Source organism: Anolis sagrei, chromosome 3 (assembly GCF_037176765.1).
Source record: "Anolis sagrei isolate rAnoSag1 chromosome 3, rAnoSag1.mat, whole genome shotgun sequence".
In the NCBI taxonomy this organism is placed as follows: domain Eukaryota; kingdom Metazoa; phylum Chordata; class Lepidosauria; order Squamata; family Dactyloidae; genus Anolis; species Anolis sagrei.
Window position 1 is genome coordinate 86,544,562 of NC_090023.1, and position 72,089 is coordinate 86,616,650.

The 72,089-nt window shown below is 37.7% G+C and overlaps 2 protein-coding genes across 3 annotated transcripts in view; one reads left to right on the top strand and one right to left on the bottom strand.

Annotated features, from left to right (window-relative positions):
- PCYT1B (phosphate cytidylyltransferase 1B, choline) overlaps positions 1-7,377 on the top strand; it is a 48,217-nt gene extending 40,840 nt beyond the window's left edge. For both annotated transcript variants that reach the window (XM_060770122.2, XM_060770121.2), the window contains exon 8: positions 3,496-7,377. In XM_060770122.2, the coding sequence (XP_060626105.1) occupies positions 3,496-3,708 (213 nt within the window). In that variant the 3' untranslated portion in view covers positions 3,709-7,377. The remainder of the gene's footprint in view (positions 1-3,495) is intronic.
- Positions 7,378-16,253: 8,876 nt separating this feature from the next.
- PDK3 (pyruvate dehydrogenase kinase 3) lies at positions 16,254-58,877 on the bottom strand. Its single transcript, XM_060770118.2, has 11 exons — positions 58,313-58,877; positions 40,923-41,064; positions 39,302-39,373; positions 34,257-34,441; positions 31,255-31,344; positions 29,300-29,377; positions 28,274-28,350; positions 27,124-27,225; positions 25,734-25,844; positions 23,995-24,108; positions 16,254-21,913 (listed from the first exon to the last, which is right to left on the bottom strand). The coding sequence occupies exons 1-11, from the start codon at positions 58,416-58,418 to the stop codon at positions 21,770-21,772; spliced, it is 1,221 nt and encodes a 406-aa protein (XP_060626101.1). The 5' UTR covers positions 58,419-58,877; the 3' UTR covers positions 16,254-21,769.
- Between the last annotated feature and the right edge of the window lie 13,212 nt (positions 58,878-72,089).

The window sequence follows — 72,089 nt, forward strand, 5'->3', positions numbered from 1 at the left end:
AGTGAACTGCAGGACTCAGCATTCCCCACCATTGGCTAGGACACCACAGGCCAATTACATGTGGAAGATGACTGTTTTCCCATTGCTTGGTTGGTTCATCGTTGTCTGCTCTGACTATAGTTCTCCAGAGGGTTGGGTTTGTTACTTCAAACCTTTAACTGCTGCCAGGAGTTAAATTTTGGGCGTTCTTTCTCAGAAGCAAACAGATTGGAGGAATGTTTGCCCTCCAGATAGCTTGGACTTCAGATCCTATTGGCTGCGGAGAGCTTTGCCAATTGTAACTGAAGCCCAAAACATCTGGGCAACCAAAGGTTCTCCATTCCTAACTCACTAATTTGTGTTGCTCCAAACTTCTTATAACAATGAGTTTTGTTAAGGGCAACTTGCTAAAGGCTAAAAAGTATTTTACATGCTAAAAGCTGCTATGACTTATATAAAAGCAGAAGGCTATGGTCAGTCCTGATCAGAATATTAAAACTGATATTAAGCAGATATGTGTTTCCATTTTATGGATTTAGCTACATATTTCCTTGTTATCAGAAAAGCTAGGAATTGAAAGATTTTTTTTTGTTTCTTCCGTGATGGAGAGTGGCAGCAACTGCAGGGCAAGAAACTGGAAGCAATTTTATGTGAAGGCCTTTACAGAGCCAAGTCACATAAAATTACTCACTGAAGAATGAAATCAGAGGTGGCATTGTTCTAGAGAAAAGCTCTAATGACGGTAAAGTCATGGTGTTGAGGGGAGAGAAATGAAGTCCATGTCAGTAACGGCAGGAGGTGAGCTTTTTTAAAAAATGATAACTTACTATTACAGTCAGGAGCATTATTAACATTAATTTTCCATACCAGATGTCACTTTTAGCGCTGACATCAGAAGTTGAGGAATAGTTATAGGCATGCTCATTTCTAAGATGACATGGGACCATCCATTAGTATGCTGTAATTATAATGAGTATTTGTGAAACAGTGTGTTTTGAGACCACATAGATTTTCTAGAAAAGTTAAGTTTTTGAACTACAACACCCAGAATCCCCAAACAAGCTGGACAATTTGCCAAACTGACTAGGGGATTTTGAGATTGGTAATCCAAAAAGTAATGTTTCCAAGCTCATTTATACTTTTAGGAAACCTCAAAATCAATATTTTGGAGTTGAAAGTGTTAGTTGCAGGAACATTAGCAGCCAAAAAAAAAAAAAAAAAAAAAAGAACCCTCTTCTAGAAGGGTTATCAGAATAGAAGAAATGGAAGTGAAATGAAGAGCTTAATGCTGAAATCTCATACCCCCTTTTCCTGCAAGTGAGTCTTATTGAACTCAGTAGGATTTCTTTTGAAGGGGAATGCATAGGATTGCTTTGTAATCCTTTTTTCTCCTGCTATTTCTCCACTACACATCCTCCTCCCTTGAAGGGCCATAGTTTTGATTTAGCCACCAATTTTAGTATCCACTGGGGCAGATCTCGTGCTTTGCATCTGTCGTGAATAACTTTTCAATAACTTTAAAGCATAGGTTCTTTTTATTGCAGTTTCCAATGGAGAGGATATGTCAGAACCTTTATAGAACTTTTATACTTTTACACAAAGAATGACATTAGACATATAGACATACAGATTCTATGCAACTACATTGGATTTACAAACATCTTACAGTTATATTGACTAACAAACTAAGGGGCAATTACATTTTTACTCAGCATTCACACACATGTACATGCATCCATCCTCATGCATCCATCACCATTTTTCCTGCTGTCTCCTGGAGAACATATCTTAAGCTCGATCCTTCCTCCCTTGCACCCTGCCAATGCACAGTTCAAAAACTTCCATAACTTCGAAACACCAAAATGCATCGTTTCCCTAAGCACCATGCTGAGGATCAGATCTCTATTTTCCATATTGCAGAACCTGACTCCCAGCACAAAATCCAAGACTCCAAAAGTAGTAAATAAGTGTCCTGTTTGAAATTATCTTGAGCCTTCAAATCCTGGCAGATGTTGAGACTTCTTGATTGGTGTTAGCCTTGTGTTGACTTCTTTCTTAACACTGTAAACATTTCTGTTATCATTGTCACAGTTCTTATCACAGTTTACTTTTCAGTTCTAATTAGCAACTTTTAATAACAGTCCAGCAAGCAGATAGTTAGTCATTGCAGGCCTTAATATTTTACTGGGGTTTCCAAAATTATTAACTCCACTAATTCATTCTTCCCTTCAACTCAATTGATACCTATATATCATATTAAATCTACATTCATCAAATTTTATATCATATTTTCATGATACATCCAAACCATATCATGTTCAATCCCTGGCATCTTCAAATTGGGCTGGGAAAGGTTCTTATATGAAACCCTTAAGCATTACTGTTGGTTAATGTAGCCAGTTCTGAATATGAGATGCAGCTGGCTCTATAAGAATTTTACAAAATAATACACAGCATGCCATAGATATATTATGATTTTTTTCTTGTCAAGATGAGACATACCCTTGCACTTTAAAAAAATGTTCCAATTCTGTATTATTTAACTTAGCATGGAGCCAGGTGGAACAGACAACATGGTTGAAATCAACTAATGCCTAGATGTGGGCAGTATACAGTCAGCAGGATTATGTTCTGCATCAATGTGTTGGGAATTGAAGGTGTAAGAGTAATTGCTTTCTTTGTTCTCCATCTCATCCCCCAACTTTTCTCTGCATTGCAGAAGTCTATGCAAATTGCTACAACTTATGTCCAAGAATACTCTGCAAGAGTGAAACTTGTTGAAAGCAAGGTCTATTTTGTGCTCCAAAATTGGAATAATTATAATAATTATACTATTATAGTGAATGCACATTAATTATACAGCAGGCATGCACAAATAAAATAAAAGGTTGCACCTGGGCACTTTCACCTCTCTCACACATATACGTCGTCTTTTGTTTTTATCCCATCTATGGTGAAAACATAAAACCCACCATTCATTTTGGAAACTGGCTTTTTTCTACTTTCAGTTCAGCCTTCACTCATCCAATGTTCTGTATTATCCAACTCAGTCTGTCTCCTGCCCAGATTCATTGCTGTTTCAATACATTTATTTCGAATATTTGTATCCCGCTCTTCTCAACTCCCGGGGGGGAGGGGGGGGGGACACTCAGGGCGACAATGTTTTGGTGCTAAATTCATAAATACAGTAATTATTACTACATAAAGTTACTGTGTATTGAACTGCTTTTTCTGTCAATTTGTTGTAAAACATGATGTTTTGGTGCTTAATTTGTAAAATCATAATGCAATTTGACGTTTAGTAGGCTTTTCCTTAATCCCTCATGAGCCAACATTTTCGCTTATCCAACATTGTGCCGGCCCATTTATGTTGGATAAATGAGACTCTACTGCATATGCATTCTGAAACGTGTTTTGCTGTGAACTGACTGCCTACTTCTCTACCGTTGAATCTATATCTATGCATAGCCATATTAGCGTACTCATATCCATTTTCTGTTTCTGCTTATTTTCCAGAAACAAATGTTTCAAGAAAGGAGCGGCCGAATGCTGCAAGCCTTGTCTCCCAGGCAAAGCCCGACCAGCAGCCCAACTCGGGGACGGTCCCCATCGCGGTCCCCGTCTCCCCCTTCCCCCTGGCTTTTGAGGAAAACTTCACCTCCATCGTCTCCAAAAGCAGCTTCAGCATCCATCAGTAGCATGAGCGAAGGAGACGAGGATGAGAAGTAAGGACAAGGGAGAAACAGCCATCAGAAAAAAAGAAGGGAAACACACAACGTTTACTCATTCACAAGTGAGTTGGGAGAAGAACGAATAAAAAAAAGATGCATGAGATATTTATGAAAAGGAAAAAGGGGCACATACGGAAACTGAAGAAGTAAAGATTTCAGCTACAGCACCAGTACTTGCTAATAAGGGAGTTTCCAGATTGACAACATGCGATGAAAAGATATGCAAAAAGACCCAAAACTATTATTGCTCAATATTTTTGAACACCTTCTGTGGTTGCCGCTGCTTAACCCACTCGAATAGGTACAAGGAATCTTGCATTAGAGGGGAACCACTGCTTACCTGCTAAAAAGCTGGACTTTACTAGAATGGGAGCACTCTCTGGGAGCAGCCAATGCTTTCACAATGTTTAAAAAAGAGGAGGAGGAAGAGAAACCCCAGAATCAAACTGTGCCAGTAGAACTCAAACTCTCTGTCTTTCACAATAAATGTACCTTGGATCTTTTGAGTTTGTTGAATGTTGCTTGTTGAGCAGGCTTTTTGCTAATATAAAGCAAGGCTATTTTAATGTGGACATGCTTTGCTTGATGAACTCTTAACATGTTTTCCTAGTGCCTCCAAAACGACTTTTTATTTTCACGGTTCAGAGTTTTGTTAAGAAAACTGTACTTTCACTATTGTTTCACATGTTAGACATTGTGTTCATTAACCCACAGATCAAACCTCATGTCACGTTTTGTATCCACAGAGTGGCTTTTAAATTTGTTTTCACAGACAGACTTCAAGAAAAACAAACTTTAAATTTCAAGTCTCATGTGATTATCTGAAATTCTGAACCATTCTGGAGAAATGTTTCAATTTTGTATATATACAAGGTGAACCAGGAGTATTCCTCTAAAAGCAAAAGCATTGTATTAGAACTGGTTCTTCTTCTACATTTGAAATGGGACTTGTTTTAAGAGGTACTTTCTCAGTAAATTACCTGTGCAACTTGTTTAGAAATCTGATAAAATGTGTTTGAAGACCTCTCCATTTTAGGGTCTAGGTAGCTACTTCTGCAGGGCAGAGATCCACAGCAGTAGATTCAGTCTGGGTTCCTTTTCTCCATTACAGTAGCTCATGTCACTGCAATGTCTATACCTATCATTGATATGTTAAAGTTGAACACGAACAACCCAGCTTAAAAAATAATCTCTATGTATGGAAATGATGGAAGTTGGGATGTTTTCAGAACACTATCACTTCATCACTTCAGAACTGGTCTTTTATGTATGGCATGTTAGCTAAGCAACAATGGGCATGAATTCTTTTATAGGTCCATAGTACTGTTTGGTAACTTCAAAGATCAATTGCTATTAAACTGCTAGGAGCAGGAAAGTTTCTCTTCACCTTCCTAGATTCTTCCCTTCCTGAAAAAGCAAAATTACAAAATGAATACAATAACCGAAAGGTCAGTGGTTCGAATCCAGGGAGCGGGGTGAGCTCCCGCTGTTAGCCCACCTCCTGCCAACCTAGCAGTTAGAAAACATGCAAATGTGAGTAGATCAATAGGTACTGCTTCTGCGGGAAGGTAATGGCGCTCCATGCAGTCATGCTGGCCACCTGACCTTGGAGGTGTCTACAGACAACAGCGTCTCTTTGGCTTAGAAATGGAGATGAGCACCAACCCCCCACCCCCTACCCCAGAGTCAGACACAACTGTCAAGGGGAAACTTTTACCTTTACCTTATTTTATCTGAATAGTATTGTGACCTATGAAGCTGAACATAGGCATCCAGTCATGCATGGCAGTTCTCATGTTTGACATCTTGGCTTAGAAATTGGCAAGCTTGCCCTACAAATGAATTACATGCTCCATCTCTTCAGAAAGGTTGCTACGGATAACCCTCTCCCATGTCTAGCACACATTCATGTTATTTATTATTGTAGACACTGAGCCTTCTAGACAATTTTTAAAAAAACACTGGAATTTCTAGGTTATAGTACTGGTAAATTATATTCAATAGTTAACTGCTCTAATCTGCCTAAATCTCAAATTTAGAAGTATAATGGATCTGTCGGGAGTTAAGGCTGAAATAATAATAATCTACTTGTAGCGGAGGATACAAATGTGAAACCAGTTAAATGCTAAAAGCAGAATGGGGTTGGCATTCCATAAAAATACTTACCAGATGTGAGAATTGTAAACATGTCCATGTGTAGCTATTTATCTCAGGGCACTGATGGTACTATCTGTGATTTGGGAACTCATTCCCTTCATCTGCAGAATCAGATATTGATAGGTTTCTTTAAACCAGTGGTTCTCAACCTATGGGTTTGGCCTTCAACTCCCAGAAACCCTAACAGCTGGTAAAGTGGCTGGGATTTCTAGGAGTTGTAGGCCAAAACACTTGGGGACCCACAGGTTGAGAACCACCAAGATATATGGGTGCTTTTCCCCCAACAGTGTCAAAAGCAGGCATTGACATGTTTAGCAAATATTTGCATTTTAGTGCCTATAAGCAATTGCAATTTAATTTAATATATGTACTGTCTATGGGGTTGTTGGCAGAAATAGAGCCAGAGTACTGGTACTAAAACCATTGATGCTTCTTTTTCTTTTGTATTTAACAATTAAGTAAGCCTTTAAAAATAATTACCCATTCTAGCTCGCTGTGTCTAGTCCGTTCTTCCAAGGACCCTGAAGTTTCAAAATTTCAAAAGCATATCCTCCATTGGTCAGGAAAGCACCTCAAGTTAGGTAACCTCTTCTCACTAAACCTGCAGAAGGCATCACAAATTTAGCTCAGGTTAGCTGCAGTAAAGAGCTATTCTGAGCCAAGTCTTATGTATATTACACTTCCTTCTCCTTAATAATTAACTGAGGCCAATATCTAATGGTCCCAACCAGGATACAGCCATTGAAACAACAGGAACTTAGTGAGACAGCCATTGAATCAGTGAGTCTACTCCAGTTGACATTAGTACTCTCTACATAGATTTAGCCCTAGATTGGCCCTAGACTCACAAAAATTATGTCTTTCCTCAAGGAAGGGTTCTGCAACACAATTAAAAGGCCGTGTTATAGTTTTTAAACAATGTTCTGTCCTTGTTTCTTGTCCATTGGATTTTTTGGGGGGGCTTATAGAAGTGGTTCTCAACCAGTGGGTCCCCAGATGTTTGGGCCTACAACTCTCAGAAATCCCAGCCAGTTTACCAGCTGTTATGATTTCTGGGAATTGAAGGCCAAAACATCTAGGGACCCACAGGTTGAGAACCACTGGTTTATAGCATTTAGTAGCATACATGACTTGTCAACAAATGTTGTCCCAAGAAAACAAAGACAGTTTTTGTCCTATCCTCTTGAGACAAATCCAAGCTGCTTCTGAAATAACAAATTAACTACATCACCACATATAGAGCATTTTCATTATTAGTAATGCATTAGAGAAAAGTAGAATTAAAATCTGCTGTTGATCAAGCCTCCGCTGTGTTTTAATCACATTGCTAGATAGATTATTGTTTGTCTTTCATATTTGCGCAAAACTCTATCAGATCATGGAGGTATCTGACAATTCTTCATTGGTGCTATTCAGCAAGAGGAAATACTGTACTTATTTTAGCAGGAAAAGCTAAAGTAATTAAATTTCAAGGAAAGAATAAAACCAAGGCAGAAACACCGCCATTTGATTCTTTGTGTGTGTATGTGTATCTTTTAAAATGTAGGCCAAGATTCTGAATTGGCTTTATGAAGCACAAAGCCACCTTTCTGCCATGTTTGCAGCCAAGCTATCAGCTCCCAGGAGTTGCCTGCCTCCATAACCACTTAGTGGCCAGAAGAGGCACCCAAGGAGTTTCTAGCTGATTTTCTGCAGTTGAAAACACAAAGATGCTGACATTTTCTTGTATCTATGGTATACTTCACCCAAAGATCCAGGAGTAAAATATTTTATCTGATCTCGATCTGGACTTTTCCTGCCTTCCTCCAGCCACTAATTGGCCACTTTGGCCACCAACCAGGAAATCATCATCATGCAAGAGGTAATTTTGGGGAAATGGAAATCTCCATAACCTTTTTGGAGATTTTATGATCTTTGGAAAGGCATGAACTTGTTAGAAGTCATAGCCTTTTGAAAAATGATGCCATAACCTCTTGGTAAAAAGCATGACCAGTTAGAGTCATTGCCTTTTGGGAAAATGGCATTCACCAGAATTCAGATATAGATATAGATATAGACAGCAGAGTTTCAGAAGTGCTCTTTTTAGTTGCCCCAAAACATTACTTTGCCTTAAAATGAGTTTAAAGCATGCTCTCAAGAGCCAAAATTAGCAGACTTCTTTCAAAGTAACATAGTTGGTTTACTCACCAACTTCATGTATTCAGCATACAAGTACTTTGCTTATCAATCCAGTTACAAATAGAATTTGAAGTAGTTGGGGGTGTTTTGAATGCGATTTTCCTGCTTCTTGGCAGGGAGTTGGACTGGATGGCCCATGAGGTCTCTTCCAACTCTACGATTCTATGATTCTAGTTTATCTGAGTAGATAACACAGGGCATCTTTCTTAGAATCAATAGTCCAAAGCATCTCTCTGTTCTGAGAATCTAATATGAGTCTCTGTCTAGCCTGAAAGTCCAATGGAGTCTAGTGGCTTCTGTACAGCATACTGAAGTCCAAAACAAACTGAACTCTTTCTAAAATGGAGTCCAAGTCCTGAACCACCCCAGATCTGATCCCATGGTCTGCAGTCCCTTCCACAACAAAGAGTTATGGTCAAATTGCATACCAATACACACATATACAATACAGTAAGAAATTATATACATAACAACTAGTGGAGACTTGAAGAAGGTTACTATTTTCAACATTAATAAATACTACCTTCTACCATATCCTTAAATCAATGCATACATGCTACCATGAGTGGACCTAGTTTATGTTATCAATAAGTCTAACTGTGATTTGCCCAATAGCAGAGATGTACATGTACATAATGTCTGGAAAACAAAAGATACACAGGAGTTTCTGTTGCCATAGCACAAACTAATGTGCAGTTATACAGAGTGTACAGATGACCGTTCAGATACATCGGAAGTGTTTTCAAAAAATAAACAAATGTACAGGCCCTGAAGAAAATAACAATACTGACTGATTGGGTTCCAGACTAGTTACGTCTATATGTGAAAGTTAAGTATGTATAATGAAAAGTTGATTCCTTTTGTTCCATTTATCCTGGTCTCACATTGGGACGACTTTGCATGACTCATACATATATTGGACCAAGGCAAGATAATCAAGCTTCCTACTCAATATATAGAAAGGAAATGGCTACAAGGAGGATCAGGTCATTTGCACAACCTGCAACTTTATCTGACTTTTCAATTAAATGCACGAATTAGGTAGCTGTGCCTTTTGAAGATGTGATTGGTGTATTCATAATTAAATGGAGAGGGAAGTACTGGTACCTGCTTTTCTAGACAGCCCCTCTGCAGCTTTCTCCCTCTTCATTCTTCAGTTCCAACCTTCAGTTCCAAAAACCTCAGTCATAATAGCTAATGGTAAAGAATTCTGGGAGTTGTAGTTATGCGTTACAAGACTCACAGGTTGTGAACCACTACCCTAGGGTATGTGGGTATGAATGAACTGCCCCAGAGGGATCACATCATTACCTTTTTCTGTTGCTTCTTTCTCAATCCTCAAAGGAGTAAGAGAGGTTTATTTGCAAGTTTGCAGAGATGTAAAATCAGATCTAACCAATGTTAAGGTGTTATAGATTCTTAATCGGCCAGAGCAATCTTCTATCGATTGATAAAATCAGATCATGAGTTTACTGAACTCACAAATTGGTGTTTACACCAAAAATGGGAAAGTTAAGAGGAAGAGATATTGGCTCTCTAACCTATCACATGTCTTGACTTACAGCTATCAATACTTTCAAGATCTATGACCAATTGTTAAGGGGCAAGAGAGTGGGTTTGCCTCTTTTGCTGTCAAACCAATAATATTTATGATACTAAGAATTAATGTGTTTGAGGTATAAACCCAAATTTAACCCCTAATCTCCCTTTCAAGAAATATGTGACCATGGCCACACAACTATTAATTGCATTGTGGATTAAGTATTTTCTAGTGATTTTGAGCTGTGGTGTTGGAGGAAAGTGCTGAGAGTGCCTTGGACTGCGAGAAGATCCAACCAGTCCATCCTCCAGGAAATAAAGCCCAACTGCTCACTGGAGGGAAAGATACTAGAGACAAAGTTGAAGTACTTTGGCCACATCATGAGGAGACAAGAAAGCCTAGAGAAGACAATTATGCTGGGGAAAGTGGAAGGCAAAAGGAAGAGGGCCCGACCAAGGGCAAGATGGATGGATGGCATCCTTGAAGTGACTGGACTGACCTTGAGGGAGCTGGGGGTGGCAACAGCCGACAGGGAGCTCTGGCGTAGGCTGGTCCATGAGGTCACGAAGAGTCGGAGACGACTGAACGAATGAACAACAACAGTGCTCTTGATAATAGATGTGAGGGTTAAGCTAGTCCTCAATATGAAACTGAACTGTGCCCTGAAAATGCTATCAAAATTAATTCTGATATCTCGGTGTTGGAGCTACAAACCAACCTACAAACCAGTAGAATGATAAACCAGCATCAACGGAGGCTAGTCCATATTTCAAGGCAAACCCCAAACCTAACCCACACATATCTTTCTGAGGAGAGAATAAAAATGGAACAGAATTTACTGCTGTCCTTGAAGTACGAGACATCAGAATAAAAACTGATAAATGCATATAGGACAGCTTTGTTCATTTCACATTAAAACCCTGGAGCCATTTTCAATAGAAAGGGAAGAATATATAAAACACAAATCTTCCTGGAAAGTGAGATAATATATTTCAGTATATTAATTCTTATGTTTCCACAAAGAGCTTTTCATAGAGGAAATATCAACAACAATGGCAAAGACAAAAGAAAAATCAAACTGAAAGCTTATGTGTACATTCAAATACCTTTCAAGATTTCAGTCACATTTGATCTCTGTCATTAATTCTGAACTCATTTTCCAAAAGGAGGAAAGTCAAAAATACCAATGTATTGCAGTATCTCCATTCAGTTTTTTTAAGCAGCAATACACTTTGCTCAGCTGGATTCACTGAAAAAGGTGCTTCTTGCACATCTAAAAACAACAATACAGGAGAAAGGAACAAGAACAAATTAACCAGGATAATCCCTGATTTTTAAAGAAGCAGATATACAGTTGGCTCTCTGTTTATATATATTCTGCACCCCCAACTTGAAAATATTTTTAAAGTCAAACCTTTATTTTACCATTTTACTACACCATCATATATAATTCAAGACCCAGAAGCCTTAAGTAGAGCCAAACACAAGATAAGAGGTTCAAACACAGCTTTATTACACAAAAAGAGTCTTTTAAAGCACTTAACTTCAGTGCAGTGAACTAAGGCAGTAATTTGGCATCAAAAACGAAGCGATACTAACAACAAAAATATAACTCGGATTATATCGCTGTTTAATCCGGGTTAACAGAAAAGTTCAGCAATTTGCTTTAAAGTTCACACAATTAAAAAACACAGTCACAGGAGATAAAAAACAGAGTCCCAAAACGATGCAAGAGACAAAAGCGTTGGTCAAACCGGTAGTCAAGCCGTTGAGTAAAGGTAAACACGGGAACACAGGAGCACAGGAACACAGCAACACAGGAATCTGTAGTCCAAGGACCCAAGCTCGAGAGTTGGTAGTAACAAAGATTCACATCCCAAAAGAGACACTTTGCCTTCTGCAAAGAGCCATACAACTAAAACCCACTTTTATCCTAAAGCTCCTCATTAGAGGATGATGAGCTCCCACCCTTTTCTCATCGCTCTCAGCTGCCTCCATCCCCGCAGCTGAACCCGAGCGCCCATCTCTCCACCTCTGCCAGCGTCTGTCAAGACTTAGGTCTTGCCAAGTGCTCCCCGGTTGCCAATCCCCTGTGAACCACTCAAATTCATCACTGGGGGTGGGTTGGTTACAAATGTCCCTAATCTCTTGAACACGGGTCCAATCCAGCTCATCCTCCTCTCCCATATCACTCCCAGACCCATCACTCCTTTCAAACCCCATGAAATCCTCGTCCTCTGTAGGAGCACTAAGTATTTCCCGGATGCGCTTCCTCTGAAGCTCCTCATCGGGCTCTTGATCGCGAGTAGCCCACTTTACTCCCCTGCTCTCCTCCCCATCCCCCATTTCACAATAGGAGAAGCCCTCAAATGTCTCAGAATCACTTGGGGCCATGATTATCTCCCTAATCCGCTTTCGCTGCTGTTCCTCCTCTAATACCTGAGCAGACCTCTTCTCCCTTCTACCAGTAGTAGTAACGTTACCATCACACTGAACTACAACATATAAGAGGATTTGACCATCCACTGATTTTGATCCTGGAATCAAACTAATCCCCAACTGATTGATTGTCTTTATAGTTGCAGTACCTTTACACAATGCATAGATGACCACTCTGGCACATCTGAAATGGAGTGCAAATCTGAAACTGGCCAGCAGTGACATTACCTGAAAAGTCCCTTTATTATTTTAGGTAGGGTTTGTTACTTTTAATTTGAAACAGCAGTAACAACCTCATTAATAAAAACACTACATAAATATTTTCTCATCTAGTTTCTGTTGACAGTGCAGAGATGCTGCAAAATACACAAAAGTAGTAACTTGTATTACAATCAAAGGCAAGTAATGGCCAAGTAAGGTCCGCTTTTTTCATCTTTTGGCCTCAAGCCATCACTTTTTACAACGGAATTTAACAGTGTTGTGTACAATGCATAACATTTGCCTGAGGCCTCAAATCCCATATGTAAAAAGACAAGCCTTTTAATAGTATTCTGTGATTTAAGGAATGTTTGCTGTCCTTAGAATTACAAGTCAAGGAGTTTAGATTTTTTGCAGGCATTTCAGCAATTGGAGCAATGCAATTTACGATTAAGTAAGTGAAGTGTCAACAAAATCCTATTTATGCAAATCAGCAACCAATGCGATCTGATACTTGTTTTAAGATGTAAAGCTATTCATCATTACTTAGGTGATTTATGCTGAGTTGACTTTTCTGATTTGGTTGTCTGAAGGGCTTCAGGTGTGCATAATATTATTGGGAACAGAACCAACAAGGAGAGTGTTTTTTAATATTCATACTGTACATGCAGATAAATAAAGAGCAGCAAAAAAAGAGAGATTCCTTGCATAAGGATGATCATTAGCCTAATCAAGCTCTTTGTAAGTCAAACGGATGCAAATCAAAGTAAAAATTTTGCCCAAAGTAGTTAATGAACATAAGTAGGAACTACAATTTTTCAAAACCTGCATTTGTACCATGAAACACTGTGGGACAAGGCACAGTACATGGGTTGCATACCTTCTTGTCTTTTCAGTGCTGTCCATGTAGCCTATCAATCTCTAGCAAATATGAAATAGATTTCAGATTATTTCCTTAGGCTAATAGTAAAGTAAGTCAGTAAGTACAGTAAGTAAGCATACATAACAGTATACAAAGGGGTATTATAAAGCCTCTGATACCAGCTGGGCAATGTCTATTTTAGAGCAGTTTTTCAGATTCAAAGATTGATAGAATATCATACATTACCAGTTGTTAAGTCTAGGTAAGCCAGTGTGATAAAACTCACAATATGGAGTTAGGCAGATACTACATAGGATGTCATAAGCACCATCTGTCAGCTGTACAGTCTCATTTGTCTTATTACTTATAGTACTTATAGTCCATTACATACAGGGCAAAGAAACATACACCTTTTTCCATTTTTCAAGTTTTAGTGTTTGTGCCAGAGCAATGAGATATCGCTGGTATTACATGGAGAAATCTGGGAGTCACCGGGTTGACACCTATTGTTTATTTATTAAGAGGTGTAGAATAATTTTACATTGTAATGCTATAGGATCAATATGGATACAGACTGTGTGCAGATACTTTTTATTTGTGGTCTGTTATACCTTGCATTCAATTTTTAAAGATAAGAATTGGCTAGTGTTAATAGTACAATAAATCAGAAATGGTTGTGACTAATTTAATATGCATTGCAAGTTTCACGTCCTATTTCCAGCCCCAGAAATACATTTTTGGGAAACAATAAACATTTTCTCATTCATACACATTCATCAAAATAAAAATTTAGACAGTAATGACTGATCAACCAAATACTCATAGCAATTTACCTTCTTGAGGCTGAATTTGTCCTTATTTCTAAAAAGAAGTGGTTAATAAGCATCACATCCAACTATATTGTTTCCCTGTAATTCTTATCTCATAGCAATTTACCTTCTTGAGGTTGAATTTATTGTCATTATTTCTGAAAAGAAGTAGTTAATAAGCATCACATCAGAATATATTGTTTTCACTGAAAATCTTAGTCTTATTTACAGTATCTGTCAGAAGTATATGTCTAATTAAGCTTGATCAACTGAACAGAAAATGAATTGTGTAAAAGGGCATTTTCTTTTGAAAATTTTGGCTGGGGTTCTCTTGGGAAGTCACAAATGTATTAGCACAATAGTTAAGGTTGTTATGAAGTGAATCCCATCCTAATCCCAATCCCCATTCATCAGGCAGCAACCACCACGATAGGTGGGGGTTTGCTGCCCTGTTGGTCAGAAAACTGCTAATAGGTGTTTCTGTCCCTTACTGGGAAAGATCTCAGGTGCAACAGACAGAAAGAAGAACCATGTTGCAATTCCCCTTCATGCTGAAGATTGCTCATGAGGATATATTGGACCATCAGCCAACTGCTTCTTAATGACAGGGAAATGGATCGCAGTGGTTGCTGCCCGGTAAATGGAGATTAAAGAACGTTCATTGTCCATGTACATCATCTAAACTAAGTGCTATACAGAAATCAGGAATACAAAACGTACCTCCTTATTAATTAGCCCAAAAACTTTCAGCTCCCAGAATTCCAGATTGTTTCCTAAGTTAGCAAGGCTTCAGTTGAAGCCCAAAACATCTAGAGGACCAAAGTTTGGAAACCACTGATCTAGAAAGAGTGGCCACCAAGGCTTTTTTTCCTTTAAGTTTCCTGAAATGAAACAATCTGATTTACAAAAGGATACTGCCCTATCTAAATAAAAATCTAGAGTGCTACACACATCCAACTTCTGCCACTCAAAAACACTAGGCAATTAAGTAATGATGACTAAAAGTGAGACCTTTCACATAAGAAGTCCACTTGAGATTTAAAAAGGATCCTTGACATCTGTAATGATTCAGTATGGCATAGTGATTTGATCGTTGTACTAGGATTCTGGATACCCAAGTCTGAATCCCTTCTGTCATGGCAACCCATTGGGTGACCTTGGGCAAGGCATGCTCAGCTTCAGAACACACTGAACAAACCTTGCCAAGAAAATCCCATTATAGCCTTGCTTTTAGGGTGATCACAAATCAGAAACAACTTGAGGGCATGCAAACACATACAACAATGCCTGTAACACCAGATACCAAATATTTGAATCACTCTGTGGAAAATGAGAATTGAGGCACCGTTCATCTGCATCTACTCTCTCTGAAGTCAGCCAATCTGCCTGGCAGTTCATGTGATGCTTGGTTTTCAGTGAGCTGAGGTGAGGCTCTCCGGAATGAAAAGGTAGCATTGCCTCTTCCATCAGGGACTGAGCTTGAGTCCCTCCCTGTCTTTTTATGTGGGTGTTTATCCATGTGTTATCCATCCTGACCAACATATCTACGATGCAACATTGGACCACTCAATTCTAGCCTTCTTTTGCTTTCTTTCTTGGTAAAGCTTCTCTAAGGAGATGTTCACATAATAGTATTTCTTCTATCTGTGTTGCGACAGCCTCTTTTCTGGGTATTCAGTGGCTACTGGAGAGCAAATAGGGAAGGGTTCTGAAAAGTCTGGATCCAGTTCAGAAGTAGACATGATGCTGGCAACCAATCCACAGCCAGTTCTGGGCAGGGGACTCGCCTCCCAGGTGGGCAGGGGGCTCGCCTCCCAGGTGGCAAGGAGAACACGAAGTGGTTGCTGCCCAATTTTGTGCATCCATTATTTCAGGGTTGATGAGTTTCCATCATACATCCAATAAGCCAATCTATGAACTGGTTGCCATCCACAGGCATATAGGATGATTGATACCTAGATCCAGACCTAGGCTGTAGTCCAAAGCCTATATAACTTTAATCAAGTTGGGGACTTTTGCATTCCAACAAAATGTAGACTGGGGTTATTCTTGCTAAAACACAAGCATTGGCTGTTGGGTCCACAACTGCATTTTGTGCTTCAGTGTTGGGAAACACGTCATAAGATGTCATGTAATTAGAACAGCGATTCTTTTTAAATACAGATTTTTTTTGTCTGAGGAATGTAGACGAAAATGTCAGGTATGTAGGGTGAAATCATGTAACAATCTGAATATGTTGCCCATCTAGTTGCCAGTAGCGACACCAACCACTCTAACCACGAATATGGAAATCCTACTTCTATTAGACTTTTTTCAAAGTAAATTAACATATTGTTGGGAAAAAAAACACTAGACGGAAGTGACTGGTGGTATCTTCAGGGTTTTTTTATTGCACAGTGAAAAGAGGAAATAGGTAAGCAGTGATTACATCAAAATAATAATTAATATGGATAGAATCGCAATTCTAACACAATTTACAGGAAGATACTAAGAATGTAATCTGTTTGGAACACATTAAAAAGTCAATTCTGCTCTCATTTGTATTCCTTCCACATAATCAAGTTCACATGAACTTCCCTTGTACAGAATCAGAACATTGGTCCATCTAGCTCAGTATTATCTACTCTGACCAGCACTCGTTTGACAAAGCCACCAAAGCTGAGGATTTTTTCCCTATCCTACCTGTGATATTTTAAATGGAAAATGTCAAGGACTGAACCTAGGGCTGTTTACAAGCAGTGTATATGTAACAGCTACACCTTTATTCATATAAGCCACTGCTACCAGGTTCTCAAACCATCCTGTCTGAATGACTATGCAGCAAATTGTTTTCCGAGTCTGGTTTTAATAAAACTAGAAGAATTTTACCAAAATTTAAATGGATGTTGTATGCAGCAATGCTCAACTGACTTTACAAGAAAATTATACAAATATCCCCTTGGGTTGATAGGCTTACTCCAGATTTCAGTGGTTATTCATAAAAGCCCTAGCTATTGGAATAGACAACCTATAATCAAACTTGGCAACATTTCAACTGAGAAGGCAGTGATGTAAAGAGCTCTGAGATACCTTGAGGTCCTCCGCTCTTAAATTATATGGGGAAGGCCATGATGTTTCTGGAAGGATAGCATCTGTTGATATCAGCTCCCCTTCTCCCAGCCAAACTTTGGCACTAAAATTGCCACTCTCTATGCAGAAGAATCAAAACAATACTGCTGACTGACACCGTGGATTTGTGGGAATCCTACAGCAGGCTCCTCCTCCTTGGAACTGAGTTTCACAGTTGCCTTATGAAAAAATCCTCTAACATCTTGGTGTTTGGGACAAACATTCTCTCCTATACAGAAAATATTTTTTTCAGTTATACTGAAGCAAGTATACTTGCTGCCAAGTATTTTTGATTTACCACCCTTCAAGTAATAGCTTTGCCCAGGATTTTAATAACAAATCCTTGAATTCAGCAAAGGAACTGTGAGATGCACCCAAATCAGTATCTCCCCCTGAAAAACCTCCCAGAAAAGGTCATATGAGAAACAGAACAGATTATGGGAAATTTTTGTGCACTGAATGGACTCATAGAACAATAGTTGGAGGAGAAAGGACTGTAGGCAGAGATAGATAACCCTACCTTCCTAAAAATAACCCTAGTCTAATTTGGGGCTAAAAGGAATTCTTGAAGAACTCAACCGTCTTCATCCTTCCTTGTGGTTTTAGGAGGAAGGTGGAGATATCCTGTCACATTCAATTTCTAGCACTGGTATTGAATGAGTGACTCAGGCTCTTCACAGCCAAATAAGAGGAAGAAGTCTCCAATCCCCGCTGCAAAGCTGGTAGTGGCAGGGGCAAAGAGGAATATTTATTCTAAAAGGCAAGGCTTGGTGTCTGAAACTAGGCCTTTTCAAACTGAGCCTTTTCAATGTTAGCTCATCTCATTCTTCCATAGGAAAACAGTGACAACTCAATATATTTCAAGAACAATTTAAAAATTTAAAGCAAACGGCATGCATTAAAGAAAAAAGATTAAATAAAAAAACCAGGAATCCTAGAGGGAACTGCATACTGTGATGCATGAAAGAGTTGGAGGAGAAAACCCAGTTTATTGCTCAACTAACTGTAGGAATACACTTTCAGGTTTAAGGCAGTCTTAATCATTCTGCTACGAGCAATAAAATGCCCACAATATTTATCTTCAGTATTAAAAGTAACCATTATGAGTCGTCATGAGTTATGTACATATTCCAGTGGCATTACATTTTACACACCTGAGGCTGGGCTTCATTTGGAAGTGGCTACCAAACACAGAACAACCTACCAAATTCTTCTTTGCTATTTCACAAATAACTCAGAGGAGAGAGTATATCCATGCACATGGTGTCAAATAACATGTTTCCTTCTTTTTTAAAAAAAACTTTTTAAATTAGCGTGTCTTTGCTTTTTGCTCTCTAGTAACACTTAAATCAAAATTAGAAGTGTAAAAATACCAAAGAGCTTCATTTTTGGATCTTAAAAGAGTTTGCACTTGCAGTAAGAAATACCTTTAATTACAATGTCAATTGATCCAATGAAACTATTTTTCTGCTTTTCTATTTTTGATCATATTTTAGAATAATTACATCCTCAAATATGCTTCATTTCTTATCTCTATGCTGATTAACAGAACTAATGACCCAGTCTTATCTGCGACTACAGTAGTATACCAGGGCATGAGTCAGGTGCTAGCATTCTCTTTGAAGAGGACTGAGCACTGACAGGAAAAACCAAGAGGTCTTATGGACTAACAACGGCTTCAGGCATCACCTTTGCAAATGTCTATCCAACAACATGAGAATAAAAATGATCCAATCATATGGGATCCAAGGTCAATAAGTGATGCATGTGTATTATTTACAGATTTTATAGAAATGGTTGGCTTCCAGTGTGCCATCCCAGAATAATGATCCCATAGCACTTTGTCCTCTAAAGCACTTTATATATTGAGATCTGCTCGTATGTTCCCACAAACTGCCCTATCACTTTTTCGTCCATGTCTAGCATTATTTTTAATCTTTTAATTTTAATTACATTTGGCCTACCCATAGTTTTTAAAGTGTGTAGTCCTATTGATATTGTATGTGTTATTGGTTTTTTTGTTTTGTTATTTTAAATTGCTTGTATTGTTATTGTTATTGCTTGTATTGTTGTATTTTGGGCTCGGCCTCATGTAAGCCGCACAGAGTCCCTTGGGGAGATGGTAGCAGGGTATAAATAAAGTATTATTATTATTATTATTATTATTCCCAATTACCACTTTCATATAGCTCTGTCTAGCTTGCCAGGGATAAGGACAAAGTGGTAACAAGAATGGTGCAAACTATGGCTTGAGTTACTGTGACAACATTGTCACAATGCATACTGAACTAAAGCATGGAATACTGAACGCTCAAAAGTATGGTATGTATATGTTAGGTATTATTATTACCTTTTTATGGTTTGAAAATTACCTGACTCTTTTGGGAAAGATGTACAAGAGCAAGATAACATTCTGTCTACTTCAGAGTATTACTCTTGATTTCCCTTCGGAATCAAGTAATTAAATTTTTTTAAAAGGAGTGTTATTTAAAAAAAATAAAAACCAACCACGGAAAGCAAGAAAGAAGTCTTTCTTCTCTGACTCGCCATCTGTTAAACATATATTTTTGCCTTGAAAGAAACAATAAGGAGTGAGGTGAAAAATAAATGCTGGAGGTAATTTTTTATCAAACAGCAGAAGTGAAATCTTTAAACAGCCCTGATTCCTGTTCTTTTGCTCTAAGCTACAAGTTTCCGATACAGTTTTTTCATAATCAGCAAAAGAAAAGACAGGAAACTTCTTCCCCTGCCTAGGTTGGCCACAAGCTGCTTTGCAGTAAATATGATCAGAGATGTTCCACACAATAAAATCTATATTGAAGACATACTGGGATTTATAGTCAGAAAGTTACAATTAGGAAACTGATTTATAATACCATAGTTAGGCAAGGTGGTGCCGTTTGAACTATATCCTATGGACATCAAACTGTGGCAGTACAAACCTAATCAAAAGCCATACCGAGAAACAGAATGAAAACAGTGTAAATGTTATCTCCTTATTCCATTCATGTCCCTTCCAAATTAAAAACAAAAAATGGCCATCATATTACTCAAGAAAAATATCATCTGATAGATTCAAGAGCCATTCTATGTCACCCCACTAAGAGTAACAGGCTCTTTTTCAGTGGACTAGGAGTTCAAGAGATTAATTACAGCTGCCCCACTGATCTTCTTGCTATCTAACCATCACTCCAAATCTATTTCCCTTTTACTTATATCATGACTCACGGGAAATATACATAGATTTTGTGTATGCTGTTTCATTTTTTTTTCTGAATGCAAAAGTTGAAATCACTGCTCAGAAACAAAGAGGTGCCAACACCACAAATATTCATAGACCTGGCTGAAATTTCATGCAATAAAGCCACTGACAAAAAGATGTGCAAACCAAACTGGTTTCAAGAGTGGGATTTTCACGAGATAAATCAGCTGGAATTGGGATACAGCGAATTTAATATTTTCCTGCGTGTAAATAAAAAGGAATGCAAATATTTAAAGGATCTCTTTGAAAATTAATTTTTTTGTTTATCAGGCCTAACTGTATCTAAATATTATTATAATTTTGTTCATTGACTCTTCTTGTCAAAATAATATAGATAAAAATATACTACAGGGACATCAAGGAATAGATTTTGGTGTTCACTTCACATTCTAGTCTTGATCCTGTGGGAAGGAGTTATCAGACTTCTTCCTGGACTGCTTTTGAAGAGATGCTCTCTTTAGAGCCATGACAGGGAAGTGGTTGACTAAAAACTAATCATGTTTTCAGTCTCTTGGACAAAATATTGCTTTGGACAGTTCTTTTTAATTTAAATATTTCTAAGTTCTAGGTGTTTACCCTCATTTATTCATTCAACAATTTGTTTGTGTGACCCTACAGTTAAATATTTCATCATTTTGCTATGAACTGGTTTTGAAATTACCAATCCAAATGAAATCAGTGCTTGCCCCTATTTTCAGTGGTTTCCTAAAACAATGACAATTCGATGTAATAAATCCCCAAATCTAGATTAATACTCTCTTCTTTATCAGAATTTATTTATTATTATTCTTTATTAAATCTAGTTTGGGAGATATTGCAAAACCATAATTTGAATTTTTAAAAGTAATTACTGTAAAGTGAAAGTCTCTGTATTTTTCCAAGTAAGCAGAGTAAACATTGAAGAAACGAGCTTTTGGAATTGTGATAACAATCAAGAAATTAACATTTAAGCCTCAAGATCTTTTCAAAGGATACATACTTTTCAAAGTATGTATACAGATATTGGTGGCAAGATCAAGAAAAGTCACTATAGTGGTTCCTGGATGTTTCGCTTGTTTATAATGTAATGAATTGCACTGTGTCATATAAAAATGCAGCACTGTAAGTTTTTCTAGCACTTATTCAACTACACTAAATTTATTTTTTATATTATATTGCCGTGTAAGACACTTCTGCCAAAAAAAGAGTCAAAACAATTTTGCTGACATTTACCTAGGATGAGAAATAGGCCTTCAAAAATAGTACCCTTTTACTATACAATTGTATATTCTAACTGCATTCACAGTGCAACTCAACTAACCAAGCATGTTTTGGCAAAGTAGTTACAATAACTCACACCAAAAATGCATATGGCAGTCTTGTAATGTCCCCTCTATTCTCACTATTTCAGTCCCATAAAAGATCTTTCTAAGGGAAATAATTGGCTATGATAAATTAGGGGATTTTGAGTTTTGGAACGAAGCAGACTTCTGTCTGAATGTCACCCACCAAGGTAGAAATGGCGAGTTATCGATTTGCTTTATATTTGGAGGCATCCCTGGGTTCACTGCTCGGGTTGCTCCAGTCATCAGCTTCTGGGGTGGTCTTGTAGTGTCGCCAGGCCGACTTATTAAAAACGGGCAGCCTTTCAAATGATTCACTGGAAAGAGCCTAAAGGAAGAAATTACAAGAAAAAAATTCAGGTTTCTACAACATATGAACAATGAGTACACTTGATATTCTAGAGATTTACTCAGCAGAAGAGTTTATGTCATCCATGTGATTGGGTACTTCCTCTTTACTCTCATAACACAATTTTGTAGCCACTGCCCATATGTGTGTGTCTTTACATTATCTTACTATGGGTCTTCATAAGGACCATATCTAAATCTGAAATGACCTCCCAGTCCTGTATAGCATCAGAGAACCCATTAGAAAAAACCTCCAAATTTGTCTGGCAAGATTCTGGAAAAGATTGTTAAGGAAGCGGTCTGCAAACACTTAGAAACAAATGCAGTCATCGCTAATAGTCAACATGGATTTATCAAAAACAAGTCATGCCAGACTAATCTGATCTCTTTCTTCGATAGAGCTACAAGCTGGGTAGATGCGGGGAATGCCGTGGATGTAGCGTACCTGGATTTCAGTAAGGCCTTCGACAAGGTCCCCCATGACCTTCTGGCAAGGAAACTAGTCCAATGTGGGCTAGGCAAAACTACGGTGAGGTGGATCTGTAATTGGTTAAGTGGACGAACACAGAGAGTGCTCACTAATGCTTCCTCTTCATCTTGGAAAGAAGTGACGAGCGGAGTGCCGCAGGGCTCCGTCCTGGGCCCGGTCCTGTTCAACATCTTTATTAATGACTTAGATGAAGGGCTAGAAGGCATGATCATCAAGTTTGCAGACGACACCAAATTGGGAGGGATAGCCAATAGTCCAGAGGACAGGAGCAGAATTCAAAACGATCTTGACAGATTAGAGAGATGGGCCAAAACTAACAAAATGAAGTTCAACAGTGACAAATGCAAGATACTCCACTTTGGCAGAAAAAATGAGATGCAAAGATACAGAATGGGGGACGCCTGGCTCGAGAGCAGTACGTGTGAAAAAGATCTTGGAGTCCTCGTGGACAACAAGTTAAACATGAGCCAACAATGTGATGTGGCGGCAAAAAAAGCCAATGGGATTTTGGCCTGCATCAAGAGGAGCATAGTGTCTAGATCTAAGGAAGTAATGCTACCCCTCTATTCTGCTTTGGTTAGACCACATCTGGAATATTGTGTCCAATTCTGGGCACCACAATTCAAGAGAGATATTGACAAGCTGGAAAGTGTCCAGAGGAGGGCGACTAAAATGATCAAGGGTCTGGAGAACAAGCCCTATGAGGAGCGGCTTAGGGAACTGGGCATGTTTAGCCTGAAGAAGAGAAGGCTGAGAGGAGATATGATAGCCATGTATAAATATGTGAGAGGAAGCCACAGGGAGGAGGGAGCTAGCTTGTTTTCTGCTTCCTTGGAGACTAGGACACGGAACAATGGCTTCAAACTACAAGAGAGGAGATTCCATCTGAACATTAGGAAGAACTTCCTGACTGTGAGAGCCGTTCAGCAGTGGAACTCTCTGCCCCGGAGTGTGGTGGAGGCTCCTTCCTTGGAAGCTTTTAAACAGAGGCTGGATGGCCATCTGTCAGGGGTGATTTGAATGCAATATTCCTGCTTCTTGGCAGGGGGTTGGACTGGATGGCCCATGAGGTCTCTTCCAACTCTTTGATTCTATGATTCTATGATTCTATGTTTCACAACATACCACTGTACAGGATACAATTTGTTCTCCTACTACTTTCATATGAAAATATCTTTTTAACCTTCCTATTAATCAGTCATTAGAAAAATTATGGAAATAAAAGAAAAACATTATCTTTGCTACTAAAAAGACATATTGCTTTACTCAGTAACAAAAGTCTAACATTTATCTAGGAAATGATTCATTGAAACTGGAAAAATAAACATTTAATACTACAACTTAAGAGCTTATCAAGAGGCAACATACAGCCTTGAGTTATACAGTATACTTAACATTACACAATATACTACAAATTAAGTTAAATAAAATCTTTATTTATGATGTCTAACACAAATAGCATCAGCACATATCCTGAACCTTTAACCAGTCATGAAACTTTCACAATCATGAAGGAAAAGGAAAAACAGCCTTACTGATTTATCTTGCTTATGAAGAAATCAAAGTATTACCTTCAAATAAATTACAGCATCAGTTCCCACACCTTCCATTGAGTATAGTTTGAGATCACCTTGAAAATATCTAGCATAAAGACGTGAGATTGGCAGGCCATATCCATATCCAGCCTAAAGAAGAAATTAATACTGTGAGTATTAAAACGTCAACTGCCTGCATTCAGATATCACATTTACTTAAGGATCAGAAGAAGGGAAAGGGGCACTGAAGTTGCTAGTGGTGATTTCTACTTCTAAGAACAATATTTGAAAAGGTTAGCAAGCAAAAAACTTTCCTAAATCCAAGAGAAACGTTTAAACATGTTATTGGAATCACTGGAGCCCCCAGTGGTGCAATAGGTTAAACCCTTGTACCAGCAGGACTGTTGATTGAAAGGTAGGCAGTTTGAATCCGGAGTGGAGTGAGCTCCCATCTGTCAGCTCCAACTTCTCATGCGGGGACATGAGAGAAGCCTCCCACAGGATGGTAAAACATACTGGTGTACTCTGGGCAAAGTCCTTGCAGATGGCCAATTTCCTCACTCAGTTTCTGACGTCGCTCTGACACACACACACAATTGTATCACTTATTTGATTTACCATTTTGAGTTTGATTCTTGAAAAATGTTGAACAGTTTTGCAACAAAAATATACTGAATACGTCAAAAAGTGTGATTTTTTTGTCTTTCAGATTTTAGAGCCTGTCAATAAATATTTAAGGTTTTCAACCTATAGAAAAATTGTTTCAGATATAGGAGAAAGCTCACAATTGCACAAAACCATTTCTGACAACATGCAGCAATGAAACGAAAACATGACTGCGGTAGTTTTAGAAAGACGTGGATATTGTTATGCTGCCAAGGATACAGTTACATTAGCAAAGCTGACAGTGATCCACAAGCCACCCAAACAAGGTGATCATCTTTTAGGAGTCTCCACAGGCACAGTTAGTACTGCAATATCCCAGTGACTGCTCAGTGGTGCTGAGAGTCTGATGGTAGTTTATTACTGGGGATTGTTACTCACAGCAGTCTCTAAACATAGGAGATGTGAAAAAGCAAGAGCTGGAACTGCATCCTTCAGTTAGTCTGCTCTGCTAGGTCAATTATTGTTGATAGCATGAAGCAATGAAAGAAAGAAGAAAGTTGCAGAGGAAATAAGACTTGCAATTTTGGCAACAGAAAAGAATTGCAAGGATGTATAGAATACTAACTATGTTCCCAAATACTCCTGATAAAAGATGATGCTTTTCAAATAAGCAAAAATATCTACATACTCTACTTGCTATAGCACAAAAGAAAATATTTGTTCCCTTAAAAGGCAACAGGGACCTGGCTCCTTTGTGTCCTAAGAATGTGGGTTGAGACTTCATGCAGCCTACACATTTTAAGTAGTATTTATCCATAGCTAACAAATCAAACTTATTTTAAAAATAAGTGGCATTTATAAGATGTATAATGGGGCCAAAAATATATGCTGGAAATGTGAGTGCTGCAGCCCCTCTTTACTTGTTTTTCCCAGCAACCTGCAATGAGAGGCACAGTGTCTCTAATGCCAAAGATAACATAAAGCCTCATGAGCAGCATAGTGACTGGTAGTCTTAGGTTCTGTGAATATTTCTAATCCACTTTTAATGAAAGTTGTTCAAGGCTTAGGTTAGTATAATAAGACAGTTGTTTCTACACAACACTTGTGTCAGGAAGGAGACAAAATAGGTCATTTGTTGGAAAACATTTAACCTGCTTAAAATAGCTTACCAAAGGAACAGCTCTTGATGGTTCCAAACTAGGCCTGGGTGCCGTTGAATACATATAGTTAAAAAGACGGTCTATTTTCCTCAGAGGCACACCACCACCTTTATCACTTATCTATAGAATAAAACCAAAGTTTTGTTTAACTTAAACAAAATTGCCCTCAATAAGGAAAACAATCTTAATGATTTAATGCTTTCGTAAATACCAAAGAATGTCTGTTTCCAGAGGATACCACAAAAGCACATATTGGGGGTTATCAAATTTATTGTGTATCTATCTACAGAACAATGTCCGAGATCCTGGAATTCAAAAAAAGAGAAGATATTCTTCAAATCTTAGATCTTCCATTAATAGAAGTGCACAAATATCAATACACAGAATATTTGAATCCTGATTATACTGTACTCTAATCAGAGAGCAAAACTGAAGAAAATGGCCCATTTCTGGGGTGTCTGCTCACTTGTGGAGTACTTAAAAACTATAATAGAATATGAATGATATAATTCTAATTGCAAGGTAATAATGTAACTGATTCCTAAAATTCCTTCCCTAAGCTGCAAGGAGTAACATCCAGCATTGTGAGTTACTGGTTTCACTAAACAAACTTTGAGTCAAGAGATATACGATTTTAAATGCTCTGCAATTGAATTATCTCCCATTCCCTTTACTTCCTTTGTATACCTCTGCCTTCACACACAAAAACTAAAACAGCTCTTCTTCACAAATTTAGATGTAAGCATGAAACAGATAAAACATTATCGAAACATGAAAGCATCTTCACTCAACAGAGAAGCCATTTCTGAGTCAACGTTTTTCTCAAACTCCAACAGTCACGTAACTAAAAACAGGGGTGGGGTGGGGTTTCTCCCTCCCAGGTTGCTCCTTCCCCAGGCATATCAAAATACCCTCTTTTTCTTCTCCAAAATGGCAACCAGAGCAATGGCAAGTGACTTCGTCACCGCTGTGGAAGCCGGGGGGGGGGGGGGGGCAACTAAGTCACAAAGTCCGTTTTCAGACTTTTTAAAAACCAGACATTTGTTTGGTTTAATCAAAGAACAGAGAGCAAAGGCAGAGAGAGATTGAAATGTACTCCTTTCTAAATGAAGACAAAAGATTATACAACTAAAGAAAGCAGACGATAAGGCCTCTGGAACACGTAAAACTATTTTAACCCTGCATTTAGTCCATAAACTGCTTCTCTATACTTAGTTAAGAAGGACTTAATACAAGTCCATCTTATGTACTTCCATGTGTGTTGCTCCAACCATGATAATGACTAAAATTTTCTACCACATTCTGTAAAGAAATGAATTTTCTTCCGCCCTTTACTATGCAAAACTGTTTTTAAGGCTTACTATTAAAAACTTCATATATTACTTGCCATGTTATTTACCTTTATTGAAAGGTCTTCTTTACCCAAAGTGACTAAGGTTTTAATTGATGGATAGCTTTCACATTTGCCTTCATGTAACTCCACTGTAGCTCGCATAGAGTTCTGAAAGTTTACAATAAATAGTTTAAACATTCTGGATTTTTATTATCGAACATTAACAGCAATATTACAGGAATAATTCCAAACTATTGATTTAATTTATTGCAATTCTGATTTATTGGATGCATCCTAAAAACACAAATAGCATACATTTGTGAAATTCGGGAATTAGTTCATACTTTGGGTGCTTGTGGACAAAAGACTGCCAGTACACACATAATAGACTGCAACTGTAGATAATCCATGAATTAAACTACATCATCATCAAGAATCGGTACATTATCCTGATTAGAGTGACTGTTAGGAGAGAGCAAAAATGAAAAAGATTGCCCATTGCCATCTTGAACTGAGATTTCCCAATGGAAAAACTATGTTGTACAGCAAAGTTCCCAAAGAATTTTGCAGCTGCTCTATAACATGTTTTTAACTGACATGTTATAGAGCTCTGTCTGATGAATATTAGAAGTAATTACTTTTATGAAATTATTTCCATGACGTGAAAATAACTGAAATGCAATAGTTTGCCCAAGATCAGGTATTGATTGTAAGACTTACTTTAAAATAAACACAATGAGCTATAGAAAAAACTAACCAATAGACAATTTCAGTATAAAAACATTATACACATTACATGTTGCCAATAACCCAGAATTTAAGCTTAAATTTTATTAAAATACACAATTTACTATCAAAAACATAAGACTGTGCCACTAAAGATATTATCTGTATAACTGTTTCTAGTGCGACTTTCCAAATCCCCACTTTCTATATGAAAGGAGAAGAGATTCATCAAGTACTTCAGTTATTTATAGATTTAGCCAAATATATGGGCTAGCTATGAATCTATGGGAGAGTGAAAGGAAGAATGATATGCCACCTTTCTAAATAGGAACTACTCAAGCACCTCACATATCAGGGGTAAAATTTCACAGAAAACATGCAGACAGTAATTTTTAAGCCTAAGCCTTATTGCATGATTTTTATAGTGCAGTCAATGAAAAGCTAAACAAAATCAATCAGCTTCCTTAACCATAATTATTATTCTACTTACCTTGAACAATTCAAAAAGCATATGAAACAGATGTGAGGGAACATAGACTACTTGAATAGGCTTTCCTGGTGCTTTAGCTAGAAAAAAATGAACAAAACAATTAGTTAACTGAAAAGTAAATTAAAAGTAAACTGAAAAGTAAACCCATCTAATATACTGGAAATTTACCACAAATAAAGCTTAACTCAACAAATAATCTCCTTTCCATTGTCTAACAATTTAAAAAGAAATATGGAATACACAGCTATCACAGGAAATGTAAACCAAATCATCTAGACAGACATGAAAGAATCCGATTGGTAATCCTAACTACAGTAAATCAACTGAGTGTTAACTCAACATTTATGTAAACCCAAATGATTTAACGGATTTACTCTAGTTGGAACACTTGAATTTATGTCACCATCTTCAAGAAGTCTAGCATGAACAAATATAAAAACATTTCCTAGTGTGTCTGGCCTCCATCTGTAAAATAAATGCATTGATATCATGCTTGGCTGGGTACAATGCTTGGTCTGTGAGGAAATCACGGACTCAAAAGGTTCTCTACATGACAGTAGATTCAGTGACCCAAGGAAACGCCTTAACTAGTTCCAATCTCACAATGGAGCTTTACACTTCTGTTTTTTGAACTGCAGTTCCCCATGTGGCATGGTAAATCTTTTTTGCAACAAATGAAATCTTGAAAAGCAATGTGCAATGTGGTAAAGGAACTTCCACTCAAATGAAAATGTAAAATATTCTACTGGATACATTCAACCCTTTCATTGTCTCTAATACGCTTTGGATCCGGTCCCATGAGAGACATTTAAGAAGTCTACCAATATTTCCTAAAACCTCTGTTGTTCTAGATAGTTTATTAATTAAATTCATAATAAAATCAGTCAGATGTCAACTGTGACCAAGAAACAAAACCTGGGAAGCAGAGCCAGTGTATTCATTTCACATAATTTTCAACTGATAAAAAAAATCCCACTCCTTCAAATTCACAAAGCAGTTCTAAAAAGAAATCAATTTCATGATTACCATTGAATTCTTCAATTTCCAAATCAGGTGCAGCCTGATAATACTGTTCACACAACATCTTAGCAGTTGCAAAGGCATCTAGGAGGAAAGAAAACAAACTGATCGAACTATGTATGTCATTTGTACATGGTGAACCCTTTGTATCCATTGGACTTTGGTTATAGGCCTTCCCATGGATACCAAAATCCATGAATGCTCAAGTCTCACACTATATATAAAAAGTGGAAGTAAAACAATGTCCCTTATATAAATCAAGCTTTGTTGTTGCTTTTTTAAACAGGGGAATATTTACAAGGTGTTGATGGTTGAATCCGTGGATAGAGAATCAGTGGATAATGCTGATAATGGGCCAAAGTACTTCATAAACTTTGGAAGCTCCAATTATATTGCATTTGTGTTTAGATATTGCCTGTTAAGACCAAAGAAAAGGTAACAGGTAAGATCCATCATTGGATTAAAGCTGTTTCCTTTTGTTTGCCCACAATGCAACAAGAAACAGAATTTCCACAAAATGGGGGCTTCTCCATTTTTTTAATGTAAACATTTATAACCTACATCTTAATTTCACACTTTGACCAGTTTAGCATAAAAATATACTATGTCTTTAATAACAAACAGAAATGTGTGACACAATCACTACATCTAGAGGAGGTTTTTTTCCCCCCCAGACCTGGATCTTACCAAAAGTATTAATTGTTATCTGGCCTACGAAATTGATTTATTCCAATAGTAGCTCACAGAATTATTTTTTTAAAACGGTGTGTAAACCATTTATGTATCTTTTGCCATATGAAAGCATAGGTCAGGGAATGCTGTACAGAAATAAGGCGGTATGACATTAAGCATTTTCTGTGAGCAAGCTGGCTATACAGCCAAGCTTCTTATTAACATATAATGAAAACCAACACTGCATTTAAAATAAAAGTCATTAAGTTTCTTGATTAACATCAAAATATAACATTGGTGCAAATAAAAACAAAAAGCTGCAATAACCTTAAAGTTTCTATTTTCTGCAAACTATGCTATACCGCCATCTAGTGACAATAAATGTCAGCACACTACAGAATCGGCTATCTGTATGAGAACTACCGCTGAGCTGTTTATTTGCTTAAACAAGGAAGCCATTATTGCTTCTCCTCTTGTACATAGACTTTCCTCACTGAATACTGACCCAAATAAATACCTCTGTGTGCAAAAAAGACAAAACAATGGATAAAGCTATACATATTGGGGTTTTTTTACATACTGAAAAAGAAAGCAAAGAAAGAGGACTCTGAGTCCTATAAAAGCAAGAATTGATAGGTGGGGAAAGAGAGAGAAAGGTAACTTCTCAACATCCAAACCAATGGGTTTTGCACAAGTTCTAATGTTCTACAAAGAAGAAATTATCACTTCTTTCAAACCAGAACTGGAAAGTTAAGAATCAGCCTGGGAATGGATGCTCCTCCTCCTCTCATTAGCTGGTTTCCTAGAAGCCCATGGTGGTGCAATGTGTTAAACCCTTGTGCAGGCAGGACTGAAGACTGACAGGTCGCAGGTTCGAATCCAGAGACAGCACAGATGAGCTCCGTCTGTCAGCTCCGGCTTCCCATGCGGGGACATGAGAGAAGCCTCCGACAAGGATGGTCAAACATCAAACATCCAGACGTTTCCTGGACAACTTCCTTGGAGATGGCCAGTTCTCTCACACCAGAAGCAACTTGCACTTTCTCAAGTCACCCCTGACATGAAAAAAAATCTGTTTTCCTCTCTCACTTTCCATGATGCTGTGATTTACTGTTACAGTTGCGCCATTACTAAGCAAGTCTTCCAAGATTTGGGTTTAAATGCAGATGTAAAGCTTATAAGAGAAGAGGGAGACACATTTGCTGTAGAAAAAGAAACTGATAGCTACCATGATTAATACAAAGACTGTGCACAAATACCCTTATATTCGAAGTTTAAAGCAATCTTACCTTCTACCACGTCAGCCACATTACATGTAGGATCAATACTCCCAATATGTTTGGGATGAGCAGGATTAGTGACACCACCAAAAAGCAGTGCTACAAGGACAAAAAGGTAGAATTTAAATGAAGCAGTGTTCCCTTTCAAACAGTGAACAAAAAGAAAATCTGATTGCTAAGACAGAAATATTGGCTTCTCAAATCCTTACACAAAAACATCCTACTGCATGTTTAGTTATTTGACAAAAACTTTTCATGGTTAAAAAATCCCATAGTGTAAAGGGATCATGTGGGACAATTGTTCTGAACTCTGGTCTCTTGTCATGTTACAAATACAATTGTGGTGAAGTAGAAAGCACTGGCCAGGTTGCTGAAGCATAAAGATGAGCTTCCTTTCTACACAGAACACTGTTGTAAACAAACCTTGCGAAAGAGAGGAGATACAGGGTGAGAGAAGTGGTTTGGCTCAACTTTAGAGCATGCTGTAAAATCACAATGGTCCATGTAAAAATAACTAATTTAAGAGCGTGTTCTTGTTGAAGGCAACTAGAAGAATAAATGCACTTATCTGGGAGTGAGCCCTACTGAGAGATTAGGTAAAGGAAACTCGTGATTACGATAAACATAGGGCGCATTCCCATTGAGTAAGGCAAAATATTTAAGTATAAACAAAATATAAAATCTGGAATGGCAATGGCAAACCATTATTACAAACTCTAAACAATATTTATGTATGTTTTTATCATCAGACTCAAGTAGGAATATATAGTAGCCTTTGAGATGGAACAGGAAAGTCTTTGTTTATATCTCACTTAAAACACATAAAATCAATAATCTGTCCTCAAGATAAACATCTTGTCACGATTTATTGCTCCACAACAATTCCATGCCTAATTATTGCCTATTTCTAGGTCATCTGTTAGTATCCAATTTCATGGACCAATTCTGTTCATGACCTGCAAACCTTATCTCTTGCAGCACTCTCAAAATGTACACTTTAAAAACTTAAAGAGAATTTTCAAGTTTCGTACTAGAATTGTGTTCTTCCTCCCCCCTCCATTCTTGTAGAGAGCGACAGGGAGTATGGAGAGACAACCAACCAGCAATGACTTAGTAAGAATCGGGTTTGTTCCTTAGAGGTAGTTTATACCTGGCCAAATATAAGGAAACTATTTGTTGTGAACACATTAAATGGACCAGAGGCATGATTTGTGCAGAAAACTTTCAACTGTGATAACCTGGAAAATATTAAAAATACTACTTCTACAGCAGTAAAAATGTAACTTTCAATTTCCTGGCTTGGTTGGAGGAAAACAAAGTACAGTCATGTTGACAAAACAATGCAGACAAGATTTCCTTAACTGACAGGCAGTGTATAAGTCAGATGCCACTCATGCAACTTGTTCTTTCTAGCATTTGCTGGCACTCAGCTTGCACTGAACACACTGCTTGTAGTACAAGGGCTACAACAACTACTTCCTGCCAAGCTAAACACAAGCTAAGTGCCCTTCTCTTGATTTTGCCACAAAACAGAGGCTAAATCCAAAATGCAGCCTTTTATTCCTACTGTCCTATGCCCAGTTGTTTTATGTGGAAACTTTATTTCCACATTCCTCTCTACTCCCTGTACCTTCTAAGTTGCTAAAAGAAAAAGAATCTAGAGAAGTCTGTTTGGCACAACAAAATCATTTCCCATGGTCTGACAATACCTTTCCCCTTTGCCAAATAAAATATCAAAATGTACAGTCACCCTTTAACATTTTCCAAAATCTGAGTTTAACTTTTGGAAAACAACGTACAGCATTAAAGTAGGACCTGAGTGATGTATTTTATTATTTATTTATTTATTTATTTATTTGCGACATTCATATGCCGCCCTTCTCACCCCAAAGGGGACTCAGAGAGGCTTAAAAGATATATACATACATATACACATACATACATACACACAATACATTATACCATGAGCACAGTACAGTATCAGTGCTATACATCACTATATTGTACTATACAATTATATTGTAATATTATTAGAAATATTACATGTAATATAAAATATATGTAGTACCTAGTGCTAGATCTGGAAGAGTGAGGTTCACATCTCCTTCTATTAACCATGTTAACTAGATGCACTTGAGCCAGTACATCCCCCCGCGCGCCTGTTTCTACACACTTTAAAAACAGTTTAAAGACGGAGTCCCACTAAACCCATTATATAACGCAAGACTACTTCTGGCGGTTCCCTGTGTAACTTCATATTTAAACAGTATTTAAAGTGTGTAGAAGAAACTGATGATTTGGAATCGGGGAGCAATTGTCTTCAGAGCTACCGATTCATGCAGAAACGACTAAAAGTACTTATTTTAATATGAGATGGGAACTATCAGATTCTCCCATGTTAAATCGTGACATCAAAGTGTCGGCATTCCTATGTTCGATCTCAAAATGTACCTCGATGCCCCCTTTTTCAACATTGCATGAAACTTTAACAGTAATTTAAAAAATAATTGGTAATATATCTAAAAATAATTTAGATATATTACCAACTTGCTGTTATTTCCCTTTTTTAGACTTAGATTTCCGACTTCTGCAATTTCAATGTTTTCTCTTCTATAGTTAAAAAAAGATTAAAGGGTGGCATGGGCAGGGACTACACTTGCCCGTGTGATACCTCAGAACACGGAATTACTGTTGAATGGACAACAGTACATCACCTGTTCCCCCTCCCCATGGGATGAGTTCCAAAATCTAAACTACCTCCTGCAGTTGCTGTGAAAATGTTGGGGGGGGGGGGGGGGAGACCAGCCTGTAAGAATTCCTTGAATAAAGTGTTATAAAAGTTGGCAAAAATAAATCAAAACAGTGAGGAAAAACTTACATCTAAACGTTCTTCCCATACATATACTAGTACCAGTTATGCATGTTGCTAAACCCATATCAATGCTCTCTCCACTGCTTTGTAAGCATGAACTTTAGTTCCCAGTCCAAGATGAAACAAAACAAATACTTACTGTGCTGATTAATAAGCATGCGAAATGAGATGCGGTTGGTGTAGAACCTATCTAGAAAATACTGGATGTTACTGCTCACAAAGGGGTCAAAGCCATACTTTTCCTTGTATTCAATCACTCCTTGAGCCATGGTAGGAACAACATCATTGTGTCTGTTCCTGACTTTAATTAAGATATCTAAAAAGCTGGGGAGAGATAAAGAGGTATGAAACACTGCTGCCATAACTACAACATCCACATTTCAAATTACTGCTCTAAAATATTCATTCACTCTATAGATTTATTAAAGAACAATTATAGAATTGCACCTGAAGATCTACCTATCTGAAATCATTATTTGAAATTCAGCCTTTCTCATCTGCGTACTCTATCTCCAATTTTCTTTCTGATCTTCTCTACACCTTTCATGGTCGTTTGAACCACTCATTTCCATCAATTTCTTCCATTTTTCTTTTTCTGCTGCCTTCTCAGGCCCTCTGTTCTTTCACCCTAAGTTCTTTCCTTTGTACTGCTCCTTTCAGGCAATGGAGACAGATACTCTCCACCAGCCCTTAACATGAAGATAGAAATGTCACTGCCACCACATCCCTTCATGATGTATAATACAGATATGCCAGGAAGTTAGACATATTCCAATACTGCCAATCCAGCACATATTGGGCTTTTGAAACATGTAATACACATATTTTAAATAATACTGCTGTACGATGTTTTGCCACCATTATTTTAATAAAATTAAAAGATGGCAGTAATAGGAGAAAGATGAAAAAAGAATAGTAAATGTCAAAAGCAATCATATACTGGCAGGGGGTTGGACTGGATGGCCCACAAGGTCTCTTCCAACTCTATGAGTCTCATGTTGACAGTTAGGTTAGGCCACTTCTGTCTTTATATCCCAGGATCTGATCCCAGGTTATCTGTTTTGCACTGGATTATATAAGATTATCCAGATAATCTTAGATAAACTGATAATCTGGGATTAGATCCGGGATATATGACAGTGCAGAAGGGGCCATAAAGGTACGAAAAAGCTGCAGATCACTATCTTCTTCTATAATGAAAACCTTGATATTATGTCTATAATCTTAAAGTTAGACTTGGATCAAGTCAAAGTGAATCTGAACATTTCCTTGTGACTTTAAAAGATTGACCTCTAATTCTCCTTTTATTTTCAGAGATACAGACAACATTACACTTGTCTTTGTATTATTTGCTATTATTTTCAAATGTAATTTGCCAATGAAATTCTACTTGTGATTACAAACTGTGCTGTGGATGTAATACTGAAATGCTAACTCAGTCAAAATGAGAAATGCAGCCTACACAGCTCCTCATGCCATAGCAGCATATTTAAGATTAAATATACTGGTTAACTATTAACTTCTGTTTATATAAAATCCAATGCAATTATTGAAGCTGTGACTTATTGAATGGAACAATTGAAAACTAAATATTAACTGATATTTAAAATAAGACACCAGTATTGTTAACAGCTGACAACACATTTATTTACTTTACATTATGAATACAAGAAAGAAAGAGTGTTCAAAGAGCAATGAAGGGGAGCTGTTTTCTTAGATTTCACAATAAAACCAAGCCAATCTTTTTATGGGTAGCACTAAAAAAGAACAGAATTATATAGTTTAATTATTGATCCAAGTGGAACTCACATGGTGCATTTAGAAAAAAAAACATAATACATAATACATTAGGTGGTCTATATAAACAGAACAGATGATTGATTAGCAAAAATCACGTTGAAGCTTTTCCAAAGGAATGGGACCTGAAAACAGAACTGCACAGTTTCAAAGCACAATAAAAAGTATTTAAAGGAACATTTTAACTACAGCCTCCAGCACCACTGTTATTACATAAAGTTCTATACTGATAAACTTGTGAAGAGAAGCAGGGGCATATATTTCCTGCTTTCATCCCACTTTACAAACATATCATCTATACTCACATATAGGTTAAGGACAGGTTTGGGTGCAAAAATTATAAATTTTATTTTGATCTATGGATAAATCAAGTCAAGGGTAAAACTTTGGGGACATGTATATTTTCCTCTTTTTTAAAAAATCCAGAGGACATACTTAGGAAGAGATGAAGAAAAAGAGGGGATCTGTTTATTTGCCAGGTTACAACTGGGTAGGTACACTGCTCATCTTTTAAAAAAGAGGCAGAAGTGACAAGTGCATTCACCCCACTATCCCTCCATTGTCTAAATCAGAAAAAAAAAGTCATCACTCCCTCCTTCCTTACCTTTTTTTTCAGTTCTTTCAGCATTTTGTGCAGGCACAAAAGTACACCTTATTTTTAAAGTACAATAAGTACACCTTATTTTTAAAAAATCATGCCACAGTCTCTCCAGAGAGAGGCACATGCAGTACATCCTTATTAAAAATGGCTGCAACTATTTTGCTCCTCACCTAACATGCTCAAAATGGAAGGCATACCACATTTTACACACACACACACACCCCGGTTGCTGCTGAATGTTCTCAGGTAAGAAAAAATGTTGAGGAAGGAGGGAAAGAGGCCTTTCTTTCCCCAATTTGAATGATAGTGGAGCAATAGAATGGAAGCTTCTTGCCTCTACATGATGCTGAGTTCCTATTCCAGCACTGACCTGTGTAAGTAAACATAGGATTTTGGAGTTGATTTTCTGTCAAAATGTTTTTGACTTATACACTGGTATATATAGTACTTGAAATAGCTGAATCTAGTGCTTTTTTTGCTCTTCTTTGTCTTCATCCCTTCTCTCAAAGTTGCCTGCATTGGGGCTGCCATCTCCAAGAACAGAGCATTATCTATCTGATCAAGCATTCTGTTGGTAAATCTTGCTATCTTAAATTTAACACTTTTCAAACACAATAGTTTTATCCTGACATAAAACAGTTCCAGAGACATGGGATTTATAACTAAGACAAAGGCCAGTCAATCAGCAGCATGAAATTTTGACTTCTGCTGAATAAAACAGAACATTTCTCCTGAATTCATTTCAGGAAATATAACTGATCTAAGTGTGATGTGAACTCCTCATTAAAATTATGTACCTCTTTATATATTCTCATATTCATTTACCTATAATGCTCTTAGCTGTTGTACAATATAGTACTATAGTACTACTAAAATCTTTGCTGTCTAATCTAATAATCCATAAACACACTAAAGAGGTAGATGGTCTTAATAAGGACAACATGACAAAGTCAGCAAAGAGTTCATTATTTAATTCATTAACATATTTATATTTTGCTCTCTATTATAGGATCTCAGGGCAAAATAAAATGAAATGAAAATAACACATTTAAAACAGTAAAAACAATTTAAACAGATTAAAACATATTAAACAATTTTACAAGTGAAAGCAAGACCCTTCAAATCCAATAAAAGCAGTTGAGACACTTTAAACCCAAGCATATGTATAACATGGAATGAAATCAATTTGAACTATAAGACTCCACTAAAAAAACCATTGGCACTGGAATGAAACCAGTGTTGGTTCTCATAGGGCATCTAAGAAGGGTTATTCCACTAATGGTGTGCCACAACAGGGAAAGGCCTCTTTCTATGCCTTACCACAGTGTATTGCCCTCCAGCAGCACTCAAGCCAGAGGCAGGAAGAATACATACAGTGTGCCTTGCTTGTTCAAACCATGAAACACATTAGACGTTTACTTTTAATTTACTTTTCAAGCTAGTCTGTCACCCTTATGGATGGAAAAACAAGCTGAAAATTATGTAAGCAGTGGGAAAGAGTTTTATATGACCCCTATATTTATATATTGTACCTTTATAGCTTCCTGAAAACATTTTCTTAATTATAGAACACACTGAATTGTCTCTTCTTCCTAACTGGGACTATAAATTTCATTCTGAAATGCCAAAATGGTAGCGATATCTTCATTTTTCACAATTAATTTTTTAAAACATTTGAATGGAAAGGCAAAATATTTGACACAAGAAGGAAAATTATACATAATTGAATTGTCTTAGCTTTAATTAAATATATAAGCTCTTACAATTTCCTATCAGCTCTATTCTTACTTGTACTGAGAAGTTATTCCAACTCAGAGGGCTGGCAAGATGTAAATATAACCTTTTTTTATCAAGTAATAAAATCATGTCCATTTTCCTTGCAGGTACTATTCTAACATACATTTCTGATTGTGAAAGAGTGCTTCTCTTTCTATGATATTTTACTTGCCATTTTCCTGTCTAATCAGAAATGCTTAAGTACCTTGGCAAATTCCTCATGCAGTTTTCAAATGATCCATTACTCTAAAAATAATAACTGAGAAATCTGAACAGTAACAACCTAATCCCAAACCTCAAAACCTTCAAATTGCACAAGGAGGGTTTTAGCCTCCACACCTGCCTTGCTGATTGGACAAGCACCCTTTCTCAAAAATTATTTAATGCTTAAAAGCTTCAGCTAGATTAGACCCTGCTGATTCTACGAGGATGTGAGAGTTAATGCCAAGAGAAGTCCATTCCTCTACTTTGCTGCTTCAAATGAAAAAAAAAGTATGTGAGGAGATCTAAGTACCAAAGCACATCTTATTTCTCTTAACATATAAACTAAAGTAGGCTGAAAAGAAATGTGGTACAGCCGTCAGAATACCAGACTAGGACTTCAGAAAGACAGATGCAAGTCTCCACTCCAATGAGCCAAAAAACTGGGTGATGGTGGCCATTTCTGTACTGTCAGTCTTATATACATCATATTTTAGGGAGAAATAGGGCACATACATGGCACCATCAGGTCACTGGACAAAAGTGGAATGTAAACGTAACTAACAAATATATTTATCTAATAAATGTTTAATTAGCTTGTTAGTATAAACAGTAATACGTTTTTGGGAAAATAACTTTTTTTCAATTCACTTTATTTGCTACAGTAAAGTCTTTACTTGTTCTAATAAAAATGAAAAATGTTCATTGAAACACAGCCAGTTTTGTGAAAAAGAATCTTGATTTAATCTCAAAGTAGAAGGATGTTTTCTACTATCTTAATTTGTTTAAAATGAGAACCCATCACTTACTTATCTAAAACATGGGGATCTTCAGGACTTTTGTTTTCATATTCCAAAAGTTCAAGAAAGCTCTGCATGTACCTGAAATACCAAATAAAAAGCAATATTAGAATGAGCACGCCTGGAAAAAAAAAAGAAAAATATAAGCAGATTTCTTGTTAGGCTACAATTCTACTCACACTTGCCTGGGAACATTTAACTAAATTGTGTTAATTCCTGAACAAACCATTAGAATTTGACATATGGAGGGCAGTAATCTACATTTAAATCAGATAGCTTCCTCCATCTGTAGGGGCTCAAATTAGAATTTTAGAATCCTAGAAAGCCAGGCAACACAGCCCTTTCTGAAGAGCAAAAGATTCTTCTGTATACCATTTTAGTTTTGAAATAAACCAAAACAAAACTCAAGAATATAAACATACACCAAATGTATCTGTAAAGAAGTATTAATGCCACCAACATTTGTAAAGAACCTCCGACAATGCTAATTAAACTGCCACCATAATGTATAGAGACGCTGGTATTAAAGTCTCTGTTAGTCTCTGTTTATGTTGTGAGGTAATTTTGGTAGAGTGGAATGCACCGAACGTAAAATCAATGGAGATGAGGCAGTTTAATAAATAACAAAGAGAACAAGTTTATTGTTGAACAAAGCTTGTGGTTGCAATATAAAGATGTTCAGCTTGGCATATACTTGATGGTTACAATATGACTTGGTTGAGATACAATTCAGGCTTTTGATGTTACAACTTATAAACTCTTGCTCTGGTGAAGGTTTTATTATTCAGTGTTCCCTGCTGTGAATATTCTCACTGTTTGATCTATACTGGATCAAATAATAGAACTCCAGTCTTCCACCGACTGGAGATCATACAAAGCCTCAGTTAGTTCTTTTAACCAAAGTAATCTAACGAGGTTTTACCCTTCAGCTCCCTAGCTGAAGAAATATTCACGAACACTAAACTAACTCTACACTTCTTCACTCCTCAGAGTCTCTTCCCTGACTCTGCTACTCTCTCAGAGTCCCTATCTGACTCTGCTACTCTCTCTCAGGGTCTCTTCCTCCTGACTCTACGACTCTCTCAGAGTCTCTCCTGACTCTGCTACTCTCTCAGGGTCTCTTCCTCCTGACTGAAACTTAACTGTCACTTTCAAACCTTTTTCTCTCTAAGCTCCTCCCACCTCCTCTTCTGCCTTGTTTCCATGGCAACCTATCTCTCACAGCTAGGCCGTAGGCAACCAATGTAAAACATAAATACAGTTATATACACATTATAATAAACACTTCTGTACAGTATCCTTGTGCCGTTTTTGCTGTATACAAAACTAAGAGAAATGGAGTTCAAATATGTATGCAACCAGAGCACAGTTAAAAACAGATAGACCTTCTAGGTAAGGTAAGAGATACTGGGTTGTGTATCTTGGAGGAAGAGCCTAAACAAGTAGAGCATTGTTTCTCAAACTGTCCTCCTCCAGGTGTTTTGGACTTCAGCTCTCAGAAATCCTAGCCAGTTTACTAAATGTTAGGAATAGGGAGCTGAAGTTCAAAACATCTGGAGGAGCACCATTTGAGAAACTCTGAAGAAGAGTATGAAGCAAAATATGCAGATGTTTTGCCTTTTGTACTTACCAGCTCTGAACTAGTTTAACTGAAGGTCTATTTAACAAGTTGTCAGGCAACAAATTTACTTCCCTCATGGTATTTGCAAGTCGTACAGGAAGTTCTTTTCTCAGGAACATATAGGATGTTTTCTCACATGCATTATCACGCCCTGTGGAATGAGAACACAACATGAATGAAGTGAAATATGTCATTTTACTTTCTACTTTGTTTGGTTATTAAACCTTGGGCAGGTACAAATAGGATAGAAAATAATGCTTTATTTTTTGTTGTTGTTCATTCATTCAGTCGTCTCCGACTCCTCGTGACCTCATGGACCAGCCCACGTCAGAGCTCCCTGTTGGCCGCCACCACCCCCAACTCCTTCAAGGTCAGCCCAGTCACCCCAAGGATGCCATCCATCCATCCTGCCCTTGGTCGGCCCCCCTTCCTTTTTCCCTCCACTTTCCCCAGCACAATTGTCCTCTCCAGGCTTCCCTGTCTCCTCATGATGTGGCCAAAGTACTTCAACTTTGTCTCTAGTATCCTTAAACTTCTAAAACAAGTTTTCTTCTTTACTAAATCTGAGTTCTTTTAGATTGTTACAAATCCCATATTCCTCTTGAAATCTTTAGTGAAAACCCTTAAAAGCCACCTAAAGTTAGCAATGCTAACTGATTGCAGTAAACTGTTTGCAACTCACCTCATATTTGGGTATATCTATTTATTAATTACTGCACAAATAGCTAAACAAAACAAAACAAATGACAGGCTGCAACAAAATAGGAAAGAATTAACTTCTTGAACAAAACAAGCAAACAACCCTAAACTCCCCCAAAACTAAACAAACTTCTAGCTCCAACAATGTGAAGATCTTCTGTGAACTATCAAACAGGGAGGTGTGGCTTCCACAAAAACACTTATCATATATGCTCATAATACGACTTACACTCATTTATAAGTCGACCTCATATATAAGTCGACAGCAGGTTCTGGGCCAAAATTATGGATTTTTATATGATCCATGGATAAGTTGAGGGCCATTCCATGGAGAGGGGAGAGAACCAGCAACCCCTGCCACCATCACCATTTCCCCAAGCAGGCATTCAAAAGTTGTGCCACAATTGAGAGAAAAGAGGGATCTGGTGCTTCTTTAATTCTTCCAGGATGGACTAAATTCTTGCCTTTTATCACTCTACCCAGAGAAATAGATGGCTCCTTTTTTGTAAGAGTTAAGGCACAGTACTCATATTGGTCTGTTGATAAGTTGACCTAGGTTTTGGAGTCGATTTTTGACTAAATTTTCTACATGGGTATATGTAAGTTGAGGTCTAGAAGTTTCAGAAATAAAGTACGGATAAAGAGATTACAATAAAAAGTTTCATTCCTACATTCAAAAGCTGCTGTGCTACTGTTTCCATACTTGGCAACTGTTTACAGGTTTAACAGACCATTTTTCTGATTAGATTTCAAGCTTTAATATTTGTTTTTAACCTATGCAGGATGAAATTGAGGTCCTTAGCTGGTATCTGGTAGCTACATTTGAATGGAAAACTAATATGAGACGATAGCACAACTATACACAGTTGCTCTCAGAAATAAGTTCTACATGTCAATGGGGTTTCATTACAAGAACTCTCAAGATTTCAGTCTGAAGATATTAGGTTATGGTTGCCTGTGTTACATAATCTGGGAGGACTTAGAAAGCTCATGTGGTCTTATTATTTTTGCAGAGATCTATAAAACGACAGTGCCCATAGCTATGGCAAAGAGTACTCACTATTAGCTTCCTCTAATATATGAGTTGTGTCGTCTTGTAAATCCAGCATTGATATGACCTACAAGATGGAGCTGAGTAATTTTAATGATTTTTCTCCTTTAAAAATGAATTAGTTTTTAAAAAAATGATGATTATTACTTATTATATGAATTTACCTCAAGGGAGGAGCACTGCTTGTTATATTTGTCCTTCTAATGTAAGGGTTGGGTTAGTGGCACAATACACAAACCTCAATACAGAAGAATTTTGGCATGTTCTGCTGTGAAACAAATGGCTATTGTTGGGTTGAGAAAATTAAGAGCATTAAAAGTAAGAATTCATTTATAAAGGGATGGATGAACCACTGACTTCCATTTCATATTTGACTACAACTCCCATTAATCCTTGACAGTTTACCCAATGATAAGAAATGATGGGAGATTTAGTCTATAACTTCTGGAGGAGCACATTTTACCGGGTTTAGAAGATAGGTCCAGACATAAACTATTGTTTATGCCTCTGAGTGGATTGGCCCCATAGAAAACAGTATGTTTTGGTGTGTGCTCCATTTTCATCAATGTCAATAGCTGGTTTCCACCTCATTACAATTTTACAACAACATTTTACATATACTGTTTGTACTCAGAAATAGGTCCCATCAAGTTCATTGGAGACAACTTCCCCCTAAGTGCATATAAAATTACAGTCTTATTAACACTTTCAAACAAACAGATATTTGGTAAAGATTTATTCATCATTGTTTTAAACAAACATGTATTTTCTAGGCTGTTCTCAACAACTAGACAACAAAGCTTCAGACTGGAGGCTATACATATTTTCATTTCTCTCACCCCCTCCCTAAGAGCAGACAACTCCACACTAATATTCAAAAAGGGCAGGTAAACTCACAGACCTGTGTTTTACCTGTAATGAGCTGTCAGTATTCCACTTTAAGGAAGAGAAAGATTGCAAATGTGTTAGTCATGGTCACAAAAGACAACCGCCTGCAAAATGAACAAGTGCTGCAAGGTACTGATTAAGTTATGTTCATGCAGCCCAGGAAATAATGTTAAAAGCATTGCTATGCATATAATAACTAAGATTTGCAATTTGAAAAATCCTTAAGTGTAGTGCAACTGGCACAATCAAGGTCACACTTTTTAAGGCAGTCCCATTATAATCAGTTCAACAGCACATCATTCAGCATCTGTTCACAGATAATGTACATTGGCAGGATAGAGCCCAATCAGCTTTTCCCCCTTTAAGTACTCAGGTTTTCTCACTCCTTTAAGGCATGCCTAACAATGGCTTGTTATAGCTTAGTAATTTTTTGTTTTAGACATGATCATGCAAGTATTTATTGATGTATGTCTTTGCCTGTTCATCTGCGTGCATGTTGGTGGTAGTCAGAGGTTTTCTGCCATAAGACTTTTTATTAAGAATTAAAAATGATGTAAAATGAAGGGCCCATTTTATCATATAATTAATGTGCAAAAACAAGTATTAAAAGCCCCAAAATTGTCTGCAATCATTTAACTCTGCTTTTCTGCAAGCTGTTATCTTTCCAGTTGTGTTAAGAATCATTACAGTAACACATAGGTCAGAAGATGATGACTTGTCTTCACTAAAAGTTCAAATCTTTCAAATTGCAAGAAGCATTATGTCACATCCAGGCCAGAATCACTGAGACAACCTAAGAGAACCTAACACTGAGGTAGCAATGATATGAATGAGCTCCTGATAGGAAAATAAATCAGGAAAGGAGAATGAATATCTGGAATTGTGGTTTTCTAGACATTGAGGACAGCATGGATAACCTTGGACAGCATGATCAGTGATGAAGAATTATGGGTGTCCCAATCAAAAAACACCTGAAAGATACAGGTTCCTTACTCCACAGCAAGTTGCCAATTGCTACCAGTAGTCCACTCCTGATTTCTTAAATGTAATTCAGGGACTTGATAAGTGTTATGTATTTTAACATGATTAAGACATCCCTAAAATACTGTAGCTTGAAAAAGAAATATTGAATGAATGTAGTAGGGTACTCAACTTCGTTAGGTATGCAGGACCCTTGTGAAGTAGAGAAACTATAACTACAGGACCATTTTTGTTTTTGCCAAAAAGAACATTTCCTTGGACATTTCAAGGCCCTCTATGGTCAACTTTGTGAAGGGTTTAGAAATCCCTTGGAGGATAGATCTTTTTGGTGGTATATACAGGTGCACCAGAAACTGAGAAAAATACAGTAAAGTGCAAATAATGAAGCCTACATATGCTTAACCATCAAATAGGAGAGACAACTGTATTCAAATACAAAAGGTTACTCTTCTTCAGTTTTTCCATTTTTTAAATTTGTGCTGCAAGTAGAGTTCTGTGCAATGTGCTTAGTTCTACTGCCAATAATGTCTTAACTCAATAAAATGGATAATCACAGTCCTTTCCATGAGAACAGCTGGAGGTCACCGAGTACAGGAAATACTTTGTGGTGCACTTGTAAGCAAAAGCAATAATGACAGAACGGTTCTAAGCTGAACTCTATTAAACAGTCAGGTTACATTTTTCAGTGCGAGAACTGATGCCCTGTTATTGCAGCCTGAATAATTTAAATCAGCTGCAAGTTGTTTGTAAGCCAAATGGTTTTATTTATAGCTGATGGAAAATAAATTAAATGAAGATTATAGCATCACTGAGACTTTGGAGAACCTCATTTGATCTCAGTGCTGATGTCATGATTCTGCATCCGGCTATGGAGGATGCAGCCAGATGCTTTTCCCATCCTGCTTTCTCTCCACCAGAATGGCTTTAGGTGCTTTTCAGGAGGTCAGGGAGGGGGTGGTTGGAAGGATGACTAAAATACTAATTCCTGCAGCGTCATTTGAAAGGGAACTATATACATGCATATGTTTGTAACATAATTCCAGGCATAATTTATTTTTATTTATTTATTTTGTTTTACTTGGCTTTGGTTTGTTTTTACACTGAATTCATTCTATCCAAATAACTATGGTCCTTTTAGAGGTAAATGGCCATGAAATAATGTTTTAAAGCTAACTTGTGAATGTTGACTTGTTTACTTGTTATGTTTAAACGTAGATCCTAGCTCAATCCCAGGATGACTACAAAGAAGGGGAAGGAAGTTGATAAAAAACAGAACTGCACACTCAGCTAAGGGACCCCTGCTAACATTTACAAAGACTTCTCAATGCCTTCTCACTGATGTTGGCAAAAGGATACCTTCCCTATGCACCATCACACTTAATATTCTCTCTTTGACCAGCAATATTGAAAGGGAAAACATTTATTAAAGGGACCAGGAGCGCTTTTGCCCACACTTAATGGCACTCATTTTCCTTAACAATGTTTCTACAAAAATCCATTTGTCCCCTTTTCTAAACTAAGAACTCAAAATATTGCTAACTCCTATTGCCCTATTATCAAGAAAGTTTAACAGTTGTGAAAAAAATAAAAGATTTTCATTAAGAAACAGATGCCAGAAGGAAAAAAAATTCTTTGGCAAGCCATGAGGAAAGTTAAGGAAGAGCTTCAGGACCACTATGTTTTAGAAATTCAATTAGAGGGACCAACAATTTTGGATGGGGAGGGGAGAACAAGAGAAAAAAATCGAAGGAAAAAATATTTAAAAATATTAGGAAAGAGTTTGTTTCAGTGACCTCAAAAGAACTTTCCAGCCAGTCAGTAGCAAGTGATTTGGTGAAATACTCATGCCTTGGCTTGAAAAAGTCTTTCTGTATAGCAGCAAAGTATTAAAGAGAAGATGGGAAGAGAACAAATCAATATCAAAGTAAGCCACACTTTCTTTGGTGGGTGCGTAAGTGGAATTCTGGACTTTAACAAACCACAATGAATTATGGGTTAGCTTTTCCTCTAAATATAGTCTTTCTCTCACAAACATATACACACAGCATTGGCATCAAATCTTTTACACATACTACAGATCATGTATATGGGCAACAGTGGTACACTTTTAATCCCCTAAGAAAATCTGGTTTCTCATCTCATTTCTAAGACACTGTCAAAATATTTACTATAGCTTGCAGAACCTATATTTACTATAGCTCCAGAACCTACGAAGATGATAAATTATGGGGGAAAGTTTATGAATGTTTGAAGAGCCTGTCCATTTTTTCTCTTCATCTAGCAATGAAAGTCAACAGAGGGAAGGAGAGTGGGGAAAAACACTTTTGCTGCTACCTACATGTTTATTGCATGGCAACTAGGTGAAGTATCTACCTACAATAGCAATTTTTCCACACAAAGCATTCATTTGAAAATATTCAAGACATTATATCAAATTAAACAAGTAAGTCAAGGAAGTCACAGTAACACAGAGCAATCTAAACTGTCAATTTCATAATGACATCTATTTAATATTCTTGTTTTAGTAAGTAGGAGACTCAAAGTGCCTTTCTCTTACATATATATGTGCTTCTTTGCCACTTCTGTAAATGACATGTCTGTTTTCCTAATCTTGAAGAAAAATCATATTAGGGCTAGTTAGTTATTGAGACTAATTAAATCCTTAAAATTTGTTACATTATTGTTACCTAATATTGTTATTACTATTTATAATCAGTAATGAGAAAGTCACCTAAAGATCCTACCTAAACTTGGAAACTACACAGGATCAGCCCTGGTTAATACTTAGATGGGAGATCACTAATGAATATCAGAAGCTGTAGGCTATATTTCAGAGGAAGGAACCGGCAAAACCACCTGAGTATTTCTCACTTGAGAAAATCCAATGTAATTCAAAGGGTTGCTATAAGTCAACAGGTGACTTATACCCATAACAAGAAACATTTATACCCATAACGAGAAACATTTTTATGAGTACATTTATCAGCTGTATTTATGGATTATTTCTGTTGAGTCATTAAATTACAACACTTGGCCAGGACACAAGGAGAGCTACACATGTTAGGCAAGCGAAATGTTTATATTCTCTATTCAAAAGTAATGTTAAAGTGTACAAGGAACAAGTTGAGAGGAATTCTGTTACCACATCTTTGCAGCTTCTGGTTCCATACAAGAAAATTTCATTTGACAAATATATGTGCATTCTTCTTCTTGAATAGTGCACAAGAATATAAAATTTTACATCTTAACACTACTCCAAATTAAAGAGTAGAGATGAATAAAACAGCTATTGATTTCTATAGGCTTCAATCTGCATAGCTCTAAAAAGAACTACAGCCTAAAATGCAGCACACTGCTTCTCAGCTTGCTCTTACTGACTCTGCAAGCTAATGAATTATTATTATTATTATTATTATTATTATTATTATTATTTATACCCCACAGAAGACTCAAAGCGGTTTAACATAAAAACATCAGCATACCATTTAAAATATACAAATATTAAAATATAAAAGCAGTATTAAACATCATTAGTATTATACTAGAAGACTATCAAAACCTTATCAGTAGTAGTTTAAATGCATATTACTCACTGGTAGAAAATATAATAAAAATTCAGAGCAGTTTACAGACAAAAGCTACTCTTTTGGATATAGATATCTATTAAATTGAAATGTTTAGATGCTTTAATTTTTTGTTGTGAAACACTCTGAATGAAAAACCAGTATGTACATTGAAATATGCTTCTGGTCTCCAGATATTGTTCAACTGCAACTGACAATTCTCATATCATATTGTAATACATAGCCAAAGGACCAGCAAGTTTCAATAGCAGATACTAAGTCCCAAAATATTTCATTAAAATATCTAAACAATAATATAAAGGACTGTCATGTTGTTTTTCCAGGGAAGCAATGATATATGTACACTGAGAATAGTAAGCCAAAGTAATTAGTATTTGAGTAACATAATGTGATCATATTTTTTGTACATACAACAAGTTGTGTCCGGACTAATTTTTTTTACTTGTTGGCTTGGATTGCAAAAGGAAAGTGCTTCCACTTTCTTGCACAAACATAAACAATAGCAAAAATACCCTTAAACAATAGCAAACAATTTGCATATTCTTATATGCACTTCATATTCTTAAAGTGAGCTTTATGTGGTCTCACTTCTCACATGCAATGCTCTAGCACAAACTTCCCCATTCATTCCAGCCACTATACTTCACAAAACACTCTTTCCATAAGCAGAGGTTTCTTTCTGAGCCCCTTGGATCCAATTCTAAATGTAGTATTTTTTTTCTAGCTGGTTATCAATTACTCTAAGTCCAAAACTGCGACAACTGTAAAAATTAGAACAAAAATGGAGCTGTCCTTTGAATCTTTTCCACTATGAAGCACTGACTGCAATCCTTCATTTACTGACTTGGATCTGCCTGATCAATTCTGGGGTAAGTTCTTCAAAGCAGACTGATTTAATTACATGAACATAACTTGAACAGCACTACATGCTATTTTCATAATGAAGCCCTTCCTTCTTTCAAGTCCAGTCAAAACCCTTTCCTCTGAAACTACCAATTGTATTAGGGAGAAATTCTCTATAGCTACGTGTAATCATTTCATCTGAGCCTGTGAATCATTTTGCAAACCCTATTGAAATTAATAGAAGTTGGAAGCAGTAGACTGACAAGTTATACAAATCAAGTCATCTAAGGTTCCATCAACACATTATCACACCCTGTTACCTTCACAGAAGTGTGTAGGAGATCACCAACAGGACCCATCATATTCTGAAATCTTTGGGACATCATGCCATGAGATGTCTATCAACATAGAACATAGAAAGGAGTCTACACAATTTCAATGATCACATAGTAAAACTGACTGACAATACGTTACAAAGCTGGTTTGAAAGAGGAAGAATACATAGACCACTCTATTTCTTTTTTTAAAAAAAGAAGTTACATGAAACCGGTTTGCAGTGAGCTTTCCGATCTCACAGCAAGAAGCAGGAAAATCGCATTCAAAGCACCCCCGACAGATGGCCACCCAGCCTCTGCTTAAAAGCCTCCAAAGAAGGAGCCTCTACCACACTCTGGGGCAGACAGTTCCACTGCTGAACAGCTCACAGTTAGAAAGTTCTTCCTAATGTTCAGGTGTAATCTCATTTCTTGTAGTTTGAAGCCATTGTTCTGCTTCCTAGTCTCCAGTGCAGCAGAAAACAAGTTTCCTCCCTATGACTCGCCCTCACATATTTAAACATGGCCATCATGTCTCCTCTCAGCCTTCTCTTCTGAAGTCTAAACATGTCCAGCTCTTTCAGGCACTCCTCATAGGGCTTCTTCTCCAGACCCGTGATCATTATTAAGTCGCCCGCCTCTGGACACATTCCAGCTTGTCAACATCCCCCTTCAATTGTGGTTCCCAGAATTGGACACAGTATGCATGACTTCCCTAGATCTAGACACGATACTTCTTTTTATGCAGGCAAAAATCTCATTGGCTTTTTTACCACCACATGACATTACTGGTTCATGTTTAACGTGTTGTCCACAAGGACTCAAAGATCTTTTTCACACGTACTGCTCTCGAGCCAGGTGTCCCCCATTCTGTATTTTTGAATTTCCTTTTTTTTTTTTTTTTTTTTGCCTAAGTGGAGTATTTTGCATTTGTCACTGTTGAACTTCATTTTGTTAGTTTTGGTCCATCTCTCTAATCTGTTCATATCGTTTTGAATTCTGCTCCTGTCTTTTGGGGTCTTGACTATCCCTCCAAATTTGGTGTCATCTGCAAACTTCTAATAACCCTTCATCTAAGTCATAAATAAAGATGTTAAACAGGACCGGCACAAAGACGCAATCCTGCGGCATTCCACTGATCACTTCTTTTCAGGATGAAGAGATTGTTAAGATTACCACTAAAGATTTATTCCATACACATTATTTGGGGGGGGGGGGGGGGCTCGAGTAGTCTTGGGAATTAGAAATCATGGATAATTAGTTCATACTTTCCTTTGACACTAGCATGACTTCTGCACTACAGATCATTCATCTACCATTTTTAGCTATACCACTTTTCTGGGTTCTCCCAAGAGGTGGTCTGGAAGCTTGACATAAAAAGCAAGATGTCAGATTATCTTAATCCCTACCTGTGTATAGCTAAGGACTAATAAAACAGTAGGCTTTTTAAAATGCAGTTGAGAATGGATTTTCATTTTCATTTAAAATTTCCCACTACTTCCATAGCTGACAAAATGAAGACTTTATTGTTTTCTGTGTATTCAAAATAGTTTCTAATGTATAGCAAGCCTAAGGCAAACCTATCATAGTTTTATTGGCAGGATTTGATTGGGGACAGGGTGGGGGTGGTTGTCTTTGCCATTCTCTGAGGCTGAGAGTGGCTTTCCAAAGACCACCCAGTAGGTTACAATTGCCAAGGAAAGATTAGCACGCTGGCCTCCCAGAGCTCTAGTCCAATGCTCAAACTGCTGCACTACTGGTTCTCAAATTGAAGATTATCCACATGCCACCATATAAGTCCCTAACAGAGACTGATCCTAAAAACAATAATGTATCTGGTAGTTATCCACAGCGGCAATGTTCATAAACACGTTTTGACTTACGACATTTCTTCTTCAAATTAAACAGGATGCCAGTGCTTCAAGACATATTGCTTAACCTTATAAAAATAGGAAGTCAAGGCCAAAAGTTCATCAAGATATTGCATAGCATGTCAATTATTTGAATATTTTTTCAGGAAACATTTATAAATAATCTAAAACAACCATGAGGGTTTTTTAAAAGATGAGATTATTATATCCCAATATTGACTGAAAACAATAATGACTTGTGGTTACGAACATCTTTTTCTCACTCTTTTACTTATCAAAGACTATGTGACAAGTATTTAGCATTAGTATTTAGATAAACTAAATTTAAAGACGAGATTAGACTTCATTACTGCAAGGCCACTGAAGCCTTTCCAAACAGTTTTCACTACTTTTGCTAGTTATTGCACTCAGTTTAGATAAGAAAACTGACAGCAGTGTTTGACTTCCTAGTTTTCAATGATTCCGAAGGAAGGGCTTAAGACAAGCAAACATTAACAGTTATATTAGAGTGCTCCATTGATTTTTTTCAAATACATTTAGGCAAACAGAACCTTAAAAAGTATCTCGATTTAAAAAATATTTTATTATCTCATCAGAAAGGCACATGTTAAAATAACTGATAAGAACAGAAGTCCAGATTCTGAATGTGTGTTGGATTTCCACATACAGTTTGGATTATACCCGTAAGTAAAATGCCATTAAAATTATACAATTACAGATAAACATCTTGATTCATATGTAAATGTTTTAAATCAGAGTAAAGAGTACATACAGTCTACATGATTATTTCTTCTTGAATATTTCATATTCTGTAAATCAATTCTACACTGTCCATTTTTTTACAGATAAGGAGACCGGTTTACATTCAATGGCTGCATGCAATTAGAAAATATCTATTAAACTAATTAGGAAATCAACACATAACTCAGTGACCCTACTCCAGTACAAGTTGATTTAGGTTATATTTAGAGCCAGTGTTGTGGTTTGATTCCTGGATTAGAATCCTTGAGATCTGGGTTCAGATCATGACTCAAAGGGAGGAAGGCATGGCAAACCTGTTAATAAATTTTGTGAAGAAATGACAGGGTTGCCATGAGTAAGGGACAACTTGAGGGCACGTTACAACATTTAGGTTTGGTCAGTTTATGTTGCAGATCAAATAAAACTATGCCTATAAGGTAGAACCAAAACAGAATTAGAAAAATAACGCTAACAAAAGGTTAATAATGACTTCTAAGACTACACAGACTATCTTCCCCACAACCCAGAAGAGATTTACCATAATTTTAGGTCATCTTATTTCTTCAAAATTCCTCAAAATTACTTTCCACTCTGGAATGTATGAATGAAATTACATTCTAGACTGCAAAATATGCATGGAATCAACATGGGGGATTTACAATATCAACAATAATTAGGTTTTAAAAAATAAATATATTTTTCTCTTAATAGATTTGAAAATATTACATATCTTAGCTAGTGTACTTTTTAACCCAACTACGAAGAAGTAACTACCACTGAGTTCAATATTATCTTCTTCCTAGAAAAGTTGAAAAATGATTGCAGGGTGGTTTTCTTTAAGCATCTTTAGGGATAGCTATATTCAAATAAATTTCCCATTATTCTGAAAAGTTAATTCTCTCTCTCCTTATCTAGTAACATGAATGTATTCTGTCAACACTCTTTTACCATCTTATTATTTTTGCCTTATATCCTGCTTTAAAATAGATGATATGACTAATTTCAAATTATTGTCTTGAGTTTTGAAGGGAAGGCTACTTGCACAATTAAAAGTAAACGTTTCCGGCCCAGTTTACTTCTCCAAACGTATCTCCCTCTATGATCCACCTCGGAGTTTATGATTGTCGGGGAGGTCCTACTCTCTATCCCACCACCCTCAGAAACGCGACTGGCAGGAACGAGAGACAGGGCTTTCTCAGTAGTGGCCCCCATCTATGAAACGCACTCCCCAGTAAAATCAGGGTGGCTCCCTCTCGCCTCTCCTTTAGAAAAATGTCTTGGCATTCAGGCAGCTAACCGAGCAGCAACTGCAATGACTTATCACAATAGTGAATGAATAGACTTGGACTGGAACTCTGGAATACGATTTGGATTTGGGGACTTAGGCTCAGTTGTGTTTTAATACTTAATGATCAATATCTTAATGTGTTTTTATAATCTTCTTGGTTTACTTATTGTTAAGTGTTTATACTGTGATTGTTTGTTTGTTTGTTGGCATCTAATGATTGCCAGTTGTAAGCCGCCCTGAGTCCCCCTTCAGGGGTTGAGAAGGACGGTATATAAATGTTCAACATAAATAAATAAATAAATAAATAAATAAATAAATAAATAAAATACTCTTTAAATTCTTGGGACTAAAAAGCAAGTATTGACTCTTTCATTTCCTGGCATGAACATGGAAGTCATGATAACAGGACATCGGGATGGGATCTATAGTGTCACAACTTTGGGAATGCGTACTTTATTTTATAGCTCACAAAAACTGTTTTTGACCAAACACAGCAAAATGTTCTATACAGTATTGCCATTATGTCCCTAGATTTTACTCCATGTGGAAATTCAACTCCTTTCCAACAACTACTAATTTAATAATGCAGCATGATATGACAACATTGAGGGCTATATGCTTCTTTCATTCATTAGTTTATATATGTAAGATACAACATTTTAGACCATTCCTTACTTCAGATGAATTTAAAACACAGGTTTTTCTTGAGCCTTTAAAGTTCTACATCTAACTGAATATCCAGGAGCAGAAAAATATTTTTCAAAGTATGTAAGTTTATTAACTTACACTGTTATTCTAATACAGTGTTTTTCACTATTCAATTGAGCTATAATTCTTTTAAAAAATAACTATGCAGCTAAATAGACCATTAATTCCCAAAATTATGTTCAACGTACCCAAGAAATTATAGTTCAGTTGTGTTTATTGTTTGACTATTAATGACCAATTTGCATGTTAAGATCAATAACTTTTATTTAGGCTTTCAGAAGGTACAAATTACCTGCAATTCCTTATATAAATCAGTATTTTTTAAACTTCTTTTTGCTGTTTTGTCAGAAAAAAAACTTTATTTAAAACAATTCAAGCAACTACTAGACACCCTTATTATTTTGTGTGATCCACAAAATCCTATGCTATAATATAGTCGCCACAAGATTTGTTGTGTTGTCAACGTACTCTTTCCATAGCTTAGACTTAACAAGGGTTAGACTGAAAATCCTTAAGTTTTCATAAACTTCCCAACTCTCAGCTGCTCGCCTAACTGAACTTATATCTGTTCTTTATGGCCTTTCAGTGACACCAGTAAAAGAATTCTAAGGCCATATGTCTAGAAACTGCACTGTAACAATTTAATAACTCAAATTATATATCTATTGATATATAGAAGTTATCAGAAGTTATCATGCTTTGGATAATTTGTAACCGTTTCAAGTTCTGGAAAGGCAACATTCCATTCTTGTTATTTTCATATTTCTATCACCTCCCAGAAAGCAAATGAATATGAAAGCAAATATGAGTAGCTCATGTCATGACTGCTGCTTCTCAAAGTGAGAAAAACATGTGACAGGCAATCTTGAAACAGGTTTCTCCTGATAAGTCCCAGCAACTCAACAATATGCAGTTTACAGGACAGCAGAACTAGAGACTGAGGTAGTGCAACGACTGAAATACTTTACAGTGGGAAGCAAGAGAGTCATGTTTGCCTCTAAGCAACTGGTGTCTTGAATACCTGTGATAAACACATATTTTTGGAATGTAGAGGCTTAATTTAGGAGCAAAATAATTTAGGAGCACAAGCACAAGACAGTTAGCTCCCACTTACCATAGCCAATCTATAGGCCACAGCTTTATTTCATCATTTTGGTCAAGAATTCTCCATATGTCTTATGGGAACTGCTTTCCCATTTCTCTTACATTCCCATTTCTCTACATAGCCAACTACACCTACAGGCCTATGTCCAATGCGATCCCTTCCTCGCAAGTCCACAGTCTCAATCCAATGGCTCATTTTTTTTGTCTTTCCAATATCATCTATGAACCAAACACTTCAGCAAAAGGCCAATAAACATCTGTTGCTAAGCATAATTTCTTTTCCTTTTTGAAAGGATTACTACATACATCCCAGCACTGTTCTTAGAGATATTATTTGCTTACCCTTGCATTGGGAATGAAGTTCCTATTTCCCTTTAAACTGTGATTCCTGTTTGGTACTCTAGCTCTTTTTGAGAATATTGTACAGAATGGGCACAAGGACATCACCCAAATTAGCAACTAAAAGAAGTTATAGCTATAGGTATTCTGCAGTAAATGATGAGCAGTAATAAACTTTAGTATGTTGTAGCAACAATACATGTGAACTTCATTAAGCAGAGTGTGGTGATCCTGGCTGGAATAGAACCAGAGAGAATGACAGAAAGCTTTTCAAAACTTAAAATGTATGCCAGGAGCTAAGTGCAAGAAAAGGACAAGCGAAAGATATTAAGGAAATACCATAACAAATCTCAGCCAAGAACACGAAACAGCAGTTTATGAAAAATGTGCAGTAATGAAAAAAAATTGGTTTCTCGACACTAAACAGTTGTATGCCAAAGGGGGGGGGGGGCTAAAATATGCAAGAAAAAAGGCAATACATGGCTCACATATTGTTACTGGCACATCTCAAGAGTACCATGTTGTTAAAAGCACTGGTCACTGTGGCTCAGGATATAGTCTAATACTTGTCACAGAAGATGTGCAACCAAAAAAATGTAAGATATTAAGTGGATGCTTATATCCCTTTCTGGTCTAAAGGTATGGCTCTTCATTTAGAAAAGTGGAGAGATACTGTCCAACCATGGAATGCAGAAACTAGGAGGAAATCATAGGAAATCAAGACTTGCAACTCCACTGGAAATGTATAGTTTCAGAGCCAGTTTTAAATTGCCTGGAAATACCACCAAATAACAACGAGGGGAAGCATGGCAACTGAGAAACCTAAACAGGATAGAGGTAAAAGGAGGTGCAGGAGCTCATTTGTTTCTTGTGCACCCATGATTTTGAGAACTAGTACATCAGTCTGATCTGGTTTAGGAAAGGGACTGAAGACACGTGAATGATGCTTGCTAAGAAGATAAAGTACCTGCACAGGAAACCCACCAAAATCTGTTCCTCTTGCTTGTAGTGAAATTGAAAAACGTACAGGGGCAACAAACATCCTTAGGTAGCACTTTAGCAGTTAGAAATTGAACAGTAGCTGTTTTCCTGCACCTTATCTTCCTATTACAAAAAGACCTATGATTTCCCACACATGCTGTATCTGGTTTCTCCCTCTCCCCCCAAATCTTGCTGAAAATTACGATCTTCTTCAAGTCTCCTCTAGTAATGTGTTTATCTATACTTCTGTTGCTTACTTATTGTATGTATGTTCTGATATGCAGCTTTCTTTCTTTGCTCTATGTTTTTCCCGAGAAGTTGTGGGAGGGGCTACAGACCACATGATCCATGTTGAGACAAGCAAATACTTCTTTAGACTTTGGGGCTGCTCAGATTACAGACATGCAAACACTTACCTGCTCTTTATTTTAAGAGAGATGTTATGACCGGATAGTACAGTAGCTATCTCAAACATATCTGTAACTGATTGATAAGTTGTGTACTTGTGTATGCTGAACACATGAAGGTTATGAGTAAACCAAATGTTATTTTTATCAAAGTCTACCTTATTTTATCTCTTGAATGCATAATATAAAACAATTCGTTTTATGGGAGAGTAGATATATTTTGGAGCCCCTGGTGGCATAGCAGGTTAAACCCCTGAGCTGTTGAACTTGCTGACCAGAAGGTTGGCAGTTTGAATCCAGGGAGCAGGGTGAGCTCCCGCTGTTAGGCCCAGTTTATGCCAATCTAGCAGTTCAAAAACATGCAAATTTGAGTAGATCAACAGGTACCACTTCTGTGGGAAGGTAATGGTGATCCATGCAGTCATGCCGGCCACATGGCCTTGGAGGTGTCTACAGACAATGCTGGCTCTTTGGCTTAGAAATGGAGATGAGCACCATCCCCCCAGAGTTGGACACGACTAGACTTAATGTCAAGGGGAAACTTTTACCTTTGCTTTAGATATATTTTTGGGCACTGGAAAACACTTCTGAAGAACTGCTATATTTATGCACTGGCACATTCTGTTTTCTTAGCATATCAGAGACAACAAGCTATTCTGTTTAATAATTGAAGTCAATTGCCTTGCACATTACATTTGGTTGTATACCACTTGAGAAGATTCTACTCAAATGGGTTTTTGACTCTTCTCTAAAAGGTTATAAATGCCATTTTCTAAAAGATTATAATCACTAAAAGGTTGTGCTTTTCTTTAAAAAAATCCTAACAGTACTCCTGCTTGTCCTCCTTTAATGCAGAGGGATGGTCCAATGTAAATCTTTCCGAACATTTTATGTTGGTGACACACTTTTTAGACATGCATTATTTTTTGCCACAGTAATTCACTTTTACTACCAAAACACTGGTTAAACTAATCGCTTATAAGAGACACTGTATGGGGACATACATACATAAGCTCTAATAATGAACCGTATGGGGATAACATGTCTCTCATGGTTTATTGTTTAGGTCGCATAGACTCTGAGGTTTCTCATGATGTTTATGCAACACTCCTACACAATGCAGCTGACACACGGTTTGGAATGATGCACAAACTCAAGTTCAGGTATGGGAAAACTGTGGTCCTCCAGGTGTTTTGGATTTCAACTCCCACAATGGGTGTTGAAGTCCAAAACACCTGGAGAGCCAATGTTTGGCCATGCTTGCTCTAGTTCAAAGATGCACTAACTCTAGTCCTCCAGGCGTTTTGGACCTCCAACTCCCAATAGGCTCAGCAGCTTTGACCATTTGACCTCTTTGGTAGAGGCAGCCATGCCCATCCGAGGACCTCCTAAGAAACTGAGGAGAGGAAAAGGGGAAGCTGCTGTTTGTTTGGGCGCGCGCTCCCCCTCCCCCGTCTCGAGCCAGCTGCTGGCGACGTCACACACGCAAAACACCTTGACGCGCGAGCAGGGGAATCTCGCGCAACGCCTCCCCCCCTCCCTCCCAATTCGCTACCAAATCCTTGCTGAGGAAAGGAAGGCAAGGCCTGGCGCCACTCACCGAAGTCGAGGAACTGTTTGATGGAGAGCGGCGACGGGGAAAAGCGAGAGTAGTACTCGATCTGTTTGGGGATGGGGCTCTTGAGGAGCGCCCCACATAGCCGCATGGTGTGGGCCTTCGGGAAAGGAAAGGAGTGCGCGCGCGCAAGCAACAGCCTCTGGTCTGGGCGAACCGGCCGAGCAACAGCCTGGCAGGGGCGCGTGCGGAGGCTCACGCGCACAACCCCCGCGGGAGGGGGGAGGGAAGGAGGGAGGGAGGGAGGAGGAGGAGAGGCGCGCGCAACGGTCACAACGGCCCGCGGCGCCGAAGGGCACCACTACCGCCAGGCGCAGCTGCTAGGGCCTCTGCGCAGCGCCCGTCGCTCCCATATTGAGCGGCCGGGGCGGGCAGGTGGCACTCCCCGCCCCCGTTTCGGCCCGTCTCCGCCGGCTCCTCAAGAAGCGCCCGCCTTCAAGGGCGCAGGCCGCCTCCTGACTGGGCGGCTGGGCTCAGCCCGCATCCCCAAGGCCGAGCCGCCTTCTGCCCTTTCCTTTCCTCAAGCGCCGCCTCGCGATTGCCATGGCACCCTCCGCGGCGCGCAGGCGCAGACGGGCCTCTGCTTCGGGCCCCAGGGCCTACATACGGCTGGAAGAAAGGAAGGGCGCTGTGTGGCTCCTCGTAACCCAAAGGATTCCTGTTTCGCTTTCTCTCTCACTGCATGGGAGGCCCCAGGCCTTCAGCCTGCTTCTGCTTTCTGTCCTGTCTTGGAAGCAACATATCTTGGCAAAGACCCCAACTACACTGCGTATAACGAGGTTTGAAACAGTATTATATGGTCAGTATAGGCTCCTGTAAAAATAGTTAGGAAAAGAGACACCAGGAAATAAAGCCCGACTGCTCATTGGAGGGAAGAATATTAGAGGCAAAGATGAAGTATTTTGGACACATAGTGAGAAGGCAGAAAAGCTTGGAGAAGACAATTATGATGGGGAAAATGGAAGGAAAAAGGAAGAGGGGCTGACCAAGAGCCAAATGGATGGATGGCATCCTTGAAGTGACTGGCTTGACCTTGAAGGAGCTGGGAGTGGTGACGGCCGACAAGGAGCTCTGGTGTGAGCTGGTCCACGAGGTCACGAAGAGTCGGAAACAACTGCAGCAATAACAACAGGCTCCTATAATGCAGTTCAATCATCATTATTATTATGTGTATTTATACCCACCTGAGTACACTGGCCATATAACGCAGTTTCAAACTGTGTTACATGGCAGTGTAGATGAGGTCTAAGTGACCCTGAGCTATCTTTAAAGCAGCACTACTTAATGTTTTGGGTAATAGGATGCACCACAGGAAAAAAGGGCCCCCAGTGGCGCAGTAGGTTAAACCACTGAGCTGTTGAACTTGCTGACTGAAAGGTTGGCGGTTCAGATCCGGGGAGCGGGGTAAGCTCCTGCTGTTAGGCCCAGCTTCTGTCAACCTAGCAGTTTGAAAACATGCAAATGTGAGTACATCAATAGGTACCACTCTGATAGTAAGGTAGCGGCACTCCATTCTATCATGCCAGCCACATGACCTTGGAAGTGTCTACAGATAATGCTGGCTCTTTGGCTTAGAAATGGAGATGAGCATCACCCTCCAAAATCAGACACAGTTATACTATCAGTGGAAACCTTTACTTTTACTACAGGAAAAAAATGCACACAATCCTATATATATACGGTATCAGTTCACAGGTTCTGTATCCAGCCATCCATAGCTTAAAAATGTTCACCTAAAAAAATTTCAGAAAAGCAGGCAATGAAGCGGCAGCCAGATTACTATCAGGAGTGGGGTACAGGGAGCATACTACTCCTCTGCTGCATCAGCTCCACTGGCTGCCAATTAGCTTCCGAGCTCAATTCAAAGTGCTGGTGTTGACCTATAAATCCCTAAACTACTCTGGCCCAGTTTACCTGTCTGAACGGATTCTCCCCTATGAACCATCAAGGTTATTAAGATCTTCTGGAGGGGCCCTGCTCTCGGTCCCACCACCTTCGCAATCACGTTTCTGGGGACGAGGGACAGGGCCTTCTCGGTGGTGGCCCCTCGGCTCTGGAACTCTCTCCCATTGGAGATTAGATCTGCCTCTTCCCTCCTGACTTTCAGAAAGCTGGTAAAAACCTGGCTTTGGAATACAGCATTTGCAGAATGATGATTGAGTCAATAACGGCTGACCACACCGGCGGATGTTGATGAATTTGTGATTTTATTCTGACGACCTGGCTTTTGTAATTGTATGATATTGTATGATCTGTATTTTAATGTAATTTGTATTATTGTATTATGATGCTATTATGTTTACTATATTTGTGTTGAATTTTCTGCTGTTAGCCGGCCCGAGTCCCTCTTCGGAGGTCGAGAAGACCGGGTTATAAAAGCTCTAAATAAATAAATAAATTTTATATGAGGAACACCATTTTACTACTTATATATATATATATATATATATATATATATATATATATATCAAAGGACTTTAGCATCCTCAGGGGCCTGGGATCAAACCCCAGGCCAGCAAATTCCAAAAGACCACTGTATACACAAAACTTACCATTTCATTTATGGTATTAGAAATTAATACCCTCCATGAACAAAAGGATTACAACAAACTTGAAAATGCCACATTTTTATTTTGAATCCACTGTGACTGACAATGCGAAAGGATATAGGAGGAAACTGCAGAAAATATATTTTTGCTTCAAGGTTGTTGGGTCTCATTAAGTCCATCCATAGAAAGCAGATTATAGACACCTGCCTAAGGAAAGAAAGGATGATGAAAGGACATGGCAGTTAGGGGCTTCTGGGAAGAGTTGTTCAAAAGTGTTATTATTTTTTTCAATCTCAGTATCAATCTGATTATCCCTAAAGAGGAAATAGCTGCTGTAGAAATGCATTCCGTTGCATTTATTGGCATAACAATAGCAAAGGTGACACAACTAGAGCTGAACTATTGCATGCACATGAAATCAAGCTACACCTACTTATCGCACAATGTTAGCTTTTAATGACTAAACCAGAAGAGGAAGGATGGAAGACTGCATCTTTAATAATACAATTGTCTATGTGTTCCCTCTTTAAACATTTTAAAAGTATCTCCTGAAAAGTAAACAACACTGTAGTACCCTACACATATGTATTTGACACTGATAATTTGAGCCTATGACAGCACACATTTATTGTGTATCTTCAAGTCATTTCTGATTTGAATCTGCTACAAAACAGGAGCTTTCTTGTTGAGTTCCAGAGTCAGAGAAGCAGATGACGAAAACAGAAGGATGGCCTGCCTCAGGGGAGCGTGCTTGCAGTGTTTAACGTTTACACAAATTATCAGCTGCTGTCAGAAGGGACAGAGATTTTCATCTATGCTGATGATTGTGCCATCACAGCTCAAGCAGGGAGCTTTGAAATGGTTGAACAGAAACTCTCTGAAGCTTTAGGAACACTCACTTCCTATTACAGGGAAAACCAGCTGATTCCTAATCCATCTAAAATGCAGACGTGTGCTTTTCATCTTAAGAATAGACAAGCATCTCGAGCTGTGAGGATTACCAGGGAGGGAATCCTACTTGAGCATTGGCACACACCAAAATACCTGGGAGTTACTCAGGACCCTGTTCTGACTTGTAAGAAGCACTGCTTTAATATCGAGCAACAAGTGTGTGCTAGAAATAATATCATACAAAAGCTGACTGGCACAACCTGGGGATCACAACCAGACACAGTAAAGACATCTGCCCTTGTGGTTTGCTACTCTGCTGCTAAATACATATGCCCAATGTGGAATACATCTCACCACATTGAAACAGTGGGTGTGACTCTTCATGAGACATGCCACTTTATCACAGGATGTCTACGCCCTACACCACTGGAGAAATTATACTGTTTTGCCATTATTGCACCACCTGACATCCATCGGGAAGTAGCAGCCTGTAATGAAAAGACCAAGGCGTTGACATCTCCAGGCCCATCTTCAATTCAGCCAGCAAGCCAATTCCTTCAATCAAGAAATAGCTTCCTAATATCTACAGAGATACTCGCAGGAACACCTCAGCAAACAAGAGTCCAAAAAGTGGCAGGTTAAAACCTGGAACCTTAATCAGTGACTGATACTGGACGAGAAACAACCCCCTGAGCACACAGAAGACTAGGTGACTTGGAAGGCGCTGAACAGACTGCACTTTGACACCACAAGATGCAGAGCTAACCTTAAGAAATGGGGCTGCAAAGGAGTCCATGAGATGTGAGTGTGGAGAAGAGCAAACCACAGACCACTTACTACGATGCAGTCTGAGCTCTTCCACATGCACAATGGAGGACCTTCTTACAGCGACACTAGAGGCACTTGAGGTGGCCGGCTGCTGGTAAAAGGAAATTTAGTATAATGTCAAGTTTTTAACTTTGTGGTTTTTCTATACATTATAACTGTATTCTCAATTCACTTCTGACACAAATACATATTTCCAACTTATGACAACCCTAAGGTCATGGTATTTTCTTGGCAAGATTTGTTCACAGGATGGTTATCTTTGCCTTCCTGTGGGGCTGGAAAAGTGACTTAAGTCACTCATTCCAACTCACTGGGAGGTTTAGGGTACATAAAATCTGCAAAACAAGTGGGAGTGATAAAGAGTCAGCTTCACAGGAAACATAGAAATCAACATACATAGGTCACACTGCATGCATTTTAAGCATATTCAGTCATTAGGAATCCTACTCTATTTCCATTAATGTGCTTTTCAATTCATAGCAAATTATTTTTTTCCTGCTTTAAATACTACCAAACCTGTTCCCAATAAAATCAAGGAAGACGGATTTGCTGAGATGTTGATCCAAGCTGCTCCGTGGCTAGACTGAGTCACACTGATGGTGGCATGATCATGATTGCTTGTGTCACTCTGACAAAATTTTCTCCCTGCATCTTCTTTTTAGCTTGATTTCTTTTACTGAGAAGTTCAGTACAGCTGTGATAGTTTCATGCAACTGTCCCTGATTAAGTCCCAGTAAATCTGACATGGGAGAAAAGAAGCTAAAATCTCCACAACTGTGCATATATGTGTGTGTGTTCTTTGAGCATAAATAATATTAGATTTCCTTTTTTTGTGTGTATCAACAGAGACCAGAGATAGAGAGTTGTTAGGTTTTGTACCATAAGCCCATAGTCAACATGACAAGAACACTTTGCTTTGTAATTATGATGATGACGATGATGATGATGATGATTATTATTATTATTTATACTCCACTTTATCTCCCCAAAGGAAAATGTGTCTCTCAAAAAGGATTGATATCAGGAATGAAAAGAGGTGAAAAAGTGTACATTTTTGAAGAAAAAGAGCTTTTATGCATACTCACCAAAAGTCAAAAAGAGACTCGAAGATATTTAAGTTGTAGATACAGGGCTGTATATATTCTCTCTCAACCAAATGCAGAACTCATGGGCCAGCTAACGCCTAGTTTTTTAATTTAAAAAACACATAATTATTATCTAAACATTCACCACTCCTAAAAGTCCTTAAATGAATTTGTGACACACATCTTTATAAATCCTAATTACAGTATATCTGCAAAAAAACAAAACCCAAATCCCTTTACAAATCTGGATACATTTTTTGATGTTAGGCATTGTATCTGCATTTTATATTTTTCCTATTTTTCATTTGACTCATAGGGATGGGCACTAGATTCCAAGATAAATCTACATTCCAGCAGCCATTTTTAATATACTCCAGGATGAACAATGTAGCTACATTCTAGAGGGGTAATCCATTCTTAACACAAAAAGATAGTTGAAATCCTATAAGGCTTAGTGAACAGCCTTATAGGCTAAAAAAAGACATGGAACCCTGCATCCTGTGCCAGCTTCAGGCACTATTATGGAATCCAGTTTTGAAAGTCTCGGGTGCAAGGGAAGGGCAATTTCTGGAGGGATTATAAGTGGAGAGGAAAGTGTTAATTGTTCTATAATTCAGATTTTTAATCCTCTATTTCCACTGGAGAGAACCAGCACGGTTTAGTTGGTTGATGGTGGACTATGACTCTGGAGACAAAGTGTAACACTTTTTGGAAGACTATCCTTTGGGTCCATGGTCTGACTTCAGCCAAATCCAGCCAAATGCAAGAACTGGAAAGTGTTTCTGCCTGCTACCATATTTGCTATATAGTTCCATGTGCTTCCTGAATGCTGGCTTTGGGGGTGAGGCTCTGTAGCAGAGGCGGCCCTAGGTAATTTAGAACATCCCAAGAATTCCTCTTGGGCATAAGTTCAGAGTCTCAAATACTGAAAATAAGACATTTATAAAGTTTATAATCCTGACCAATAACATGGGAAGGGTACAAGGCAGAAGGGGGCCGAATAATAAAGAAAAACAGCATTTTGAAATAGTATTCGGCAGAATTACATATACATACACACACACACACACACACACAAAGTCTAGGAACAAGATCCCAGGGAAATTACAGTTGCCCACCCCTTAGTAGCATGGTGCATCTGTCTGTATCAAATTATATCTTCACAGTGTTCATTTTTCCTAACAATATTCTATGAAAAGCTGCAGGGAAAGTACAGTTCTTTTCAGGTGGATTATAGCAATAAATGGTCAAAGGGTATAAGAACCATACGGGGATCACTTTCTATGTGTTTTCCAAAGTGAAGAAACAATGTCATTATTCATGCTCTCCCAAATTTAAAGCACATCACTGTTTTCAATCTCTCTCTTTTTGCCTATATTTTTGAAAGACTAGCAGAATACTACTAAGAGGAATATGCAGCTAAAATCATAAATGCATAGTAAAGTCTGTACATTTGCAGTGGGGAATCTTTGGCCCTCCAAATATCTTGGATCATAACTCCCATAATCCATGACAATAAACTGTATTGTTTCCAACTCCCATCTGAGACTGATGGAAGTTGGAGAAGTTGATTCAATATAAAACAGAGTGAAATGTTATTGTTGACCTTTTTTCTATACTATGACCTTTACATGTACACTGTTTTACATGTACACTGTTTGTTAATATCTTGTCATGGATTCGACCCTGCCTGCCAACTTTGTAACGCCAGGAGCAGCTAATTGAAAACTATATTTCTCTCAGCACCCTTTCTCTACTTAATTTTGAATGTGAGGAAAATGAAACTTCAATATTATATCTGGACTAACTCAGGTTATATTGTTAAGAGTATATATAATAATATTTCACTCTGTCAAGTTATGAAGGTGGAACGTCAACATCACATGAGTGATTCCAACTGTTATCATATGCAGTTTTTGTGTGTGCATGCAGTGTGATAAAGAGCCAGCATTGGCACCACACATCCTATCTGAGAATGTTCTGAACTATGAATGTGAATGAGAACCTACTTATATAAATACTTATGTGAGTATGCCCCATCCAACTGTAGTAAGCTATACTCATTCTACGTCCACCTATAGATTTCCCTTTGTGGCATTCTGCTATTGAAGATAGCTTTACAGTTCCATTCATTCAACCATAGTAAGAGCATATTTGGTCCACTTCTTGCTTTTCCATTTCAGTTTCTTAACTAAAAAGCATAATTTTGCCAAGTGATTTGCATTATTTCTATCTAAGAATTCAATTGCTAGGAAAGGAAAAAGTAATCAGGAATACAAATATTAGCATTACAGAGGGACAGCAGAGCTGTAGAGCCTATAAACAGTATAATTTAAATGCACCTCCTGCCATCTTTTCAATGGTAACACAACATGGAAGTGTTTTTTAATCACTGTGCTCCACACTTCTGACTGAAACATCAAGCTGACATGCAACTTGAAACAGTTTTACCTCTAAGACTAAGATTTCAAACAAACTAGACGATTAAAGGTGAAAAGAGATGATGTTTGTTTTGGAAATAAATCTAAATAGATAGTAATGGTGATCATTCAAAAGTCACCGAAAGGATCACATTTAGTACTAGGGGGATTGAAGAACTTGCTCTTATGTACACTGCTGCATTCAAGAAAACATTTACAATATAGTAAATGTTGCCAAAAAGCAGGAAAAGGGGCTTACTCTGTTCATTTTTCTCTGTGCTATGGGAAGGGTGATGCCTAAATACCTCATCTAATCTTGGAAGTTATTCAGGGTCAGCTCTGGTTATTTCTTGGATGAGAAATTACCAATAAATACCAGATGCTGTAAGCTATATTTCAGAGGAAGGAACTGAAAAATCCATCTCTGGTTATTCCTTGCTTAAGAAAACCATATGAAATTCGTACAGTCACTATAAGTCAGGGGTCCTCAAACTATGGCCTGGGGGTCGGATGCAGCCTTCGGAGGTCATTTACCTGGCCCTCACTCAGGATCAACCTAAGTCTGAAACTATTTGGAAGCACACAACAACAATCCTATTTCATCAGCCAATAGTAGGCCCTCACTTCTCATTGAAATACTAATAATTTTATATTTGTTGAAATTGTTCTTCATTTTAATTATTGTATTGTTTTAAAGTGGTTTTTGAACTACAAATAAAATATGTGCAGTGTGCATTAGGAATTCATTCATGATTTTCAAATTATAATCCGGCCCTCCAACAGTTTGAGGGACTGTGACCTGGCCCTCTGTTTAAAAAGTTTGAGGACCCCTGCTATAAATCAACAAGCAACATGAATGCTCATACACATACATACATGGGGAGGGTGACAGACATATATAAAGCTACACCATTTTTAAATGGGCTGAATATTAGATAAAATATCAAGACATATCTGTCATATAACCTGATTTATCACTCCTGTGCATGTCAACTCAAAATTATGTCCTATTGAATTCAGTGAGACTTACTCCCAGGTGAGTATAGATTAAAGTCTAAATGTTTCTGAAGTAAAAGCTTAGTCTCTTGCAAATTGTTTAACATACATTACTATGTTATATTATTATATTATTATTATATTTCATTCTTATATCATATAGTATGGCAAATAAATGTCTTCTAAGTGATCTATTATATGCTTGTCCATAAGATAAATTATACAATTCATGTTGCTCCCGTTACAGTTGGCCTAGACGGTATCCAGGCACTAAATGCGCTTTCAGCCCTACATTGTTCCTCCAGTCCCGTTATCAAGTCTCTCAACCCAATTTTTCACAAAAGATGGAACAAGCTTGTTTTACAGGGCTCCAGAGACTAAAACAAATAAATGCATTCTAATTACCAAGTAAAAAGATTCCACCTAAACATTAGGAAGAACACTTTTTACTGTAAGAGCTGTTTGACAATGAAATAGATTGCATTGAAGAGTAGTGGACTTTCCATCTTTGGAGGTCTTTAAGCATATTGGCATCTTTGAGGTATGCTGTAGTTTATGTGGCAGGACCTAGATTAGTTGGCCCTCGCATTTCTTTTAATAAGGCTGGATAAATATTGCCATGTAATACAAAGTTGACAATGCACTGAACTGCATTGAACTGCACTATATGGGATTCTACATTGACCATATAGTGCAGTGCAAACTGCATTATATGGCAGTGTAGATCCAGCTTCAGATTCTAATCTATTACAGTGAGCCCTTTATATCCTCAGGAGTTTGCTTCCAACATCCCAATGGATGCCAAAATCCATGGATGCTAAAGTCCCATTATATACAATGGTTTGGTAAAATGGTGTACTTTATATGAAATGGCAAAATCAAGGTTTGATTTTTTTAATTTTTCTTCTTCTTCTTTTGGAATATTTTCAGCTGTGAATGGTTGAATTTGTGGGTACAGAATCTATGGATCCAGAGGGCTGACTGGATGATTTACTGAAGGAAGGCATAGTGGAGCTATGTATTGAACAGTAAAATATTCAGTTAAAGAACAAAACATCGTAAACATTCAGGTCTGTAATAGTGTTCCATGCCTGTTAACTTTCTTCCCTTGTTCAGAAGATTTACGAAGTGGAAAAACCAAATGGGCCATTGTGTTCTATCATAGTCGATGATTTCCCGCATGCAGAGAACATGTATGCCATCTAGTGACCACTTAGACTGTAACAGAAACAATATATGTTACTCATATTTTTAAGAGAAATTACCTGTTTCAGACCAGTGATATCATACAGAAATTAGGTTAAATGTTTGAAAGGAAAGGAATATTATTTTCTGGGTATCTTTTAACCAATTAGAAAGTACACACGTCATTATATTACAACTAATTTTGATTTCTGCGTGGAAAACTCACAGTGGAAATATGATGTCAGAATATCAAATACATATGTATCAGTCTGTGAGCAACACCCAGCAGGAGTCTAGAAGGTAGCCACAATCCTTGATTTTTCCTACTGTGTACATGTTTCTCTGTTGAAAAATAATGTAGCATCAGAATTTGAACTACAGTGACCCCTTGCCATCTGCTGGGTTTTGGTCCTCCGCTCCCCACCTCCATACCAACATCTGTGGATGCTAAAGTTCCATTATATAAAATTATGTCCCTTACATAAAATGGCAAAATCAATTTTTTTTTTTTGGATTTGGGGGGGGGAGGGGGGAGTAATATTTTAAAGCCGTAATGGCTGAATCCATGGATACGGAATTTGTAGATACACAAGGCTGATTGCATTTTTAAAAATAGCTCTAACTTCAAAAGTTGGGTGAAAATGAATGAAGTATAATGCTATCCATCATTAAAAATGAGAAGAATCCCTTTTTTTTCTCCACCCGAAACTTTGGTATTTATGCTTTTTAAAAAGGAGGTTAGCATAACTGACCACAAGAAAACTTACTTCCGAATAAATGTTCAAAGAATTTGGCTATGCAGTTTGAATGTACATTAATTTGAAGGTAAATTCCACCAAATCAGTCAAACTGACTTCCACCTCAACATGCTTAAAATCTGGGGGCCATTCACACTACATAATTATAGCACTAATACTCCACTTTTATGGTTCCATCATATGGAATTTTGGGATTGGCAGTTTAGGTGGGGGGGGGGTGTTAAAATTCTTAGTCGTAGTGCTCCAGTGTCTTATGAAACTGCAAACATCAGGAGTCCTTCGGATGGAACCATGACAATTAAAATGGAGAAAAATAACTATAGCTGTCTGTTGTGAATGGGCCCTAGGTATTAGCCTGATAATGCTAGACATTTATTTGTCATATTGTGCAGGATCCACATAGTAAAGAACTAAACAATTAGAAACATTCAAGAGCCAAACATTGAACATTTTATTTGCAATTTGGAAAGCATGGCAAAATACCCTGTTTCCCTGAAAATAAGACATCCCCTGAAAAGAAGTTTTGTTGAATTGCTAACTATAAGGCCTCCTCTGAAAGTAAGACCTAGCAAAGTTTTTGTTGGAAGCATGCTGCCCCTGGTGGCCAGAAACTGCAACAGACTCCAGACAGTGTGTGGGAGCCAGGTACTTTACAGCCCTTATTTTTTGTGGCCCTGTGTGTGAGTCAGACAACCAGTGTGTCACTTTGATTCTTTTCTTCATGGAAAAATAAGACATCCCTTGAAAATAAGACCTAGCTCATCTATGGGAGCAAAAATTAATATAAGACAATGTCTTATTTTCGGGAAAACAGGTAGCGTTGTCTGAGTACCGCACAACATATGTGAGGCACTTCTTTGCAATGCATTAGAATACTCTGTGTGCTATACAGTAAGATGGAAGAGCAAGCTGCAAAAAGAGAAATTATTTTTTGCCCTGCAGTGAGTTTTCAACCTTCAGGATCTTCCTGCTTTGTGAAAACTGACTATGAAGACTGTAATACAGATTGAACTTGCAATGATATAAAGACCTGCTAAACAGCCAATAAATTAAATCATCACCTAATTAATCTGCTAAGATTGTGAATTATTTCATTATAGCAATTGAATCCCCCCCCCCTTACCTTTGGAAATTAATTTTTCTCTAACCAAGGCTATATACATCACTACAGGTAGCTAGTTTAAGCTGGATGTTCCATTAAAAACCAGAGGAAATATTTACTCTCTTTTTAAAAAAGACAAAGTGGCAAACCCACACTTTAATTTATGGCTGCAAGGGACCCAGTGCATAGTAAATTGCCTGTATCCAGAGCAACCACATCACGTATGAAAGATTTCTATTGTACATCACACACAAGCGGTGTCTCCTACTGCCATTGACAACAGCAGGTAGGTTCATAGTAACAGTGTAATAGACAAAAGATAATAGAACGAGAATGCTGTATCCAAAGACCAACAAACAATCCAGAGATAATGAGTCAGGGAAGCTACGGGTCACATGAAATTGCAAGAGAATCTCCATGGCTATATTGGCTAGTTGTGTCTTGTATAGCACTTTTCCTGCTTGACAGACTTGCACACATAAAATTGGTTGTTATGTTTCCAATTATATTGATATTCCATTTACATCCTGCATGACAAAATCACTGAGACCTGGTTTTCATAGATGCTCTCTCTCTCTTGCAGACACATATAATAAACTTTAATGTATGTTGAAAGAATAAAGGTAATTGCCACTGAGCTGTACATTCAGAAAGGTTTCTTTTATAGCAGTAAGTTATATAGTAAAGTAGCTGTTCATAATTCGACCATAATGATATGATATATTATCTTACTCTAGGTTTAGACAAGAGGTTGGAAACTTTTGGCCTGCCATATGTCAAGCTATAACTTTATTGGCCATACCAGATAGCAGTATGAATTAAAGTGAATTAAAGTGCAAAGGTCTTCCATGCCTGGTTTAGACTGATCACAGGAATAATTGAATCAAAGCTTGGAGCCTATATATTTGTGGAAGCTTGTCTTTTCATATGTCTCTGCTTGCTCATTTAGTTTGTCTGGGGGAATCCTCCTTAGGGCCCCACCATTGGGAGCAATAAACCACATGTAGCTTTCTCAAAGGCCAAGCTAGTGGCAACATTGTAGTAGCAAGTAAAAATGGGCCATTCACCCATCTGATGGATCTTGATATGCCAGGGCATTCACTTACTAGTAGTGATAATTAAATGCAACTAGTTAAGGTACCCAGCAATGCCCGGGTTAGGTCTTTTTAAAGGATAAACATTAGAAGTAGTCATTGCTTGGTTTGGGATTTTATGAATGGGCCAATTAGAAAATGCATAAGGTTGTGAATAAACTACAACTCTCATTATCCATCATTGTCCCCAAACCATACCAATATTTAATGTTGACTATGTTGAGTATGCATGCCAAATTTTGTCCAAATCCATCGTTGACTGGGTTCACAGGGTTCTTTGAATGTAGGTGAACTACAATTCCCAATATCATGGATCAATTCCCTCCAAAGGTATTTGTCCCAAGTTTGGTCCGGATTAATTGTTGGTGGGGTTCATGTGCTCTCTGGATGTAGGTGAACTATAACTTCCATCGTTGATCCCCCTCAAACACCACCAGTACTTAAAATTGGCATGTCATAATGGGCATGCGTACCACGTTTGGACCAGATCCATTGTTGTTGGAACTCACAGTGGTCACTGGTTCTGGATGAACTACAACTCTCATTATCCAAGGTCAATTCCCTTCAACCCCCTTCAGTATTTTCTGTTGGTCATGAGGGAGGAATCTGTGTACAAAGTTTAGTCCAGATCCATTGTTGGCAGGAGTCACTGAGCTCTCTGGATATAGAAGCTGTCTTGGAAATTCCCAAAAACATACTCATATATACACACACACATATAGATATATATGTGTATGTATAGCTATATGTACGTACGGTATATATATATGTATGGATGGATAGGTAGATAGATCGATCAGATGTAGATAACTGTATTAAATAGTGCTGCAAATGCAAGGAATAAAGTTAACAAA

Bases quoted from the DNA above. Each gene is read 5' to 3' on its own strand.
- PDK3 (XM_060770118.2), bottom strand. From the start codon at position 58,418: ATGCGGCTATGTGGGGCGCTCCTCAAGAGCCCCATCCCCAAACAGATC. The intron at 27,226-28,273 runs GTAAGTAGAATA...GTAAACTTTCAG, and splicing joins TGCTTTTTGAATTGTTCAAG to AACTCTATGCGAGCTACAGT. The intron at 24,109-25,733 runs GTAAGCTATTTT...TTTCTTCTTTAG, and splicing joins CATCAAGAGCTGTTCCTTTG to GCTGGATATGGATATGGCCT.